This window comes from Saccostrea echinata, unplaced genomic scaffold (genome assembly GCF_033153115.1).
Source record: "Saccostrea echinata isolate AGI-Se365-2 ecotype Australia unplaced genomic scaffold, CSIRO_AGI_Sech_v1 ptg000039l, whole genome shotgun sequence".
NCBI lineage: Eukaryota > Metazoa > Mollusca > Bivalvia > Ostreida > Ostreidae > Saccostrea > Saccostrea echinata.
This window is the reverse complement of record NW_026889788.1, coordinates 584,529-645,476: the sequence shown is the minus strand read 5'-3', so window position 1 is coordinate 645,476 and position 60,948 is coordinate 584,529. Positions and strand designations below refer to the sequence as shown.

The following is a 60,948-nucleotide window of genomic DNA, read 5'->3' as shown; positions in this document are numbered from 1 at the left end:
TATATCTTCTAGAAAATTGCAGGCATTTCTCAAATGCTTTTCTAGTATTTGTCAATGTTGGTTGGCTTTTCTTTCAAATGTCTTAATATGTACAAGGTTTTGAAAATTAATTTTTGATTATCCAAGCAGAAGAATCAGTGGAGCTGTCAAACTGTAATGGATAATTAATTTTCATTTATTTCAATTCTAAATGTTTATAAAATTTAATTATGGTAAAAATATCCCCCCCCCTCAAAAAAAAAAGAAGAAATCATGTTTTATGTTGGACTTATTTCAAACTAAACTATAGATTTCTTTTTGAAGTTCGCACAGAGTTCATTCCTATACTTTCCAACCAAAGATGAGCCCCAGGTTCAACTCTGCGTTGTGTACGAGAGCCATGGGGGTCTTGCAATTAACAGGCCATTCAAACTGAATGATACAGTAAAGGTATGTCAAATAGAATGGAGGGGGTTCAAGCTAATACACATCACACTTTTTAACATGATGGGCTGAAGATCCACATATGGAATCTTTAAGTTTGACAGGTACGCAAATTGTTATCATCAGTGTAAGAAGAAAAAGTTTTATATTAATCTACAAAATAAATTCCAGAGAATATATATGGTTTTTAATTTTCACTTTCATACACATTGATGAGCAATGCCTGTGAATAATGAAGAGTTTAATAAGTTCATATAATTAATTAAAGCGTAACACTGTTCGTAAATAGGTATTGACAGCCGTATATCTATTTCATCGCCACTATCTCTACAGCCCAAATATAAGCCGCAGACCTCTTACAGTTTTAAGTATTTTGCTGTAGAGGTCTCACCTGTGTGGATGTACCACTTGCCTCGCTGTGTTACTTGGTCGCGATGAAATTATCAAATGTTATGCTAAATGGATAAACTCAGGTGACCTATTGCTATCTGTTTTCGTCCGTCGTCGTGCGTCGTGTGTTAACATTTGAACATTTTTAGCTTCTTCTCTGAAACCACTGAACCAATTTCAACCAAATTTGGCATATAGCATGTATGGGTGAAGGGGAACAAAAATTGTGAATTTCACGGTCCCTGTCCCCCTGGGGCCTGGGAAGTTGGTCAAAAACCACTAAAATTAGTGCAATCTTTAAAAATCTTCTTCTATACTCCTGGACATCAAGTAGTTAAACTGTTGGTATGATCGTAATCAGCATTGAGTTCTCTACCAAAATTGTGAAATTTATGGCCCCAGGGTCAGGGGTTCTTGTGCTAGGGCGGGGCTAAACAGGTTATATAGTGAAAATGCATTATTTCTTTGAAATTTTTCTTTTCTGTTTGTGAGCATTAAATAAACTAACCAAGTGCAAAGGTAAGTTGAAAATGACCGCCTTTTCCAAAATTGTGAATTTCATGGCCCCAGGGTCAGGGGTTCTAGTGCTAGGGCGGGGCTATATAGATTATATAGTGAAAATGCATAAATTCTTTGAAAATCTTCTTTTCTGTTTGTGGGCATTTAAAATAAACAAACCAAGTGTATAGTTACGTTGAATAAGACTGCCTCTTCTCAAATTGTGAATTTAATGGCCCCAGGGTCAGGGGTTCTAGTAGTAGGGTGGGGCTATATAGATTATATAGTGACATTGCATAAATTCTTTGAAATTCTTCTTCTCTGTTCATGGGCATTAGATAAACTAATCAAGTGCATGGCTATGTTGAATAAGGCTGTCTCTTCCAAAATTGTGAATTTCATGGCCCCAGGGTCAGGGGTTCTAGTGCTAGGGCGGGGCTATATAGATTATATAGTAAAAAATGAATTATTTCTTTGAAAAAATTTTCTTCTTTGCTCCTGAGTATTAAATAAACTAACCACATAATTACATAAGTATTTAATTATGTTGAATAAAGCTACCTCTTCAAAAATTGTGAATTTCATGGCCCCTGGGTTGGGGATTCTGGCGTTAGGGTGAGGCTTTATTGAATATATAGTGAAAATGCATAAATTCTTTAAAACTCTTTTTTTCTGCACCTGAGCATTTAACCAATAAACTATGTACATAGTTATGAGGAGGAAGAATGCCTCTTTGAGATTTTTGAACTTCAGGGTCCCTGGGTTAGAGATTCTTGTGTTAGGGGGTGGGGGGGGGGGGGCTCTGATGTTTATATAGTGAAAATGCTTGAATTCTTTGAAAATCTTTTCCTTTGTTATTTGGTATAATGCCAATGATCTTAGTATATATTTATGAAAAAACTGCTTCTTCCAAAAATGATTAATTTCCTGTCCCCTGGGGCAGAGGTACTTTGGGGTGGGGGTGGGGAGTAACATAGTCTGAAATAATTTAATGCTTTGAAGTTTGCACTTTGGTATTAATCAACAGCATGATGAAATAAAATTTTTAAAAATTTCCAAAATTTCGAAAGATGTGGCCCCAGGGTCAGTGGTTCCTGTGGGATGGGGAGCTCAACTATGGACCCGCCCTAACATAAGAAGCCCTGACCCAGGGGCCATGAAATTCACTAAAAGTGGAAATGCATTTTCTCTTTGTTGCTCTGATCTACCTCTGGGTTTTAAGTAACCAAAATTAGCATGCTGAGTGTATAATTATGATAAGCAATGGTGCCTCTTTCAAAATTGTAATTTTCATGGCCTCTAGTTTAAGACATGAATCAAATTCAATTGTTGGAAAATTGTTGCATGATACTCAGGTGACCTATAAGGCCCATGGGCCTCTTGTTATGAAATTATTGGGCTATAGGCTTCAAAATGTAATGTTATCACAGACAAAGAGAGTTGAAAGTGTAAATATTTAGAAATAGAATATGTACATAGAAAAGAAATAAATGCATAAAATCCAAAGACCACGAAAGGAAAACTACACATCAAAACTACACGTCGAGTTTCATGTGTGCAATTGGGTGTAACTTAATTGAATGGTTTATATAACTGTGTGATGGTGCCCATTTACGAGTAGGGTTCAGCTTTAAATTGCCCTTTCAATAAATCTTATAGGTATACTCCCTGTTTGCCCTCAATAGATTTGATGATTTGGATTTAAATTTTTAACTTACTTGCAAGGTTAATTGTATTATAATGAGTAATTAATGCAGTGCAAATCAACACAAAGTACAACAAGTCGTGCAAGTTATTATTAAGTAATTATTTTATATTCTTTTCAGAGCGTTTTCAGCTGGATATGCGTGGAGGTCGATCCTGAAATTCTCCCCCCCCCCCCGTTTTCCACTTGGAGTGTCGCCCACCAACTGCCCTAACCCCAGTTGCCCGCACATTTATGAACTAAAAAACAACTTCAAAGTGAAAGTGGGGGACTTGCCAAATATATTATACCTGCGTGAAGGGGTAGGTATTTCAGAAACCATCATTAATTGACAATGCCCACTAAGAATTGACAATGCCCACTAAGAAAATGCATTTTATACTTGCATATACATTGCTATCACAAAGTAAGGTTCTTTATCATTTTGTAATGAAAAGTTGAACACAAGCAAGAATTGCTTTTGCATGAACAGACATAAATTAAGTCTCATAAAAGAATTGATACAAAATTTGAATGAAATTACATGAGGAAATTTATTCTTCTCTTTTTTTTTTTTTAGTATTTTGCCACAGAAGAAACTTTCACTGGATTTGGGGATGTTCTCATGTAACAAGAGAATATAAATTTGTAGCAGTTTTTTTTTCTTTTCCCCATCACATTTGTATAGAGTACCATTTTTCATTATTGAGCATTTGATATCATTATGAGCAGAGATTTTTTTTCATAGACAGCAATATGGCTGCTTTGTATCAAGCATTAATAGAGCGAATAAAAAAACAGAAAATATTATCAATGCATGGATTTGGAAAGGATTAATGTTTGGAATGATCCTGTACAATTTAATAAACATAAGAAATAACACAATATTCATTTTCTTCTTTATTATATCTTATTATTATATCAGTGATCAACTGTTTATCCTCAAATTGAATGTAAAAAGTGGGTATCTTGACAGAGGAACTATTAAAAATGAATCAAGGTCAGATATAACCAATGTACTATTATTTTTGTTCTCCATCGCCCCAAAGGGAATTTTTCACTAAATCCACTTTAATGTGGATAAAAGTACACGATCAAAATACACCTTTTTAGAATTTTAAAATGGTACCTATTTGACCAAAAAGAGTCTTTAAAATATTTTTGGAAAAGTCAAAATTATAAAAGCCCCAGCAGTATTGGAACTCGTGACATGAAAGATTTGTAGACAAACCGATTGTTATATACCGTTTGGTAACAATTATGGGTAAGGAATGATTCATAAAATTATACTTGATTCTTCTGGTATATTTTGATCAGAACAATATCCAAAATATGGAGGCATCCCATTACACCTGAACTTTTTTTTTATTTTGATACTGAAATTTTGACCTTTACAGAGTATCAGTTCACTAATCCTAGTTTCAGAATCTGATTCATTCAAGTATTAATCACTTTCAAATATCGTTAATCCAACATCTATTTATATTATTATATTGCTTAATCTAGGTTGAAGGACTTACAGTAAAACTCAAATACAGCTTTTTTTTTTTATTATAAATTCATACTTCATTAAAGCAAGTTTTATTAATGCATTGGTAAGTTAAGTAGATGTATTGAAATAACCAACCAAAATCACTTATACATGGTGCTTCACTGTAATCATGTTGTACTTGGTTAGAACGTGAGTTTTTGGCCAAAAAGTTTCGTTTGAAATTCAGTCAAGTTAAACATTAACTTCATTACTATCAAGCGGCATGGTCTTGCTTATGGTCAAATTTGATATTTCTGCTTTCATTTTTAACAATGCTTTAAAATGCATTTCTAATTATAAACCAACTTTGAGCGTCAGTTACAGATATGAGCAAGATACAGATCTCAAATTTTTTCTGTCATGTAAACAAGGCTCCGGTCATGTTTTTGTTTCCATTTGGTCAAAATAGCGAAAAAAGATCTTTTTCAAACTGATTTTTCTTTCTTCTGATTAGTTTTGAACATAAACAAGTAGTTTCTAGCATTTGTCGGATTCATTTTAGGTCTAAACCTGGAAAATTCAAAATGTAAACAAAAACATAACTCGAGATTTGTTTACATAACAAAGAATTGTGTGCTATGTATCTCACTTACAACTTGACGACCGATGTTCAAATTTTGGTTGAGCATTAGAAATGCCTTACTTAAGTATTTACATTTTAACTTTTTAAGCACTCTTCAGTAGTGTCACATTGTCAACAAGTTGTGAAATTGTTATCTGGGAGGCATAGTAGTAAGTTGCAGGACTCTTTAAATTTGCATTCACTGGTTAAACTCCCAAGTAATATAAAGAACATTAAAAGAACTACTGGATAATATACATTAAAATTCAATGCATTGATATTTTTTTTTATTGTTTTTTTTTTCCATTTGTACATGTTTTACAATTCCCATCCCATATAATATGTTTCCTGATGATGTACAATGTACATGTACTTGATGTGTACAAACAGATGTTCATAATTAAACATACACAACCCAGAATTTATAGAATATATCATTAATTATAAGAATAGGATATAAAATACCCGGAAAAAAAAAGCAAAAAAAATAATGATATATTTGGTGTTCCAATACATCTTTGAGTGCAATATACATAGTTCTGGCTTCTAATATTGTTGAAGGACGGTAATAGTCTGAGATGATGTCAAAAGCTTCCTTAATGTCATCATCCAAGTCATTTTGAAAGCAGCATTGAGATTTCAGAAAATGAAACCGCTCATCATTAACATCGATATAATGAAGATAATTTTGGCACTGTGGATTACCTGAAATAAAAAATGAAATAAAACATCATACACAATTAACTAAACATGTTTTTCAGTTTTCAATATAAAATTCCTTTGGAAAAATTCTTACATTTTCATAGGAAAATACTTTGTATATATTAAATCATTTGTGACCTTGTTGTTCTTAAACGATGTGTTTCATAGGACATAGGTAAACAATTGCAATTTTTTTCTCTTATAAAAGTATTACACAGCGAAACAAGTCATTTTCTTGTGGGTTAAGCATCTTTCAAAGTCAAGACTTTCTGATCCGCTCCGCTCTACATAAACCCTTGACCGAATAGGCAGTGTTTGGCTGGGTTAGAAACCTCGCACGCTGGTTGGTGTCATACAAGTTTGCATGATCCAATAAGAAACGTGGTTTCAATAATGATGTTAATTGTGCATTGATCAATGTTGAATCATTGTCAAATAAATTTGAGACGAACTGCCTATTCGATCAAGGGTTTATGTAGAGAGGAGCAGATCAGAAACTCTTGACTTGGAAAGATGGGGTTAAGAGGTTATATATACATGTATGTCAACATATTAAATGATCTTTTAAAAAGAGACTTTAAATTTCATGCATTACTCTGACAGGGGCCAAAATTTTAACTTTCTTTAATTGTTACTATAGATATATACATGTACATGCTACTTTAACACAAGAGGAATGGGGAAATGTCTGGTATAAAGCTTTTTTTGTAACACAGTTCCTTGTAAGCAACTTATGATGAAATTTCTTGATTTTAAGTTCATTTATACACAATTTTCTATGAGAAAAAAAATCAGTTAACAAATGTACAAAAGTCTGTTGATCCAGCATTGTAGTCTTTAACAGTGTCCACAAGAGTTACATATAAAAAATTGAATCTAAAGAACTTTCAAATACAAACCTATTTTTACTTTCAGCAAAAAAAAATATGTGAACCGAAATTTGATCACTTTGTAAATGATTCCAGAATCAAAACAAGTAAACTGACCTAACATTTCAGGAACATGATAAAGGAGCTCAGGTATCCCAGGAACAATATCACCTGATTTTTGTTTCCTGATTCTGTGGTTATTCCAGGCAAATTTCACTTCTTCCAATTCTTCTCTGATAATCTGCATGTAGCAGTACTGAACTAAAGTTCTGAAATGAAACTTGATATTAGTTTCTTGGCTTCAAACATGGATCTGATTGGTTCATTAGCTTTTGATACTTTTGATATTGAATTTAAACCACACATATTTGTGTGATATACTGACAAACCGGTAGCAACTGACAAAGCAAAGACAACAGAAAATATAAACAACAAGAGGCCTTGACAGTCACTTGAGTCCCATAACCCTTAGATTGACATGTCAGAGTCTCATGTTTGCATTTTCAGCTTCATTTTGAGTTCTAAACCCTTATCTTAGAGTCCTATGACTGTTACCTTGCCTTTATTATTTTAGATTCATTCACATGGGGGAGTAGTTCAAGAGTCCGAGGAATTTTGAATTGTCTATACCTTTATAGCTACAGAGGCCAATTTTTTTTTTAATTCTATTAATGATTGAATAGTTAGCCTATTTAATCTGTTGGTTATTTCTAAGTAAAAAGCAAACTTACATATGAAGATCATCACCAATTGTAAAATGACCATCTTTTTCTAATTCCTGAAAACCATAAGAAAAATAAATAGAAAAGCAGAACAATATTGCCTAAACTTGAATACCCATCTTAAACCATTTTTTTTTTACCCAATCCTTTGTTTATTTTTAGCTTTTATATTTAGTATATATTATCCAGTATGATATACATCTATCCATTTTTCAGAATCAGGAATCAAAACAAGATATCTGTGAGCCAATGCTCATTTGTAATACCACCGCTCTAATGTGAATATACAAAATAAGCAAAGTGGACTTAAACAGGAAGTTGACCTCCAAAAAATGTGTACAAAAATATATACAAGTGTATAGAATTCCTAAACAAATAGTGTGTTAAAATTTTAAGCACCTGCAATGAATAGTTGCTGAGAAAAATACGACAAAAATTTTTGTTACGGACAGACAGACAGACAGACACACAAGGGTAAAACAGTATACCCCCTTCTCCTTCAGAGCGGGGGTATAATTAATGCATTTTATCATATTAATAACTGGTAACCACAAATCACATCAGATATGATCAGAACATACACTATAACAAATTTCACTGCACTACATTTAAAATCATATTCTTCACAATCTAAAAGTTAATTCTTGATCATCCGAACTACATAGGAAAAAGGTTCATAAAACTAAACCTTGACCGTCAACCTCCTCCACACCCCTGGAAAAATTTCTGCATCTGAGTCGGTCAATGCATTCTTTGTTTTGGTTGGCTTAATCATTTCATCAAATGATATTGTAATTTAAGTCATATCAAAAGTTGGCACAACATTCCCACCCTCCATATCCAGATTATCACAGTGTTAATATATGCAGTCCATCTTTTACATCCTTAAATATTGTTAAATAAGAAATGCTCTCCCCAATAAAGAATGAGATGGTGTTGCTTAGTAGAAGAGTGAATGAATATGAAATTTTTACAGCACAGCTATATAAACCTCCTGCATATCCATTAAGTGAACAACAGAAAGTTCTATGCAACACTGGTTTTATTGTTCAAAGTTAAGAAATATATTTATCAGCATTGTCAACAGGTTAACTTGATTGTGTCCATTCTTAAAACAATGAAGGTAATGTTTTAAGTTGGATATTAGCCTCAAGCTGTCCATTCTGTGAGAGAAAGAAGTAATCTCGGCCCTACAGGCCTTGATCAGTTTTCTCTCACAGAATGAACAGTGTTCGGCTTATGTACTTTACTTAAAGGATGGAAAAAATACTTGTATTTTTCTAACCTTAAAATGATGAATCCATTGATCTGTGCATTTTCTTCTCAAAATTCCCCACCATCTCTCTATCCCCTTCAATAAAAAACATTAAAATTTAGAAGCTATGTTGCAGATTTAATATACAGTCATTCAGTCAAAATTCAAAGTGAAAGGGCAGTGCTTTTAAATCAGTCAATAACCACTAATATTGGGATGGGTTTGAACAACTTCACATATGACACAATGACACGACCTGTGGTAAATTAGCTAATAGTTAATAATAAACATTACTTGATTATGAGTGGATTTTCCATAGAGGAAGGATTTCTTGCTGAAGCAGTCATCATCATCTTCTCTCAAGAAGTTTTGAATGGCAGCTACTGTCCCATTCTCTGTTCCTTAAAAAATATGTGGGTATTTCAAACAGGGATATAAAGAAACAAAAAGGTAGTTTACACATAAAATCAATAAAAAGAATTCTAGGGTACAAAAAAATTACCCTCAAAAGATGAAGGCCGAAATCTCACAATAAAATTAGTTTCAAAAGCATGTTATCTTCTATAATGGGTAATCAATTTCACCCAAGCTCAACTATTATTTAATTTTTTTAAAGTTGAAGTATCAAGACCAGAGAATAACAAATCATTAGTTTATAAACTAGACATAATTGAGATAGTCGTCTCAAAAGGACTGGATAAAAAAATGGACATAAGGATGAAAAGTTTTTCAGAGAATTTGCTTTCACCTTAGAAATATTTTCAGTTGGCATAGAACTTTTAATTCAATCTCATTAATCACACAACCTTGACCACAGGCAACCAGTGGTTGCAGTATAACTTAGATTAAGATTTAAGAAGGTATGCTCCTGACCAGAGTTTTTTTTTGTTTTTTTGACATACTGTAAACCAACTTTTATTCGCGTGCGAGAAATTTTCGCGAAGTTTGCGAGACCCTCGTCATCGCGAATATTTCTCGCAGCGAACCGGTCATTATGGTCTATGTGTTTATTAACAAGAGAACCTAAATAGGCGTGATCGCGAAAATTAATCGTCTCGAACTAGTTTACCCCTGGTAAATCGCGAAATAAAGTCGTCGCGAATAAAAGTTGGTTTACAGTAATTCTAATAGGACATTCACATCTGACCTTGAAAGGTTCAAGGTTAATGCACACCCTTTAACTTAACAAGATGCCCACAGGTCTTGATGGTCACCCAAGTACCATAGCTCTTAGATTGATATGTCAGTCTTATGTTTTCATTTAAAGCTTCATGTTGAAGTCTAAATGCTAATCTGAGACTCTTATGTTACCCCACTTTTATTATTCGTTGTTTAAAAAACACTTTTTTTTAATGAAAATGTTGATGGGGTGGGAGTGGAGGATTGTACCTGTTTGACAGCAGCCCACCCATAATTTTCACCATTTTAATAACAGGACTTTTCTTTTGGAAAACTCATTTAAAAATTGCAGGTTCACATATTCAAATGGTTTTCAAAAAATGCACAAATTGCCATACTATTCTATGCAGTAGGAAAAAAATCTATAGGATGGGGGACAAATTTGTCCTTAGAGACGGACTGGATGATTCCAGCATACCTCCTTTAGATTTATTTGCAGGGGTATCTATGTTATTACTAGCCTGACAAATCAATAACATGATTTATTCCTCTCTCTTTTTTTTTTAAAAAAAATCACACTGTATGGTTTAAAAAAAAACTGACCTGCATCTCCTCGAATAATATGTGGAAATCCTACAAATCAGTATTCAATATGTATATACATCAACATTAATAGATGCAAAAGGTAAAAAAATATTACAGAAAACAAGCCATCTTGCTTTAACTCCAGAAATCAAATGAGATATTGTCTTCAATATATTCATTTAACAAACCAACTCTTCCAAATCTTTGCACTGAATTACATGTACCTTTAACATTCTCCAAAGTCTTCAAAAAGTACCCTGCAATCTTTTTGGGGTTTTTATTGCTGACACCAGCTTCCACCCAAAGCACATAGCGGGAAAACCTAAAATTACAATGGAACATGTAAGATTTGTAAGCTTTTGCATTACCATATTCACCACTGGGTGGAGAGAGTGCACTAGTAAAGTAACTTGCCCAACGTAACCGCAATAGTGACAGGCTAGACTCGAACCTGGGGCTAAATCTGTCAACGCTATCAAATGCGCCTACATCTCTAGGGACATAGTAAAAAGTATAATTAATAAATTCCCAACATTTTATGTTTACCTACCCATCAATGCATCCACTGATATATATCCCAAAAGGGCTCAATTTATCATACTGATCTACAATTATTAAAAAAGATACTAAATATCATACAGTTTTTTAATTTAAAAATCTATATACACCATAAATGATTCATTCTGCTGTTTACTGGCATTCATTGATCAGCAGACTTCACCAATGTATTTGAAATATACGTACATTGCAATGACTGGTTTCAAAGCATAGAAACTAAATATATTTATATATTTACATTACACGTGTATATGTTGCTCATGTGTCACAGTACTATACATGTATCATAATGCATGAAAATAAAATACTAAAATGAATTAAATTTGATTTAACAACTTTAATAACAGTGATTCATTTTGAAAATTGTCTTCACGAGTCCAAAGGCCCCCTTTTAACCATAATTATGAGTCCCAAGCCGAAAACAACAAGTCCATATTTATTTTACATAGAACATGAATATCAAACAAGCTATGCTTATCTAAACTAAAATTTTAAATGACCATACTAAGAGACAGGCAAAGTGCTGTCACTGGGACCCTTCAGAGTTTCGCCTGTTTCTTTATCGCCTGTATCAATAGCCATTTATTGCACGTTCTGGATCAGCGTTCCTTTTAGCATGAACCTCTTTGTTGTTATCAACTGCCACTTGTCTACTTTTTCATAAACCCTGGTTAATATATCCTGGATCCAGAGTAATTTTATCCGTTTTATTCGGTAGCATCATGATCAACATCAACACGGTAATGTCATGTATCATTGGATCTCATTGGAAATTACTAAGTGTTGACCTATGAGATTTCTGCTTTTGTAGTGTGTTTTAATTCGGAATATTTCGGGCATCTTGTTTGTAGGTTAAGAAAGGAACTTCTTAGCGAAAAAATGGGCATGTGTATTTTTAAAATGGGATGCACAAACAGTGAAATTATGTGTACTGAGCAAATTTTGTGTATATTTTATGCAGGACGCACCACGTCAAAATGAATCACTGGCTAAAAAGTTAAAAAAAAAAAAACCATTTGCAATTTGTCATAAAAATGCTAACTTACCTATATGCCAAAGCCAATTGGGACCTGTTAAATTGCAATGACAAGGATTCAACAAAATATTATCTTATTAATCCAAATGTAGTACATGTATTGAACAAAAATTATAAACCATAACTTTTTGCACATGTAACTCTACATTCAAGGTAAATAATTATGAAAAACCTTTACTAAGGTACTGTCTTCGTTTCAGTTTGTTTCCCTTTCTGAGGGACACGCCGACAGGGTCTAGTGTTCTCATTATTTGCCTCACCAATTCTCTATCAAAAAAGTAAAAATTAATACATTTTTTCCACATTCTCTGTGTACCTGCAACTGTGTGTAACCAAGGAGAAATATTCTTAGTGTTAACTATATAATGATAGTTAAAAAAGTCTACTTTACCTTCGAACATTGCACCCATGGATTGTTTTCAATCTGAAAAACATGTCAGATATACTTCGATCTGGTTTTATTTTCACTTCATTCTGAAAGTAAAAATAACACACAAACACATTATGCATGCATTTTTATTTATATATTCTCTCTCCCTCCACACACAGGCACGTATGTGTGTGTACATTGAATTTACCTTTATAAGATCCAATACTTCAGCAAAATCTGTCAGGTTTCTATTTCCTCTTCTATAATTTAAATTTAATCTTGGCATTACTTTTCTCTTCAGATATTGGAAACTGGACGAAAATAGAATTTTAAAGTATTTTATTCCTTTCAGTGAATAAAAAATGTATTTTTATTAAAATTACTTAGCCTTAATTAGCATGTCATTGACATACCAACACACCTTTATTTTAGAAGGTTAGTGGTAGCAGCAGCATTGCACAGTGCATATTCAATACAAAAGCACTAGGAAAGAGATGCAACTACTCTGGTATTTAATATTCAAACATGTAGCATCATTTTTCGAAGTGGAGAAGAAAAAAGGGGGTGGCGGTAGTCTCCTTATATTTTGAATTTGATTTCAATATACAATTCCTTCACTTTCTTTTAAGCTGTTCAAACAATGTTGGAGGAAGGAGGGGGTGGGTAGCTTCTAGCTATAAAATCTAATTTCTATTGAATAAATTTTAAGAAAAGGTTGGTTGATAACTCTGTTCTTTTTATATGTATGCTTGAAGAATGGGTGGGGTTGATGTTGTTTTTGTAGTAATTTAAGAAATTGTTATTTTTCCTTCTTTTTAATCAAATTACATGTAGCTATATATACATGTACACACACATACCTATAGTTTTGACCATGTCTTATTTTCAGTAAAAAGTGAATTTCCTTGTGAGATAAACCTCTTCTGTGGTAACTTCTAATGATGTCTTTTAAATCTACAAAAATATACAACAAGCATTTATTTACTAGTCTGTCATAATGATAATGATCATAAAAATACAATATTTTTATACCAGTGAAACCGGTAGGGTACTAATAAGGTGATTGCTTAATTGGCATCAGCAAATACTTGCAGTGCCCAAGTTACAAAATGAATATTACTTACTTTCATCCATATTTCTGTGTCCTCATTTATGGTGCACATACCAAATTAAACCCTGAAAATATAATCTATACCTCTCACAAAAAGTCAAGCAACAAACTCATTTTTATTCTTTTTAAAGGAAAAATTACTTGTAATTGAAGGTATAGCAACAAAACCATCTATTACAAGTTATTTCTCCCTTAAAAACATACCTATGAGATAGTTGCTTGACTTTTTGTGAGGAGTAGTTTTACACATGCTATTCAATCAAAACTTTATTGATCAAAGAATTCTTAAAACTCATGTAATACTACATACATCAAATAAGGCAAAATGGCAGAACACCAAGGGTGTGTTTGATGACATACCTCAAATATAATAATTATAAATTTGATCAGAAGTTGTTAGTTCTTTTGTAAAACATTGCTTGGATATTAGCCCAATTCAATATTACAATACTGTGTGCCAATTGTGAATATTACCTCTCAATACCTAAGCAGCTTTCTAAAAAAAACTCTTATAGTTAAATCTAATCTATTTTCTTAATCAACGTTTGTCATAATAATGTAATTCATACACTTTTTAAACACATCATCGTTTCATAGTATCATTCTTTTTTGCTTACATTTAATTTGGCTCAGTTCCATATTCAAATAACTTTTACCATTAACATTGAGCTATGAATAGATTTTGAGAAAATTCTGCGAAAGAACAAACCCGATTTGTATATAAAAAAAATCCCGTCCAGTTTCACCAAAAAAGGGACTTATGAAATAAAATAAGAGTTTTACATTTATTATCTTTTATGCAGTACAAGTACATAACCTCTGACAAACTGAATACATTTCAAGCTCTAATAGTATTTCATATACATGATATATTTGTTTTTTATGAGTCACACACAAAATCTGTATTCTGTTATCACTATAAATCTAATCACATATGCAGTAAAATGCTTGTCCATTAGACCAATATATTAATACAATGTAACCATAGCAATGACAAATGATATATTTGATGCATTTAAATTAATAAATGCATTGCAATTGGTTCAGCAAATAAAAAATTACCATAGTCAATTTGAAAATATATGCATAAATAAAGTTTAACAAATTAACTTTGTTATTAATAGAAGATTTAAGATAATCCAAGGAATTCAAATTGAAAGCTATTTTCCAAACAATTTATAAAGTTTAATAACTTTAAACGTGTAAAATGTCTGTCAGCAAAAATTTAAATTTAGCACAAAATTAAACCTCTAATTTGACCTCTTCTTGTATTTGTTTTGCTACCTACACTGTCAAAAAACTTAACTTCAGCCTTTGTATTCCTGTCAATCATTGTTTTTACACACTCTACACCATCCACCCCAAAAAAGACATTACTTCCACTAACATTTGCAACAATGGTATAATTTTTTTCTTTTTTTATCTCTACAACATTTGGAAAAATTACAGGAAAATCAAAAACATCTCCAAGTTCCTCTCGTATTTTTAATGTAACAATACAGTCTTCTGAAAAAAGGGTAATTTCGACACACAATGAACAGTTTTTGGCACCAAAGAGAATAACTCCTGATAATCTAACATCTGAGTTTACAGAAAAAGCTAGTCGGTCACCATAAATGGCATCATATTCCCATGTACTATCCGGACTATGGAAAAAAAACCTATTCACTACACGGTCATTTAAAGAAATACACTTTCTTGGACGATATGTATTGTGATCAATCTCATCTTTCTGTGTAGATAAAGAGGTCATATATAACATGATTTTCAAAGCATAATCACTTTCTATAACATTTTTGTAAACAATATTTTCTATGAAAAAATCAATAGACATTCTTCCAAATCTAATGTGAGGAACAAGTGTATTCCAACAAACAGGTTCAGCTCTATTTTCAGATTTCATCCACATAACAACAAATTTGAAGAGTTTTTCTTCATGAATGCACATTGAGTCTCTTTTGATTAAAAGAATTAACAGATCTTTATGAAATGTACAAAACAAGCCTGCATTTTCTCTGATAGACATAATGTTTTCTAAATAATTGTCAATAAATGACAATGCAGATGACAAAACATTTTCTATGCTAAATGTAAAAGCCATATTCAGGATGGAAAAAACATTTTCAGATGATATTGAACAGAGCAAAAACTCTTCACACTTCTTTCTTAAATCAGGAACGATGTAGAAATCTGCAATTTGTAGAATGTCCTGTACATTTTCCATTGACAGATCAATATCTGTTTGGTAAAGAAACTTAATCATCGACCGTGTAAGGCCTGCAGAAAAATCACTGCAATTTACTTCATGGTTCCCTTTTCCACTGTTCCAATTTCCATTTAATCGGGTATGAAAGTATTGACAACCAATGACCAACACTAATGAATGTGCACACATGAAAGTTCCATCAGCTAGTGTGATACGTACGTCACAATGTTCTTCATTTTCAAACGCCCTCACAATTTTCTGCCCAAGTTTTGCCATTCTGATAAAATTAGTCAAGTTAACATATCATTTAGTTCCGACTTTTACCCCTTTCCAATTGCAACCACATTGGTTACATTGGTTAATCAACTCTTATGTATTTAAGTCAGGTTACAGTGGTTGCTGGAAACTTAGGTTAAGAAATACATGTAAATATAGGTACTAAGGGTTAAAATTAGGTCAGTGCTGGGAATTGAGTAAATTGGGTTTGGATTAATTAGAGTTTAAGGTTAGTTATGGTTTTGCTTAGTGTTTGGGATTTGGGAGAAGGGTTAGGTTGGGTTTATAATTAGTTAGGATTTGGGGTCAGGGTAAGGGTTGGGATTTAGATTAAGGTTAGCTGGGATTGGGATAAAGGTTAGTTGATTTTGGGATAAAGGTTAAGTTTGGATTGGGATAAAGGTTAGTTAGGGTGGAAATAAACGTTAGGGATTACTGTTAGTTAGGATGTGGGTTAGTTAGTGTTTTAGATTAGGGAAAGGGGTTAGGTTGGGAATATGGTTAATTAAGATTAATTGGTTCATTGGGGCTAGGGTAAGGATTGTAACCAATGTAACCGAATGACACTCTGCAAATCAGTTAAATTACAGCCATTATGTATATTACAAAATAGTTATAATAGAAAATATACTATATGTGTCGCCATTAAATCAGATACAACTAACCCAATCACAGGTACTTGGGTCGTGGTTTATAATATAAATATGTATGAGGGTTCATACATATTTATATTATAAACCACGACCCAAGTACCTGTGAACCCAATGCTACATTTTGTCACAAGAAATAAATAAAGCTGTAACATAAAGCTATAGCCATGGTAACTAAATAAAACAATATTACTGATCTAACACTTGTTTGTCATCTCTGTTACTAGTATTATTGTCAACATGAAAATGAGTTGTATAGATTTAAGTTTTGTAACATGATTAAATAAAGCCATTAAGTAATGTTGGGCCAAATAAAACAAAAATTTAGTCTTACTTCATGTTATCTTATTTATCAGAAAACAGTCTTGTTAATTAATGGTTAAAAATGAAATGGGGTTAAAGTCAGGACTAGCAATGAATTTATTACAGGTAGAGGGCAAAGTCCTTACCAAATGGTCCATGATGAGAAATTCTCCCTATTTTGACAACTATTTAAACGTCACCAGGTTTATTAAGTATGCCACTTTTAACAAACCAAAGAAATAGATGGGTGGATCTAACTGTGCATGTTTCAAATGAGTAACTCTATATCGAAGAATTACACAAATAATCATTATTATACTTTCATGTTAAATACTAAACTTAAATACACAATACTAATATGTCATAAAATATGAAGTGAAATGTTTAATAAATGCATGTTTCTGCATTATCTAAACTGTAAATATTAATCTTGTGAGAATTAATTTGTTTCTGTTTCTAATGTCAAAGAAAGCGGCAAAAAGAGGAAAACATGAAATGCATACGGTCTTTCTTTGATTAAACAGATATATTTTTATCCATATTTTTCAAATAATAGCTATATATTCGTGACATACAACAACAAAAAAATAAATCCCTACCTGTATGTGGGTCTCGACCCGTGGCCAAGCAAGCATATGATTATTGCCGCGCTTCTGCATCCTAAAAATTCTTGGCCGATTCTTGATCTTTTGAAATCTTGGGAAATTAGTCTTTGTTTTTTGAAATCTTGGGAAGTGAATCTTGACTGCGTTTGGAAGTAATGTATCTTGGCGCAATGCTATCTTGGCCGAATCTCGGTCCTATAAAATCTTGGGAAGTAAATCTTGACTGCGTTTGGAAGTAATGTATCTTGGCCAATGCAATTTGGGATAGAAAATCATGGCCTAGTCAAGATGTAAAACATGGGATATATCTTGACTAAGCCAGGGTTGTCAAATCATGACCGGCAAAGATAAGAAGGCCATGTTATGCTATCAAACCAAACCTGACTTGGTCAGAGTTGCAATCATAACATGACCGATTGAATTACTAGGAATATATAGAACATGACCGCCCAAGATTGAATTACTATGAATATATAGAACATGACCGCCCAAGATTGAATTACTATGAATATATAGAACATGACCGCCCAAGATTGAATTACTATGAATATATAGAACATGACCGCCCAAGATTGAATTACTATGAATATATAGAACATGACTTGGGAGTCCCGTGTGGCCGATCATGACTTGGCCGGGATTGTAAACATGACCGCCCAAGATTGAATTACTATGAATATATAGAACATGACTTGGGGGTCCCCTGTGGCTTTCCATACATGTTATATGATGACCGCGGCCAAGATAGGATGGCCATGTTATCAATCCTGACTTGGCCAAGATAGCATGGTCATGTTATAAATCTTGACTTGGCCAAGATAGGTTGGTCATGTTATCAATCCTGACTTGGCCAAGATAGCATGGCCATGTTATAAATCTTGACTTGGCCAAGATAGGTTTGTCATGTTATCAATTCTGACTTGGTTAAGATGATGAAAATCATGACTTGGTCATGTTTGAAATCTTGACATGGTCATGATTACCATCCTGACCGGCCAGGATTGATTTACAATGAAATATATAGAACATGACATGGGGGTCCCCTATTTACCCTCATATGCAATGATGACACATGTATTCAATCCGTGTCTGGAAGGCATGTTTTATTTCAATAGATTTTTGGTATGTAACTTGCATCTCCAAAAGTATCCTCCAAAACAGACAAATAAATATTTCATCGAAGCGACGTATTTTATTTCCGATTTTAATGCATGTTTTATTTCAATAGATTTTTGGTATGTAACTTGCATCTCCAAAAGTATCCTCCAAAACAGACAAATAAATATTTCATCGAAGCGACGTATTTTAATTCCGATTTTAATGCGCGAATCATAAAAAAAATTCAGTGATGTCTACTAACCTTCTTTCCAGTCTCCGCTTCGACTCCGCCATTTTCTCTGTTGCAAAGGAATTTAGGCTGGACCCCTTGACAGAATCTATTGTGGCATATTTCTGCCCCATACATGCAAAATAAATTATGTTAACATGCAACATAATTATGTTGACATGCGACTTATTTATGTCAACATGCAAAATAATTATATCTTTAGTACGAAAACGTATAACCGCCTCATATTTTTGCGTTAGAACGTAAAATAATATTCTTATACTCATACTTTCAAATATACTTGCTTTAAAGTTTGACAATTTATATATGATACCAATCTCTCATGAATAACACTTTTTTGATATGTTTTGGATGACTTATACACTTAATCTGTTAAAGTTAAATCTAAAATGTTTCACTGAAACAGTCCATGTGAATTATGCCGCGAAAATTTTGATAAATCAGGTGGTGATACAGTAGTTAAATGATGTTGACAACGATATTGCATACAAGCAAGTTTCAAAGGACAACGATACTTTGAAGTTGTCCTACCTGCACATGCCTTTCTAATAATGCAGCATCCTGGCGCCGTATTCATTACTGACAATGCACAGCTTCATACAACTCGTTCGACAAGCGAATCAGTACAAGACCAGATCGTCCTGTTCTGCCTTGGCTATCTATATCGCCATATTTATAACCCATTAAGCATGCATTGGACAAAATGGATTTTCATATCTCCCAAACACAACCGCATCCCCATACTCTGCAACAGCTGACACAAGCTCTACATTTAGAATAAGAGGGAGAGTAAGATACACTGAATTGTGGACTAACATCAAAAAGGTTCCATAGAGTTTTTTCTTTCGTCTTATCTTCTACTTCCTTTACATATATCTCTATTATAGGCCTTATGACTAGAAACCTTAATGTTTTCAACATACGAGTTGATGTTTTTCCAGAATTTTATATTCATAAAAGGATCTCGAAAATTCCTTGATATAACAGTTAATATATACATAATTGCAATAAGAATTCCGCAAAATGGATATCGTGTACCTCTCTTCATCTTTGATCATAAGAAATAGATAATAATATGAAAACATTGATTCTGTTTTATATACCAGAGTGATGGTTTAATCGTTCAATATATAAAAGGAATATTCATATGTATAAACAAGGAAACATTTCGTTTCAATGGAAGATAGCTTTTAATTATCTAAAAAAAAATCTTCATATGTATTACTTGTATAATGGAACATTTTGCACCAACAGACAATTTGTTCAAAGCGCGTTTCGCATAAACACAAGTTTCTCACATCGACTGTTAGGAATTTGATTTCATTCATGTTCATTTACTTGCATCTTTAAAAGTGTATTTACTCTTTTAAATAGTCTTTTAAAAAGATCGGCAACTTATTTTTCCTTTTCTATTAATTATGACACAGATTTAAGCAAAGCAGTATCCACTAAAAATTACTTTGGGTATTGATTGCTTTTGTCAAGCATTTTTTTTAAAAGCTTTCACTTCTAAAGCTTTTTTTATACACATATACAATCTTTAGTAAACATATTAATTTTATAGAGTAAACTACATCTTTTTTCATGAATACAAACACAATTATTTCTTTAGAATTTAACAATACTACTTAAAAAATTACTGTGTCGATTTTAATAAAAACTATTACATAGTTTGATCAACGGGGGGGCATTATTTTGTCTTCTGTTTGCTTTTTAAGACATCGGGAAATAATTATGTTAATTACTTACCATATACATGTACATCTGAAGTTACACGGAGAATTGTGTACTTCTTCCTCAGCTACATGTTAGAGCAGATATCAGTGCAAACCCGGTACAACGTAGTCGGATCCAATGTATATTTTTCTACCAAACAAATCAATAATTAGCAGCTTTAATTTTAGCTTCTTTTTTTTCTTTTTAAAAATACTCGTGTCGTTTGGTTGTGTATTCACTTTCAGGGGGCGCTAGGAAGATATACACTTCCCTATAGGAATACAAGACACGTGCAATGAGGAATAGCAGTACAATCAAATTAGTTTTCGTTGATTTGCGCACATCAGTCTGTTTGGGTATGATTTAATGATGTACCTGATTTGCTTGGAATTTGCTGAATATGGCATAATTTACGGAAGCCCAATAATGCAAACCAAAAAAACGTAGTAATTAAATAAAGAAAACGAAATTGTTAAATAAAAAAACGAAATTATTAAATAAGAAACGAAATTATTAGATTATTAAATAAAGAAAACGAAATTATTGAATAAAAAACGAAATTATTAAATAAAAAACAAACGAAATTATTAAATAAAGAAAACGAAATTATTAAATAAGAAACGAAATTATTAAATAATAAAACTGAAACTAAAATACGTAATTGATAGATGTACATGGTAAGGGCCAGAACCCATGAATCATTCCCTAAAGCGCACGTGTTATAAAGCATCACTTAGTAATTCTATAGACCTAATTTTGTTTCGACATTAAAACAAGTGTGGGGGAAATGAAAAATAAAAAAACTTAGATAAATGTCTAATTGACAAACGTAGAAAAACCTTATGTGCCCACGGCCTATAATTCGCATTTTTGACGTAAATGATTCATAACTGTTCAATTTTGTTTATGCTTATGCTGAATTTGATGCTGTGTCGCATCCCCACAACGTCAAAGTTTAAGCCTGTAAGCCTGGACGTAGCGATGATGGCTGTTTCTGCTTACATAAAATTATTGACATTCCAAAAGAGCTCTTGAATCGCTGAAAGGTCAAGACTTTGCGTGTCGTATTGCTGAATTCCCCCGAACTAAACATAGCGCCCTGTCTGTGTACCCATAAATGTTAGGTTGTCAAAACAATATTAAGAGAATGATCTGAATACTTTGTGGGATTTGTTATGCAAGTGTGCATTGTTTGTTCACAACTATCAATGACTTATAAATACAGACTGATTGAGAATTTGTCATTTAGAATATGTGAGAACAAATAGTTAGTGCATCACTTCTAACTATGCTTTGATAAAATGACCAAGAAATTAGAAGTGTTTTGCTTAATTTTTAATAAAGTAAGCAATCATTAAAATCTACTCATTGTAACCAATTTGACTTCTTTAATTTTTGCACTTGCTCTCTTTAAACATTTTTTATAATGTCAAACAAACCCACAAAATCCGATCGGTAACGTATCATTTTACAGATGTATATATAGCCATGGGAATTTTCTAAATGTTATAAAGTTCAGAAGTTGTAAACAACGGAATCTTAACAGACATATGTATATCTTAAGAGTCATTCTCTGTAAGGACCTCGGATGCCGTTCAAACGAATATCACGGGTTTTAATAAAACATATATGAAAAAATTATGAATGTGTATGAGATTAATTATGTATATTAAAAAATTTGGGATGAGACCTATCCTCCAGGTTATGGCCTCTAACACATTTTGTGGCTACCCCCATGTTTGAAATGACCAGTTTTCTAGTAATTTATCATCAAATATTCAAAATAAATAATGCACTATGGTTGGATTAAGTGCATTTAATTGTGAAAACAAGGTGTGAAGTAAAGATAAAAAATTATTTTGATTTATCATTAACACCCTTTTTTATTTTAAAGAAATTTAAATTTCCTCATCTTTTTAACCCTTAACCAATAGGCTAAATAACCAAAATTTCAGTGCCATTTTATGAAAAATCCCAAGATAGGTTTATAAAATATTTACAATATTTTGAAAGCAAACATACTTGATTATTTATTTATAATTATTTTGGGTGTGTGTTTTTTTATTTAAAAAAATAAAATGCATTTGAAAAATGAGAAAAAAACTGGCATTTCACTTAATATTATCTCCCTTTGTAAAACTCTCTAGTTCCAACAGTGAAAGGAGGTAAAAACAACACTATATTTGTAAGCATGACCATACTCCCCGTCGAGGCCTCATCTACAAAGAGCAAACGAACTCTGGCGGAAGTTTGTAAGCATGACGTCTGGAGTTCCTTTTTACAAACCATGTGTTTTATTGATATTTTTATACAAAAGTGCCTAGATTATATAGTTCAGCTTCCTTAGAAGATGTGATAATGCTTGTTCTGAAGACATTCAACACTTCGTGAATTTCAACATTGACCAGTTTCATATCAGTTTGTCTTACGTAGGTCATATGCCATGTGTTGCACTTGCTGAATACAGTGAATGACTATCGAATGTGCACGAGTTATATTGACTTTTCTTTGAAATTAAATACAAAGAAGTCAAGAAGGAAGCTATGTCAAATTCCAAGTCTTCTTAGCTCCAACTTACTTATTGAAAACCCAAGAGAAGATGTACTAAGAATTCCCTTCCAAGTAGAACACGTGAAATGTGAAAGCAGGGGTTTGAAGAAGTGTGAAATCCTTCATTTTATTGGTCAAGCTGGTGCAACGCTACCATTTATACGTAAGTAACTAAATGTTCTTATATACGATGTTATATTTATTCGTAGAGTAGATGATCATGGTAATCAAATGTATCCTTTAAGAGTTTCTCCAATTATTGTTTATTTAGACCTGTCAACATACAAAACTAAATAAAAAAAATATGTCAAATGTGTGGTTGAATGGCTAACAACACATTCCTATATAATTATTATACGCCCGTCTTAAGACAGGACATATTGTTATAGGCTTCATGTCCGTCCGTCTGTCCATCTGTTAGCTGTTTTGTTTCCGGCTCATAACTTTAATACTATTAGGCCTAGGATTATCAAACTTTGTCATCTAATGCATCTTGGGTAGAAGGTGTGTTGCACATAAAAAGTAATAGTCAGATATGGAAAAATCCTTTCCGGCCCATAACTAGAAAACTACAAGACTTACAATCATCAAACTTGGACAGTTTATGCATCTTAGGTATAAGGTGTGTCGCGACCTATTTCAAGGTCACTGTGACCTTTAATTTAAGTGAAATTTTAAAAAAAAATGTGTCTTTTTACTATTCATTTACACATCCCAAATAATGTAAGAGTATTGCACTGTCCTTATTAAAAAAGTGTTAAATCAAGAAAATACTTATTTTTTTAAGCATACACTTGACAGCAATCTATAACAAATATAATGTATGTTAGAAAAATCCAACCTCTTCCATGAGTGTAATTATCAAGCACTGGTCAAGAAGATTTTTGATAACAGAAAATTGCATGTCAAATTAGAGAGAAATTAATGAGTTTAGTGTGAGGAGCTAACTGGTAGAGCATCTCTGATCAAGCAGGTGTTATCTGTATCCCTTGGGTATTGGGCAAATGGGTTAAAGCCTGTTGGATTAAAAATAGCTCTTGTTGGCTAGCCTAAGTTTTAAAATGAATTTGATGAAAAGTAATTAAAACTAATTTGATATTGCATAATAGACTAATCTGATATAATATTATTAATTTAAAAACTAATTTTATGGGGTGGGGTGGAATCAGCATGTCCATATGAATTACATATTAAAACCTGTCGGACATTAAATCTCAACAAAAAAAAATCTTTGAGTATTTTATAAATTATATGTTTTAAAAAAATTTTGTGGTAGATAGTGCAGACCCATTCATCTCTTGGTAGTAATGAGTAGACAAGCATCCAGTTACTTTTAGATTAATTAATGAGTTCAATGTAGGAAGGCTAGCTGTCTCAATCATTTCTTTAGAGCATCTCTGATCAAGCAGTCTTATCTGTATCCTTTGGGGATTAGACAGAAGAACTGCTGGTCAGTTTATAGCATATTTGATTTGATGGCCTGCCTTTTATTTTCAAAATTAATTTGGTATAGATTAAGGTGTTAAGACTAATTTGATATTGTTTAATATGATGGGCATTTGACAAGGTCTAACACAACCAGCATAGAAATCTATCAATGATGTAATATTTATTATAATTAATGCCTACATCACAGGGGATGGATAAATACTTTAAGGAATGGAAAAATCATGGAAATCTTAGAATCAAGGTTGACATGATTTTCTTGCGCTCTAAACTGTTCAAGAAAATTGTAATTTTTTGATGGGCGTATCATGCTGTGGCGCGGCACTTTAATTGTGCTTTAATGCCAGTAAGGAATTGAATTGTTCTAATAAAAATATATAATTTATTGTAGCATGCTGCTGCATGCACCATGTGTGGAAGAAGGAAGAGCCTTCAAGAGGAAGATATTTAGATCATTCATGGAGTGTTTCGAAAACATCAAACAAGGAGGTAAGTTTTAAAACAAAATTATAAAGAGGTACAGTGTATAGCGTCTTTTCCCAATAATTTGCCTACTAAATCATGTTTTAATGGAAAGTACCTGTTACTATAAAAAGATTTCTTCACACAGTTAAGGAAATGGAGTTATTGAAATAAATTTTACATTTATATCATGACGTAAAATATTTATCCCTAAAATATTACCTCAACATTTACAATTTCACACTACTATCAATTTTACAAAATATCAATTTTTTACTTACCTGTGAAAATGCAAATGAGCTACATACATGTATTTGTAATGATTCAGATTGAATTTCAGATTATTGAAGATATCCTTCCTACGAAGGTGTTAAAATTAGCAAGACTCGGAGTTCCTGTAATAGTGTTGAAACTAGCATGAAATGCCTTTCTCAGGTTAGTAAAGTAGAGTACATATATTTTTTAGCTCACCTTAGCCAAACCTGAGCCAAAGGCTCAAATAAGATCAAGGGGAGATATAATACAAGAATTCGTAAAAATTTGGAGGGATCCTAAGACCCACTTGGCCTGAAAAACCCCCCAGCACATATAGGACTTCTTTCTTGTCCACCACTTTCACATAATCTCATTTGTCTGTCAGTCTGTCACAGAAACAAAACTTTTGATTGAGTGAAGATACAGCTTTTATATTTCACAGATACATTCACTATGAAAGGTCTCTCTAATGTCCATGAACTATAATTTTGACCCCATGGCCTTGACTTCTATGTCTTTCAAGAAATTAAACATTGGTAATAACATTTGAAGGATAGAAGAAAGATACCGCATAAAGTTATCTAAAATTTTGACCCACTTTTCATAACTTTTATCAAAACATAATTACTGTTTAGTGAGAGAATGTTAGGAGTGATCTGCCCTTAGATTTAAATTTCAATAAATAGAAATTTACAGTATATTACTCAATTTATAATCAAGTCAAGTATTCTTGACATTTTAAAAGAACAAGATAAATTAATTGAAGATGTTATTTACATGTATCTTCTCCTTAGAAGTAAATAGCAATGATTTCTGTTCACTGATACTGTATTGTGTTTGAACATTTTTCCTCAGGGTAATGCCATGTACCATATATTGAAAATTAAATAGATAAACTTATTATTTACACCTTTATTCAATATAATTTTCTCAAAATCCAAAAAAAAAAAAACATTTTGCACTTGTGTAGAGAGAATGTATGTATGCTCTGTTATTGTACATGTAATAGTTTTCATGTTCCATTTGGTTCCATTAGTCATTGTTTAATATAAATCTAAAGTCTTGTATTATCTAAATCTAAATACTTATATTGTTTATTACAGAACCAAAGCCAGAGTTTTACATTTAGTCATGACATTCAGCAAATGAATGAGTATCTCAAGAAAATTGGAGAGAGTTTTCAGAAGATGGGGAATACCAGTGGGACTCCTACACTAAGTCAGCTAAACCATACTACATGTACAACAATATAACGACCAAATTGACTGCTGTTATTTTCCCAAAGAACATCAAAGAAATAGTGAAGAGTCTTACAGTATGTGAAGAAAATTCAAGTCTTGCCCAGTATTATACCTGAGGGAAGTTTTGACCACTTATCCTAAAGTGATCCATGGCCATGCATATCAAACTTCAGAAACATGACTCCACTCTGCACTACTTCCAATATGCTTCAAATCATTTTTTAAAAGCTTATAATAATGTACATTCTTAAATAAAATATGCATGTAATAAGTGTATAAAACTAATAAAAGTAATCTCATTGAATGTACAATTTCATCCTTTGTCACACATTATAAGTTGCAATGACAGAAAAATTAAAGAAATCTATGTCAAAACTGACTATTATTATTTTTACGGCTAAAGGATAACGTTTACTTGGATGACAAAAAAATTCACTGATACGAGCATAGACCTACAGCTTTAGGTCTATGATAAGAGTGAAAAACCACAAATTAAGTATTGTACACCTATGATTATTGTGTAATAATTCATCTTCATTTAAGTATATCAGTGATCTACTTTTCCTGCTAGTGGCTCCTGAGTATTTCACAGAAAATATCTCAATTAATCACACTATGACCAATATTTGCCCCCCCCCCCCCCCGCCCCATTAATTTTGCCGATATATAGAATACTCCAAAAACATAGCTACTGTATGCTTTTGTCCCCTCAGTAAATGACCATTTGACCTTTTTTTTTGCTTTGAAGAATTTTTGGGTAATTTTCACTGAGAATGTATGGCTGTGCCCCCCCCCCCCCAACCACTGAAATTGCTTCCTACAGGCCTGTAATCAATTTGAAAACCTGAATGATAAGAACTCTTATTATTTATAGCCTCATTTTACTTTTCTTGTCCACATTCTACTGGTATTAAAATTATATGAGCTCAATAATCAAATTATTGAGACATGTTGACTGTGAATGGTTTGTGTTCATGTATATTTTTAAAATTCTTCATTGCATGTCATTCAATTACTAATTAGCTCACCTGAGCTGAAAGCTCAAGTGAGCTTTTCTGATCACCCGTTGTCCGTCGTCCGTCCGTCCGTCCGTCCGTCCGTCTGTCTGTCTGTCCGTCCGTCCGTCTGTAAACTTTTCACATTTTCAACTTCTTCTCAAGAACCACTGGGCCAATTTTAACCAAACTTGGTACAAAGCATCTTTGGGTGAAGGGGAGTTTAAATTGTTAAAATAAAGGGCCAAGCCCCCTTCCAAGGGGAGATAATCAAGAAAAGACAAAAATAGGGTGGGGTCATTAAAAAATCTTCTTCTCAAGAACCACTGGGCCAGAAAAGCTGAAACTTATGTGAAAGCATCCTGGGGTAGTGTAGATTCTAAATTGTTAAAATCATGACCCCCGGGAGTAGGGCGGGGCCACAATAGGGAATCCAAGTTTTACATTGAAAAATGTAGAAAAAATCTTTAAAAATCTTCTTCTCAAGAACCACTGGGCCAGAAAAGCTGAAACTTATGTGAAAGCATCCTGGGGTAGTGTAGATTCTAAATTGTAAAAATCATGACCCCCGGGGATAGGGCGGGGCCACAATAGGGAATCCAAGTTTTACATTGAAAAATGTAGAAAAAAATCTTTAAAAATCTTCTTCTCAAGAACCACTGGGCCAGAAAAGCTGAAACTTATGTGGAAGCATCCTGGGGTAGTGTAGATTCTAAATTGTTCAAATCATGACCCCCGGGGGTAGGGCGGGGCCACAATAGGGAATCCAAGTTTTACATTGAAATATGTAGAAAATATCTTGAAAAATCTTCTTCTCAAGAACCACTGGGCCAGAAAAGCTAAAACTTATGTGGAAGCATCCTGGGGTAGTGTAGATTCTAAATTGTAAAAACCATGACCCCCAGGGGTAGGGTGGGGCCACAATAGGGAATCCAAGTTTTACATTGAAATATGTAGAAAATATCTTTAAAAATCTTCTTCTCAAGAACCACTGGGCCAGAAAAGCTGAAACTTATGTGGAAGCATCCTTGGGTAGTGTAGATTCTAAATGTTCAAATCATGACCCCTGGGGTAGGGCGGGGCCACAATAGGGAATCCAAGTTTTACATTGAAATATGTAGAAAAAATCTTTAAAAATCTTGTTCTCAAGAACCACTGGGCCAGAAAAGCTGAAACTTATGTGGAAGCATCCTGGGGTAGTGTAGATTCTAAATTGTAAAAACCATGACCCCCAGGGGTAGGGCGGGGCCACAATAGGGAATCCAAGTTTTACATTGAAATATGTAGAAAATATCTTGAAAAATCTTCTTCTCAAGAACCACTGGGCCAGAAAAGCTGAAACTTATGTGGAAGCATCCTGGGGTAGTGTAGATTCTAAATTGTTCAAATCATGACCCCTGGGGTAGGGCGGGGCCACAATAGGTATTACAAGGGGGAAATCGGGTGAAAAACAGCAAGGCCAAAGTTACTCAGGTGAGCGTTGTGGCCCATGGGCCTCTTGTATTTGAAAAAAAAAACGAGAGCTTTAATATTCATAATAATTGCAAAATGGTGTTTTAAAACACATAGAAAATTTACTTTATGAATGACATATTCCAAGAAATAAAAGTATTGATGCAAAAAAAGTAAAAAAAAAAAAAATTAGCTCGAATTTCCTCTGCTCACCACATCTTTCATATTTTCTTCAAAAAATAAATATCATCTAATTTTAAAATTGATTTTGAGTTATCACTTGGTTATTTTGTCCATTTTGACCATTTTTGATTAAACATTTTGTACTTCAGAGCATTCCGTATCTGTAATCTGAAATCCTGACTAAATGTCATCCTTCAATTCCTGAAAATATGAATAAGCATACTATTCTTCAGTTTACTTTGAATCTTGACCTTAGCTTTACGTTTTGATAGAATCAATAAGTTAACTGTTCATCGACTCTTTTTGTTTTTAAGCTAAATTTGTAACAAATACATTTGTTGATACCTGAAGAAGATAGAATTTGAGTCATTGAACACATGGTATTACCCCCCCCCCCCCCCTTCGTCTTTTTCTAATAAAAAGGGGGGGGGGTCAAATTGAAATATCTGTGTTTCACTTTTATATCCTCACTACCTACATTTCATTTTTAAAATGGATAAGTAGCATGATTGATATAACCTTCAGTGTTGTTAAAATTCAGCCACGAATGTGACTTTGTACCGATAAAAAACGTGAAATGAAAAATATATTTCAATGAATGGTTGCCATGGTAACCCCTTCTATGTTGCCATCCTCTCCTAAAATGATACATTTTTATTCATTTCTATCATTAAATTCTATCTGAAGATTGTTTTACATAAAAATGTCCTCAAAAGAGAAAAACAAACTCTACAAAATATATCATCTTCAATGTATAACAGAGTTTTCCCAATCTGTATTTGAGGAAATTCGGGATTAGGGGACATTTTCATTTTGATATTTTTTGAGTTAACTAAAATACACATGTTGGAAATCTAAATGAAATGACAAACCATAGTATAGATATTCTGAATAAACAAGAAGTTTTAAAAACCTATCTTGGAATTTAAAGATAAATATAATTGAAATAGAGGGTAAAATGGGTTTTTCTGCATTTTGAAAAAAGCACAAAATTTGATATTTTTAGCCTCCTATCAGCTTGAAACACTTCAGACTAAAGATTTCAATCCTAATTATTTTAATTATATAGGAATTCTTAAAATAAATTATATAATTGAAAGTGTTCATATTTTTCGTGTTTAAAGAAAATATGGGGGTTAAAAATGATATATTTCACGAAATAGAACCTGTCAAAATGACCATATTTCCATTAGTTCCGGTTGCCATGGCAACGGACACCCCGAAACATAAACTAAGGTGGTTTTCTCAGTTAGACACCTGAGTACACTCTATAAACAAAAAATTACGTATTTCGGTGACATTCGTTTTAACGGCCCCCTTGGATTCTTTGGTTTTTACAGAGAATGACTCTTAAATATTTGTGCAATTTATTAGCATGATCTCCTTGATGTTTTATGTCCAGATTCATTGTATGCTGATAATTAGACCTTCTGAGCTGAGGGTTTAAGAAAGCTAACGTTAACGTAAACTTGGCCAATTCATCAGACTGGTCAAAATTCACATTAATCATGTTAATGTAAAATAAAAACATAGATCTAAGCATATTGGATACCAAAGGTAAAATTCACCCCTATTCATGTATTGAGATTGTCTACTCCAACTGGTTATGTTATCGATACGGGAATAGCTGAGTGTAAATGAAAATTTCACACTTGTTTCAATGTCGAACAAATCAGGTCATAGAACACGATTGCTTTATGGAATTACTCATGGGTTCAGGCCCTTAGCATGCACATCTATAAATTCCGTATTTTTGTTTCAGTTTTTTATCTAATAATTTCGTTTTCTTTATTTAATAATTTCGTTTGATTTTTATTTAATAATTTCGCTTTCTTTATTTAATGATTTCGTTTTCTTTATTTAATAATTTAGTTTTCTTTCTTTAATAATTTCGTTTTTTATTTTTATTTATTTTTGATTTGCACTATTGGGCTTTCGTAATAATTGATATGCATTAAGCATCTAAAGAGTTTATGTAAAACATAATTTGTGATCAGATCGCAACACGAGTATACCTGTTATGTATGCAATAATTAAAAAACATATCTCTATAATATATAATAAAAAAATGTCTTTAGTGATAAATATTTAAGCCAGTCACTACTGATTGCACTGCAGTATTCTGCATGTTGTTTTATAGAAAAATTCACAATGTTTGATTTATAACGTACACAGTTAGCGGAGGTATCAGTTTGAAATCCTTCATACGATGGTTGTCCCAAAAATGCGTAGACAGGGAAAACAGTTTATTTTCTCTTTGCTAAATTAAATTTCCTTTCTTGTCATAGTAAAAAGTAACATTTTTTGATTATGAGTTACAAGTTTCATGATAATAACACATATAATAAGAACATAATATAGAAATGAAGAAAGCATGTAAGTGTACATGGGCGTACGAAAGCAAGACTAATTTACATCTTCTAACGTCATGAACATTTTTAGTACTGCCCTGTGTGCTTAACACAGGTCTCTTAAGTATCTCATTGATTTTTTTTTTTTTCAATTGACACTCTTGACTGAGGAACTCATTAAAATTAACAACTGTCCATAGTTTGTTTTTTTCTCTTTATCAGATTCATATTTCAGTCCTCGAAAGGTCGCCTTACATTGTAGGAAGTAGAGAATACACAAAGTCTGACGTCGATCGTGACCCTTTAACGTTCTTCACTGTCTGAATTTACCAAACTGTAGTCTACTTCTTATAGTCCTGACTATTTTCGGTATGCACATGGAAATTAGAACTGTTCTTGAATCTCTTATGTCATTTATGAACAACCTCTAACTGATGTTCTAGTGTGTAATGTCACTTCTGTATCTTTTTTCCGTCTCTGAAGTTGACAAACCACATTTGAAATAATTTTATTACAATCTCGTGCGCTGCTAACTCGTTTGACGACGTCATTTTCAGCAAACTCAATTCCAACAACACTTTGAAAATTACGATACCAATCCTCTGTCTCTGAAGTCATTTATGTGAAAATTTTACATATTACTAAGAATTTATTTCTGGCTTCAATGATATAAATCTGAGCTTTATGTTCTACATATAACCAGAGAAACAAATGCAATTGGAATAGTTGCATACGTAAATCATTCCGGATTTTGTTTTGTGCGCCGACAGATCATTTCGGTCTTCCTATAAATCGTTATTATATTATTACATATGATTAATACAATGTAAAACGTGAAGATAATGATTATTTATAAGCCTTGTGAATCCAGTGAAGAATATGAAATTTGAACACTTCATAAACACTTACCCCTAGCAACAAAGATTTGAGATCCGGTGCCTTAGAGGAGTAAAAATTGCCCATTGATCATTCACATTCGCCGTGAGCCCTCTGTATTGATTACATGATCAGAACAATCCAATAGTAAAATCAGTGTTAAAACGAAATAAACCCCAGGGTATGTTGTTTCTAAAAAAAAAAAAGATCATTATATCCACGATAGAATAGTTAAACAAACTTGTTAAAAGCCTTGCACGTCCACTTATTTGTAAATATCCTGCGTTGGATTAAACGTGATCATGTTCCGAACACCCTCTTGCTTATTGAATCAGCATGGAGTTTTTTACCTCTGTAAAAGTTTTGGAATAAACTCTACTTTATACAGGTTGGCTAAAAAACACAATTGGTGCCCATTTGAATTTCAACAGATTGAACCTTTACTTTAATTTCAACAAGCTAATTCAGAGAATTTGTGTCCCCCGCTTAGGGAAAAAAGAAGAGCATGCCAAGTTGGGGGGGGGGGTTCGGACTTCCACCCCCTCCTTTCCCTGGATTTGTAGAATTATTAAATGTATACGTGTATATTGAAACAAATAAGAAATGCCAATATGGATATAAAGACTTGATTGCTTATTCTTTAATATGTGTATAGAAGATTTTTTTATATAGAAAATTTATCACAAAGTAATAATGATTTTATGAGTTTGTACAAGCCAGACGTCATAACCTTTTTTATTTCACATGCTGAATACTATCATTTACTAAATCCAAAAATAAAAATTTCCAAAATAAAGGATCGTCTGGGATATGAACCCCGGACCTCTCACGTGCTAAACGAGAGTCATCCCCCAAGACCACGGAGGCACTTGATTATACAGCGAATTAAATAAACATTAAGTCACATATAATGTTTATATTCACGTTTGATATTGTCAAAATTTTACAAAATACATGGTGTCTAATTTAGCCTTTACTAAACAGTTTTAATAAATGTAATTAGATTATAAGGTCCGCCGACAACCTGTATTATACGTAACAACTCTCCACATGCCCCTGTGCTAAAAATAGTGCCAAGCGACTTTTAATACAATAGATAAAAAAAAAACGGGGCGGGACACTTTGAGGGGGGCGAGAGAGGCCATAGGGAGTTATGGTATAAAATTTCATTGCAAAAGCTCAAAAGCTTCTTGAAATATCGTCCGGAAACAAAAGTATTACACACAGATGGAATGTATGAATTTACGACCTTGAACTTTGACCTTTTGACCTCAAAATCAATAGGGGTCTTTTGACCTCAAAATCAATAGGGGTCTTCCTTATATAGGTCACAGGACTTTGCTATGTAAAATTTCATTGCTAAAGCTCAAAGGATTCTCGAAATATCGCGCGGAAACGAAAGTATTACAACAGACAGAATTTATGACCTTGATCTTTGACCTTTTGACCTCAAAATCAGTAGGATTCTTCGTGGGCCATAGGGAGTTGCTATTCAAAATTTCATTGGAGAAGCTATACAGCTATATATGAAATACAGCTAGACGGACGGACGGACAGACAGACCCAAATTAATATCCCCCAAATTCAGTGAAAGCGGGGGACAGAAAACGCAAGGTAACATATAACAGGAAACATTTTCGACTGCCTAGCCGGAAGTTATGATACTGGTCAGAGGTAAACGTAACTTGGTTGCTGAGCACTAAAATCGGTATTCAAAACCATTCCACCATGAAAGTATTATGTCGGGTATTAAAAGTGTTAAAAAGCCAAAAATATTTGCATACTGATGATGACAGGTTTCTAAACACATTGTGTAGTACCCGTTGATGCACTGGTGGTACGCACATCTTTTTTCCGATATTAACAGTCAATATAAACTTCTTGCAATCATGGTAGGACTGGAAATTCCGCTACGTTTAATAATTGTTTTGCTTATGTGAAGAAAAAGGCACATGTATGTTGTTTTGGAGTTTGGTATGACTTTTTTCAACATAGAACATTTTATCCACCGTCAGATAGGAACTAAAATGTTTTCCATTCCATCACGACGGTAACTTTGGTGCGTAACAACGTCACTTAAAGAATGACTTTTCATCCTACCCTATGTGTAATCGCCACGTCAATACCACTAAAAACGATATAATACCGTAGTCAATCATTATCGTTACATTCCCCCAAAATTTGCTGCTTCATAATAAATTTAATGGACTATATCTACCAAAGTAGTTTAGTATGTAAGATACTTGGATTATTTTTATCAGTTTATTTATTTTATAAATACCTTGTATCAAGAAATCCTACCTCGATTTCTCATGTAATATAAGTGTCTTGAAACACTTTGTACATTTGAGAATGAATTTAACTTGAACAATGTCGGAACTTTACACAATATTTTTAATAGACTCTATCTTTTCATAAAATGTTGCTCGAAATTTCAGTCTTTGTAAATATTCATCTCTTGTCCTATTAAGGTAGCTAAGGACACCTGACCCCAAAAAAACCTCCCAATAGATTTTGCTGAAATTTTCACATGGTGCAAAGGAATGTGCAATGAACCTTTAGTGGAAATATGAACATGGCATTGAGGGTAAATTACGGAACCAGGGGGTAATGAGTTACCTCCCCTTTCCAGTCACTCCAAAAATCATAATACAACATATATATTACCCATAAAAATTTTATTATGCAATATGCATTCATTATTTAAAATTATTTTTAAACAATTTTGATACTATAAACTTATTTTAACAATGGATTGTCTGAACAGAGATAAATTAAGAGAATAGTGCTTATAAAACGTTTTAAATTCAACAAATTTGACACTTTTTAAATTCTAAAAAAAATTCTGTCCAATAGAATTTTTATTTTTTATCATTATATGAAAGATTTGTCCACTACCATTCTTCACTCAAAAAATCTTGGTCACATTGAGGGCTGATAAAGGTACCAAATGGTCCACAACTAACACCCCCCCCCCCCCCTTTGTTTTCCCGTCATGAAAATAAGAATAATGATTGAAGTGCTATCAAAAAAAATTGCAAAGTAAATTAGAAAAAAAAAATACAATTGAAGAAATAAATCAGAAGTACAATACAATTACTAATGATTAATGAAAATATTTATATAACATTAGGAGAAATCATAGAGTAATGACATGATGAGTTACCTCCCCTCTCCCCTCACTATAAAATTCATAGTTTATCCAATATTGAAATAATCCATAAAAAAATAATTATTAGATATGTGCTTTATTTTTAAAATTATTCCTAAACAAAATTAAAGTATAAATTAATATTTCAAAAATAGATTACTTGAATGGAAATGTAATTTTAAAAGAAAACACATATAAAAACTCTTCAACCTTAACAATTTCATTACTTTCATACAAACAAATTCTATATTTTCTTATATAAAATCTAAAAAAATCTGTTCAAATAGACTTTTTAAATAATGTTATTATGTGAAAAATGTGTCCAATACTATTCCCAACTCAAAAATCTTGCCACATTGTGGGCTAATTAACTAAAGGTACCAAATGGTTCAACACCCCCCCCCCCCAAAACCCCTCCCATTTTCCAGAATTGAAAATAAGAATCAAGTTTGGTGTGGTTCAAAAAATGCAAAACAAGAATGTGACTCAATAAGATATTTAATTGGTACTACAAAAACCTTGTTTTATGTCAATTTTAAATTAGATTCCACTTGAATAGAAGTAGGGATTGAATAAAAGTATTTCACTTCTCCCAATCAAACATATATGACCATTATAATGAACTTAAAACACCCATATAATATGCATTTAATTTTTTTTTTCTTTTTTACTGCATTGTCAAAAACACCCTAAGTGCATGTATTAACATGTCAAATATATGCACCTTTGTTGGAAAAAACATCTTGGCCATGCACACTGAGAAAAAAAAATACACTTGACATAGCACAATACACATAATTCTTTTGCATAGAATAAAAAAAGAATATCATTGAAAAAATATGATCAGCAATCTTTCAAATTGAACAAAAGTAATTTCATTCAATCAAACATATTCGAGCAGGTATAATAACACCATTATTCTAACGAAAATATATTGTAACAGGGACCTTGACCTGTGACATACATAAATTATATATAGAAATTAAAAACAAAATGACAACATAAGAACAGCCCATTACTGCACTTGACTTAAAACTTCATACAGGACATTTTATATGTAAATGAAAATGAAGAGTCTACATGAATATGTGGAGCAGCTGATTAACGATAATGACACTCACTCATATAGTAGATTATGCATAATAAAGAATAGTCTATTGTTGAGCGGCCTATTACCAAACCCAACATAACACTTGCACAGTAGATTATGCATAATTTTTTTGAAAAAGAATAGTCTGCAGCAGCCTATTAGCACATCTGACATACATGTAACACTCAGATAGCACATTATACATGAAAAATAAAAAAAAAAAGTCTACATGTGGAGCAGTCTATAACCACACCAGCCATAACATTCACAGAGTAGATTATACATGAACAAGAGGCCCATGGGCCACATCGCTCACCTAAGCACATTGGCTAGGCAAAAGCACAAATCAGTTCAGTATTGAAAAGATTATGGGGGGGGGGGGGGGGGGGAATTTCAAACTACCTGACAGACGGACTACAGACAAAATGTGATCAGAAAAGCTCAGTTGAGCTTTCAGCTCAGGTGAGCTAAAATGAATAAAAGTCTGTATGTGGAATGGTCTGTTACCAATTCAGATGTAACTCTCAAACAAGAGATAATATGAAATTGACAAGAAAAGTAGTATATGTTAGTTCAGTTTCATCAAGTGATTCTTGTCCTGCTTTTTTGGAAGAGATGGAAAGTCATTCTTTAGTTGAGCTGCAGTAGTTGAATCATTATCAGCATGAATGGTCTGGACCTCACATTCATATATCTTATACACCTTACTTGTTAAAATTATCTGAAATACAAAATTTAACATTATTATCTGGAGTCCACATCAAAATATATTCCCCAAAATGTCTTTATCCTACATATAGATTAGAATTTCAGTGAACATGTATATGTACATGTATAGCTTGCAGAAGTTTACACTCCATAAATTGCCAATTTTCTGCGCTTATGAAATTTGGCATAACAAAATTCAAATGATGACTTTTACCAGTATCACTATTATACTAAAAGCAAGACCCCTTGGTCAGCTATCCAGCATCAAAACTACATTCCAACTGGTCCGGTTTAGCATTCTTCGTCTCTAGCTATCCAGCCTGGTTGCAGAATAGAGGCTGACATCTCTTTTTCTTCAATGTGGTGACACCATAGGTGCAGTGTTAAAGGTTAAAGGAGAAAATTTACTACATGGGATGGTCCCATACCAGAATGTACCATCAAGTTGGCTGAAAAAAAAATAGACCAAATAAATATATACCGACATAAACAAAATTTAATTATGGTTGACTGGAAAAATCGGTTTTTAACCAGAAAATCTTAGTAAACTGGACTTATCAAGAGAAATGTCCACGCTGCCTGACCAATATTCTAACTATGCAGCAGTAGTAAAATAAAGAATTGAATTTTATCAGACCTGCAAACAACATGCAAACAGTTTCAATATGTACCACTTCGTCAAACTTTTTCCAGTGTTGAAAAAAAAAATCTGTCCCCAATCATCTTGGAAATAAAAATAAATAATCTGCCTTCACTGGCATGTTAATAAATAATCTAACACCCATAATCCACCCCCCCCCCCCCCCAAATCAAATGGCAGAATCCGGGATGTTTTGCGACGATTCTGTTTCGCACTGAGATGGTTCGTGCCAGGATGATTCGCGCCGATTTGGGCGCGAAACATCTCACGTTTTATTTCAAATATTTCATCATATTTTCATCCGTTTTAAATTATTTATCAAATATGATATAAATATTTTGTGTGCTCAAATTCATGACTTAATAACATACACTGCTATAGTTAACGGATCGTACGGTGCCCGTTTGCTCAGCATGTCTGTTCAACAATTCAACAGTGTTTCAATGAGGATTTATTTGTAATAATTTAAGTTGGAGATCAAAAGGTGAGAATTTATGTTGATGTGTGGGTTGTCCAAGCCAGCAATAATTACTTAATTAGATGGTGGTATTATAATTATATGCTATGTATGTATACTTCAAATACAGACATAAATAATTTACATCTCTGCTTCTTAAATTTAAAAAAAAAATGTTCCAAAAATATCTATATTTACATATATTTAAAATCTAAAATTTTGTTAAATGAACTAAACTCAGTAGCACATTTATGTACTTGGAGTGAAACATCGCGGGGCGAACCATCTCAGCGCGAAACAGAATTGGAGCGAAACATCGCGGGGCAAACCATGCATAGGTGCGAAACATCCCGTTACCAAATGGCAGTTCCTTACATGCACTGAGTTTACTAGACTTGCTCAAGTCTCTATGTTTTAGTGCTCTTTTTCATACTTTTTGATAATGTCAAACATGTTTGATAACATTTAACTATGAGGGAGAGCAGAGGACAACAAGACAAAAATGAACAAAGAATTATTTGATTAAAAAAACATAGAGACTTGACCAAGTCTATGAGTTTACTAAGGAGAAGTTTTATATTCATGCTGAATTACAATTATGACAGAAGTTTGAAATGGAATGTACATTATGTTGATATTTATTTGACTTACCAAGAGCTAATTTTGAGCTGATATCATAGGCCTCTCTGTCGTATTCCTTTCCCGTGGAAAAGGTGTTGGTAAATCCACAAACAGTACAGGACCATCAGTCACATTGAGTTAGGCCCAAGGTATTGATACAATAAAGTACCGAGTTAACAACGTTGTAAAAATGCAAATGAATGCCTTCATCTTGTGGCTATAAGCATATAAACTGGACTGCCAAGTTCTCCAGCTCAACAACTCTTCGTCCTTCGTACCATTTGATGTCATTTTAAGATCTACATCAGCCGGGCCGTGTCGTCTGCGTTGGAATAGGGATATATAGGTCGTTTGCGACATGTGTATAATATTCCATTTCATAAAAAAGATTTATAATTGTTGTCCTGTTTGTTGACATGTTATATCTCTCATTCACTCTTATTAACTTGATCTACCTTTACTGCTGAGCTTTCCTATAACTATACCCGTGAACTTTTCTCGGAGCACATTGTTTACTACTGCAGTTCGCCATATTGAAATAGGCGCATTTCCAGAATAAGCGGACCGAAAAATTCTTAATTTAGAATTCACATGTAATGTCACGTGATCGCTGTCCGTAGCTACGTTAAATATCAGTTGATCCATGCAGTGGACGACATTAGGCTTGTAGCCAATGTGAAACTTGTTTGCAAAGAACTCTGGACGACGAGCCAGTAGAGGAAGATCGCCAATTCCAAAAATACAGATCGATCTGACATATTTACCCAGGCAAGGTAATGCATTAGGAGCATTTACCCAGTTTTTGAAGCGGGACAAAAAGGGTTTCTTTACTGCAAAATCTGTCTCAATGTCCCCTATACAAGACAAAAAATGTATATTTCACACAACGGATAAACGGTTCTTTCTGATCAAAAGAAAAAGCACAGACAAAACAATCAATATGAATTATATGAAATTTTAGGGAGAAAGCTCTTTGATTAGTACTACTCTTGCCTTTAAAGCTCCCGGGTATTCCAAGGTGGGGGTTGTGAATCAATGACGCAAAATAAGTTTCATCTGGAACATTTGTTTTATTGACCCAATTCAGGAAGGCCTTGGCAACAGGACTACTGATAACATACTCCACAAATTTTCTGTTGAGAGTTACATGGATCGACCCTTTTACTGGGTGGATATTGTGGGGTGGTTCCTCTGTTATATTCCATCTTTCTACATTGGCCCTAATATGATATGAAAAAAATTAAGGTAGAAAAATAATTTGCATACAATAAGAACTGATAACTCTAAGAATACCATTAATATGTACTAGACATTGTTAAAATACTCCAAGCTTATTAACAATCGAAACTAAAAGTTATAACAGTCATGTATATGAGATTTGATGTATAACACATTGTTTGATATAGTAGAATGTTTCAAGTTTTAGTATTATATTATCATATACCTTTTCAATGTGCCCTCAGCATCATTTGAACCATTAAGTATTTTGAGTATTTTTACTAACTCGTAGTTCGTGTGAAGCGGAAATTCTTGTCCTGTTAGATTTATGAAATACTTCCAACGAGAGAATTGAAGTAGGTCTTTCATACAGACCAGCTCTGGGGTTAACACACTCATCTTTCCCCACTCCACCTGTGTTCTCTTTGAAGCCAGAAAAACATTTGGAAAGCATTTCATAGCACATTCAAATTCGTCGAATAATTTCTGTGAGGCCTTACTGTCGACATGAATACAGTAAAAGTTTTGAGGTCGATAAATACCTCTTAAAAGAATTTCAAATTGCTCTGGGTTCTGATATACAAGTATACTATATGCTATTGAGAAAAGTTTCTCCTCCTCAGTCAAGGGGTCCACAATATATTTTCTGTTAGTTATAAACATTTCACAGTTTTGTATTTGTTCACACAGGGATTGTTTGTTATTATATATAGTGATATTTAACTGGTCAACTCTTTGAATCTCCTTTAAGTCCTTTTGAAACAGAAGACGACAATTAACGTTGGGTACATTCCTTTCGCCTTTGAAATAATCATAAGATGGTTTCGTGCTCGATGAAAATCTCTCATATAAAGGTGAATAGGATGAATCAAATTGGGGTCCGTTATCAAACAAATTGACAACTTGTTTAAGATCTGTTGTGGTTTTCATTTTCACCTTCTCATTTGTTTTGTTAAAAATCAAGGAAGTTTTTCCAACCAAAGGAATCCATATTTTAGGTTTGAAGTTTTTCACATTGACAAGCATAAGATAAATCAGAAAAACACAAAAAATTGTGAGATAGGTAAAGTATTGTAATTTTCTAAAGGATCTGGAAATCATACTAACCACGTATCATGCACTGTACATCTGATATAACACACTGCGGCGTGTTAACACTATTGTGTTAGCTGAATCCTAATTTTCAGGCTGGTGAAACACAATAATGATTTCTCAGTAGGAAACCATATCTCTGCCCTGTATTTTGCATTTTTACTTCATTATAAATATGTACTGGCATCATCCCTTATCTAGCGGTAACGTCAATGTACTAAAACGGCAAGTCAAATCATTGAAGGCATTTACACAATGATAAAATATTTGGGAAGAAGATAAAATGTTATCTTTACAATGATACTTTGCTACTGCAAAATGCAAAGATAAAATAAACTTTGTGATCAAACCTCTTCATTGTTAACTTCTGTTATGAAAAACGTATCCAAAAACCTATTTTAAGTTACTTTGAAAGTACGCCTTAGTGCCATATTAATTGTTTACGTTATCAAGGTCATGAATCAATAAAATATGGTTGTTACATTTCTTTTGATAATATTAAAAGGTGAAGTTTGAGCTTTTTTAGCTCACCTGAGCTGAAAGCTCAAGTGAGCTTTTCTGATCACCCATTGTCCGTCGTCCGTCCGTCCGTCTGTAAACTTTTCACATTTTCAACTTCTTCTCAAGAACCACTGGGCCAATTTCAACCAAACTTAAGCATTATTAGGTGAAGAGGAGTTTAAATTGTTAACATGAAGGGCCAAGTCCCCTTCAAAGGGGAGATAATCAAGAAAATACAAAAATTGGGTGGGGTTATTAAAAAATCTTCTTCTCAAGAACCACAGGGCCAGAAAAGCGGAAACTTATGTGGAAGCATCCTGGGGTAGTGTAGATTCTAAATTGTTCAAATCATGACCCCTGGGGGTAGGGCGGGGCCACAATAGAGAATCCAAGTTTAACATTGAAATATGTAGTAAAAATCTTTAAAAATCTTCTTCTCAAGAATCACTGGGCCAGGAAAGCTGAAACTTATGTGGAAGCATCCTGGGGTAGTGTAGATTCTAATTTGTTCAAATCATGACCCCCGGGGGTAGGGCGGGGCCACAATAGGGAATCCAAATTTAACATTGAAATATATAATAAAAATCTTTAAAAACCTTCTTCTCAAGAACCACTGTGCCAGAAAGACTGAAACTTATATGGAAGCATCCTGGGGGTAGTGTAGATTCTAAATTGTTCAAATCATGTCCCCTGGGGTTAGGCGGGGCCACAATAGGGAATCCAAGTTTTACATTGAAATATGTAGTAAATTTTTCCTTAACAATCTTCTTCTCAAGAACCACAGGACCAGAAGAGCTGAAACTTATGTGTAAGCATCCTTGGGTAGTGTAGATTCTAAATTGTTCAAATCATGACCCCTGGTGGTAGGGGGGTCACAATAGGTAATCCAAGTTTTACATTGAAATATGTAGTAAAAATCTTCTTCTCAAGAACCATTGCGCCAGAAAGGCTGAAACTTATGTGGAAGCATCCTGGGGTAGTGTAGATTTAAAATTGTTCAAATCATGACCCCCGGGGAAGGGCGGGGCCACAATAGGTAATCCAAGTTTTACATTGAAATATGTAGTAAAAATCTTTAAAAATTTTCTTCTCAAGAACCACTGGGCCAGAAAAGCTGAACCTTATGTGGAAACATCCTGGGGTAGTGTAGATTCTAAATTGTTCAAATCATGACCCCGGGGGGTAGGGCGGGGCCACAATAGGGAATTCAAGTTTTACATTGAAATATGTAGTAAAAATCTTTAAAAATCTTCTTCTCAAGAACCACAGGGCCAGAAAAGCTGAAACTTATGTGGAAGCATCCTGGGGTAGTGTAGATTCTAATTTGTTCAAATCATGAGCCCTTGGGGTAGGGCAGGGCCACAATAAGTACTACAAGGGAGGGGGCAGAAATCAGGTGTAAAACAGCAAGGCCAAAGTTAATCAGGTGAGCGATGTGGCCCATGGGCCTCTTGTTCTTCTTTTCCATCATGAAAAGTGAAGATAAGAGACAGTGGTCTGCTCATCAGTCCATTTAAACAAAACCAATTGTGATAAAAAGGACCCTTGAAAACAGATGTTGAAACCAGGTGCCATGGAGGAGAAAGCAACCCCTGTCACGTCCGACGTGTGCCCCTTGTCATGATTGGTTAAACGGAGAAATCTTTAGATAATTTAGTGTAAAAGTAATGGCCTAACAATTTGTATGAACAGTTAACAATCGATCTGACGAAAGAAAAAAGTGCGCCTTATTACAGGAACATGAATAATTATAAAGATTTTAGTCTAGATAATATACCTACGAGGGTTACAACAAATAGTCGTAAATACGTTGAAAAATTGTTTTTCTCTTTGCTAATTTAACTTACTTTTCTTGTCACATTAAAGGGAAAAATTTGATTATCAATAATTTTAAAGGAACCTGGACACAGTTACATTGCATACAATTTTAAATTTTTATTTTTATTCAAAAATGACTTCAGTTTAATAAATTGAACATAAATAAATATTCTTAGAATTCAATGACAACGACTTTCTTAGGATTTAATGCGTCATTTTTCAAAACATTACGTTAAAAATATGTGTTTGTAAGCAGGGCAGTAGTTCTGTTACTGTTTAGGTATTACCAGGTGTGTTCAATTTGTTTACTCTGCACACATCACTAAGCACAGACTCAAAATACTGGTGATCTGGTTTTGCTTTCTCAAATTTATACTCTGAATTTCCTGGATTGTAGTTTGATATTTTCCATTAATGCACAACAACATTTCTACTTTTCTTAAGCATTAAGAATAAGATTTACTCCCTGAAAATGCAAGGATATGTGCATATCAAACGCGGCCCGAAATTCGTAGTTGTAATAATATCAAGAAAAGAGAAGTTTCTAAACACTTTTATTATATTCCGGACTGAAATTTTCTAGCAACATATAAAACATGACATTCTGAAAATTTTAGAAAATATTTACTTTAGATTTTGTCCTAGCCCCTTTAAATTTCATAAGATCAACACAATTAATAAGAAAATAATGTAAAACAAAGAGAAAATGACCGTGTAGATCGGCACATGGAAGCGAATATAATCAAAGTCTCTTATAACCTGATGATCATTTTCTATCAAAATACTGGCCTTTGTGTGCAATATTCGTCTCAGTGAGTCTCACTGCTTTCTTTCAAACACACTGACAAACCATTCTTGACTCCGGAACGCAATAAAATTCACCATGTCTTTCTAATTCCTTAATCAGATTGAACTTTAAGTCCTTCCAAGGACTACGTAGATTACACAGTTTCATGTCGACTGTGATATAAAACATTACTCACCTCCTGAATTTAATAATTATTATTACTCTTGATCATGATTCTTCTTCTTAGGCCTTGCTGTTTTCGTTACTGTTTCTTTGTTTAACGTCCAGAAAAGAATTCTTTATTCATACAATGTCTCCACCACTTGCTGATAGAGGGCTGCAAACTTAGACCTGTACACTGCACTTTCAGCCTTTTAGCAGTGAGATATCTTTTTCGTGCCAGCACCTACTGCAACAAGAAGCTTTTATAGGTTTCATCCGCACGACCTATCTCCACGTCCCGGAGTGGGATTCGAACCCGCGACGTAAGAATCATCGATTTATCTCCTTACTCCGCGACTATGTAGTAAACGCTTTAACCACTACCCAACGCGGACGACTTCCGGTTCTGAGGTGAAACTGTCCGGAATCTCTTATGCCATTTATAAATAACTACCATGCTAATGTTGTAGTGTATTCTATCATTTTTTTAATATTTTTTTTCGTTTCGGGGGGGGGGGGGGGTTTATCAGAATAAAACCCATATTTTATTTCATTCCTGTGCGCCTAGGACGAGTTTGACGATTTGCAGAAAATTTGATTCACAGTACGCTTTAGATATTGTGTCAGCACTCCTCTGTTTCCAATGCCATTTTATATATATTATACATGCATGTTTTCTAATTCACCTCATATGAATTTAAATTTTGTGTTTTACGTATTATCAATAAGACAGGGCAACCCAAAGCAATTGCAATAGTAACATATGTAATGTTACGTATTGTAATGTATTATGTTACGGTCTGCGCCGACAGACAATATCGGCCTTTTATAAATCGTCATAAATATGCTATAAAAGATTTTTTTTTTTATTTAACAATTCATCATTTTGAGGTACATTTCGTAAATTATAATCAGACAAAATTTGGTCAGCGTTGGATAAATATTAATAGAGTTTTAAATATTGTCCATGACTATTTGTGACAATCCTGGTATGTCTGTGAATAGCAATTCCATGAAATCTATCCTACTTGCTTTGATGATGGACGAACAAGGCGAACACAATACATTTTGTGCGAAAAATAAAGTAAAAATGAACGTCAATTATGACAAAAAATTCTATGATATTCATTTTAACAATAATGTATTTTTTGCGTAAAATCTCCACAATTCACTAAAATTTTACAAAGGCTGAATTAATCCGTCTAGGAAATAGCACACCTCAGGCCATCCATAAATTAAAAAAAAACTTGTTAGATTGGATTTGCCACCTGGTGGGTTTCAGATCAAGGAGGGAGGGAGAGAAATTTTCAAAATTGAACTTACAAACTGTTGATAAAAATGTCAATAAGCAGTGAAAACATTGTTTTGCTGATTATTTGTAAAGCGTACATGTATCACCCATCATCCAAGAACCCAGTTTTTGCTTAGACCCTACACTACTTATGTGTTTGGGTGGCGTATGTGATCAGGTCAAGAATTAATTAATTTTTAATTTAAAAAATCTTACCTTTGCATGGCAAGAACATATTTCAGGAGGGGTCATTTTAGTGAGGCGGTAGGCAATTCCAAACAAACAATGGTTTTATTTTTACCTTTAAAAAAGGTTGTTTGTTTGTTGTTTAACGTTCCTTTTGATAATTTTTATTGCAAATTCACACCTATAGTGACACTTAGGGTCATTGAGCAGTGAGGGATCTTTATCGAGCCAGCACCTACTGCAACACGGAACCTCGGTTTATACGGTCTCATCCGAAGGGCCGGTCTCCACGTCCCACAGTAGGATTCGAAATCACGACGTAAGGATCAAATGCTCTAACCACTGCGCCATGCGGGCGATCCTCAAAGAAGGTAAAACTGATCAATTCTCCGTACGAAAACACAATTTTTCCAATATGAGTGGGGGTCTTTGTATAGAATTATATCATAGAATGAAATTTGTCAAAAGAATTTTCCGCAGAATTATTTTTTTCGGGGGGGGGGGGGAGGGAGGGATATAATTTCAGATCTTTCAATGATAAGAATTCTGAATCTAAATTCACAAATTGAATATGACTTTTATACATTTGAATCTATAGGCATTTTGCACGCTTTGTTTGTCATTTCTATTAGTATCAAAATAGTTTAAATTCTCGATCGGAAAAAATACAAATTTTACTGAGGAGACATATTCAAGAAAACAATAACAATGTACACGTCTATCTTTTTCCCCTTACAAAATTTGCTCTAATTCGTGATTAAAAACTAAAATTTTTGAATATGTGAAAGTAATTCTTTCAAAATAAACAATTGTTTAGAGAGAAAGAAAGAGAGGACAGAGAAAGAAGAGATAAATAATAATGAATAATGAAGGGAAAAGTTAACTATATCTTAAAATATTTTACAATGAGTCGAAAATATAAAATTAAATTGTCCCTTGTACAGTTATGTCATAAATAATATGGGGCCTGTGACGGTACATATTGTCGTCGGCGACAATATGTACCTACCCTCACTGAACATATTGTCGTCCATCGGTACATATTGTCGCCAGCTGAAAAGTTACACATGTATATATTGTCGCTGGCGACATTATGTGCCTCACTTTTTCTCGTTTGTCAATCTCTTTCCTCTCTCAAGTAAATATTCGTCAAAACAATATATGCCGACCTTGACTATACATATTGTCGCCGACGACAATATGTTCCGGTGCTTGACTGTACATTTTGTCGTCCATTATGCAGGAGAAAAATAAGGCTCGTCTCGGTACATATTGTCGCCGGCGACAATATGTGCAGTGAGGGTAGGTACATATCGTCGCCGACGACAATATGTACCGTCAATGAGCGGATACAGGATTTGTGATTGGGGGGGGGGGGCGTGGATAACTTCGTTCAGGCAGGGGGTCTGGGGGTCGCCTTAAGGCCCCCAGTGGGTCCAGGGCAAAGCCCTGGTGTGGGCCCAGGAGGGGCGAAGCCCCCGGAAGCTCCTGGGTTTTCGTTACTTTTAAGAGTAAAACCAGGCACAAAAATAGTGGTATTGATTAGTTATGTACACTATGATATTTCACTTTTTAAAAGAAAACACACACACACACACCCTCACACACACACACACACACACACACACACACACACAAAACAAACCAAAAAACAACGAACAAACAAGATCAGATTTTAAAAAATAATAGCATTTTACCTAGATATACAAAGTCACAAAAATCAGAATGTTTTTCAAAGTACGTTGTCACATATTAGCCTCAGATTCAATGGAATTGAATGCATAACAGATATATATGGGCTGAGTACTCAGTATATTTAAACATAATTTTCATGTTTTAGAATCAGTATGTAAGAGCGGAACGTGACCTAATTTTTGACCTTGTCCTGTCCTTGAAAAGTTATCTCCCTTTGATTTTATTCAATAAAAATCAATTCTAAAAAATCTATCCAGTGAAAAAATAGTTTTTAATTGTTTTTCCATTCCTTATGATCAAATACATCTTTTCATCACAGCATTATTGATATTCTAAGTATTTAATTTTCAAATTTTAAAAATTTACTTTTTTCCATAGAATTCAATGCTATCTTAAAAGATTAATAACTGCTTAGATAGTATTTTTTTTTTTTAAATTTCTCTTGGTAAATCCTTTTCTATTCTAAAGTGCTTTGAAATAATATCATAGTATTTTAAACACGACTGATATTTAAGGTTAGAAAATAAGGTCCTAATATGGGTCGGATACCTTAATCACCAGTGGGGTTTCGAGTAGCATACGTCTTGGATTCCGTGAAACAAAAATATCAATGATTTTACTGATGTCAACCTGGATGTCCCTATGTATAAATAAAAGCAAAAGGGCGTTGAATCGCTCCCCACTCATCGTAGTGCGTAGATAGCTCTTAATGAAGCGTAAAGACAAATTGGCACGCTCCACAGAACTTGAGGTTACAGACGTCAAAAGTAACAGATTGATAACTTTGGTGACATTCGGGAACATTGTCCGGCATGTTCTGTCGTCCAGTAGTGTGCCTGAAAGCGTGTCTTTAATTGACCATTAATTATAAAACCAAAGTATGGCATTATTAATATCAGTCATGTCATACTTTGAAAATTTTAAAGGGGGGGTGTGCGCCCCCCCCCCACGCCCCCCTTAAATCCGCCATTGCCGTCACAGGCCCTTTATAAGTTTGTAGAACTCCTAGGTTTTAGGTCGCTGTTGAATGGTTTACTACGGAAGCCTATTTAGGGCATTATCAAAAAGTATATTTGAATTCGATATAACAAATTCTCCAATTCATTATAACTTTTTTTTCATTCTTTATAACGAATTTAATTTGTCGTAATATGTTGAATTCTTTATAACAATTTCAAAAAAAAAAAAATTATAACAGATGAATTTGTTTACAGATGCCGGATACATTGAAAAATCCACAAAGTATCGGAAATTGCCTTTAAAAATTGTATAAAAAGTCTTCCGTCAACATTCCCTAACGACTGACCTATTTTTCTTAAAACCAAGTCATTGTATCTACCCAAGAACGTGTTATACGGTGACTTTAACGAGATTGTTGATATCTTTGTATCATCAACTTATTCGGCAGTAGCGTTCCTCGTTTCACAAAATGTTCGTACGTAGAACATATCTTAAATATCGAATCAGCTGAAAGATATAAACCCCCTATGCAGGTGATATTGGTATATTGTTTCTAAGATAAAGGAAGTTGGCTATGGAAAGTTAAAGTTGAAGTCATATTATAAAGATTAATTTGCAATCAACGTCGTTCTCTTGTAAAACATCTAACTATGAAACAGATGTGTCAGACTCTGTGTTGTCTTTTATTTCGATTTCAATGATATCTATCGAATCAACCTGGAAACTGAAATGAAAATTGATAGTTTATAAATGATTTCTCCTATCACAGAATTCATCGTAACAAGTAGTATTATGAAGATTACCAGAATTGCTTCAGATTTGACAATTAACGGTATTTCCGAATGTATTTCTAGCGACATTTTAAAGCATCTATATCAAAGAAAAGAAAAAAATTTGTAATTCTATGGAAAAATGCTAAAGATAAAGAACAAAGATCGATCTCATAAATCTTACAATCAATACATATCTTTGGATCGGGCATAAAACACGGATCCCCGCCTGGAAATTCCAGAGGTGGCATCAGGATCCTAGGAAGAATAAGTATCCCCTGTCGACAGTTCACACTCGCTGGGCAAATTTTACTGATAAGGTAGATTGCGTAGTTAAATTAAATATAAAAACAAAGGCCGAACACTTGGTATGAAATATCCAGTCAAAATACGACCTAATGATAGGTTAAATTTGCTAACAAGGTTCTTCTAACGACCATAGAATTTAAAGTATGCTGACTTTAAACGAGGTTGTTAAAATCCTTGTAACCTAGGTTCTCTTTCAGTTGCCTGCCACGGTTTAAAAATTGATCGTACTCAGAGCATGCTCTTCAGTAACTTATAAGTTGGGAGACAAAAACACCATATTCAGTGATTGCAGAATATTACAACATAAATAAGGAAAGTTGATGATGTAGAAGCTAAAGTCTCACCGTTTGTCATAAAATTTAGTTATAAATTAATCATTATCATCTATAGTCAGTAAAACATAAAAATATGAAACCGATGTGGCAGACTCGGTGGTGTCTTTTATTTCGATTTCACTGGGATATATCGAGTCGACATATGAACGGAAGTAGCTATTTTAATTGATAAAAACGTCGTCGATAAACTGAATGTCGAGTTGAAGGCCACATCAAGTGTTTTCGTCTTCTCATGTAGAAGTTTTGGAATAAATTCATAGGAATACAGAAACAGGTCAGCAAATAAAGTAGCACAATTAACACTCATAAGAATTCCAACAGTTTATTGGAAGACCTTGTCTCCAAAGACTACAAAGATGCCTAAATGAAGAACTCCAGCTTTGAGGAAACATTTCTTTTTAATCATTGGAATTATATTTCAGAAATTAAAACAAAATATTGTTAGTGTATGTCTGAGAGTGTAAGTTTTGAAACATCTTTTCAGACCAACGATATAATACAATTATTCTTTGACAGGACTATAAAAATCATGTCATTTATATTAATTAAATCCTGGATTTTGTAAGGAACTATTTCTTTTTTGAAACCTAATTTGTCTTGCTTGCCTATATGCCCTATGCTTTTCTATGGAGATGATGACTTTTGTTATTCACCTGTTTTCTTTATCCATTCAGGACTTTTGTTGGAATTTTATCACAAATATCGAGATTATCTAGCTAAAGATACTCTAAAATTTTGATATCTTTTTTTTTTTTTATCTTTTCTGCAGTAATTACTAAAATTAAACATTTTAGACTATTTTTGTAGTATTGTTAAACGAGTTCATTGATCGAAATCCTTTACAGTATTTTGTTTTGTGTATTTAACGATGAAATACGGATTTTTATTCAACAATTATTTTTGTTGTAATTTTCAAATAGTTTGCCCTTTCCTTGTCTCATTTTATTATAGAAAAATCACATAAATGTCATGGTACAACATATCATTTGTCAATGTCTGAATTCATTTATCGGAAAATCAGGAATATTTGTTTACGTCTTATTTTCACCACTTTCTTCTTTGATTATCCTATATGGAGTATCCTGAAACATTGTTTTAATCAATATCTTAAAAGGATCAAGGGTCACATAACGTTTATTTTGATAAATATGCAAGATTTTATGTTACAAATACTTAGAAAATATAACATATTTATAATACACAAATATCTTCCTTTAAAAGCAGTGTGGAGTAAGGTATCTTAAAAATACTTGTTTTACATGTACTGTGAAGCAGCATTGTTCGTGAGGAACAACTGTTCGGGGATTTTGTTGGTCACCCTTGCCCAAGAATTAACATTCCCACGATCAATTATCCTATAAACGTATCGAGTCATTCAATCTTCTGTATAAACAAGTTATCCACGAAATTGCGACTCAACAAACCAGTAAACACGAATTAAAATGATTCTGAAATAATAAATATAATACTTCCTAGATGTTCTTTGAAGGTGACCTTGCTTCTATTTTGTGAGTCACAACAAAGCAAAGAATATTTTGAACATGTGAAATCCTGCATCGATAAATGCATCGCTAAAAATATGTTCTCCTTTTTCCGGGGGGGGGGGGGGGGGGGGGGGGTCTGATTTAATCATTCTGCTATGTGTAATTGATCCATAACTGATTCTGACACTCCTCAATTGAGATAATACTATGGCTGGTCTATTAAAGGATACTTTTTTAATCCTCATCCTAGGAGTCCAACATGTAACTTGATATCCGAGATATTCTCCTTTGTGTATAAAAAAGATTGCATATGTCCTGAAACTGTTTATAAGCCCATTATTTTATTTTTGTATAGAAAATAAATTAAACGACTTTCATGAAAGCTACATGTATTAATTTATTTTAACAACGAACATCCATCAATACACTAAACAAGAAGACTTTCATAGAATATTTCCATAGTATCTCATCAATAAATTTCTTCGTTAAACCACATTTTTTATATACTCTAAGTTCTCATAGTAATCTGTTTCAAATTGCAATCTTCCAAAATATTCATCTCTTGTCCTATTGAAAAGTAACTGATCCAAACAAAGCAAGATGTGTGGTTGGTAGTCGATGTGGAATTTGTTTGCGAAGAATTCGGGTCTTCGGGCGAGAAGTGGAAGGTCCCCGAGTCCAAAAATGCAAATACCCCTGACAAAGTGACCATGACAAGGCCAATAATTTGGTGCATCTCTCCAGCTTTTAAAGCGCGATAGAAAAGGCTTCTTCAAGGAGTAGTCTGTTTCAACTTGTCCTGAAAAAGGTATTTTTATTCTTTTTAGCTTTTAATTCCATTTTGAAGAATTGAATATTGAACAAATTACATGACAAACCAGATCATTACATCTAGGAAATATTCTTAAACAGAGAACAGAGAACTTTTTTAACCGCTGAAAATCTTTAATCATGAATGAATTAGAGAGGTTGTCATGTAAACACTTTTTATTCAAGCTGAGTAAATATACTTCATATTAAGGTAGTCCGATCCTCAGGTTATGAAAACCAGGTGTTGAGTAATTGAAAATGCTAGCAAAAATGTCTCTGAATTCTCAAAGTAATGTGTATTTACCCATGGTAGTTCCTCAAACTTCATCATTAAAGTCAATCATATCATATAGAAAAAATTAGTGAATCTCAAATACATATTCAAGAAAAGCAAATAAAAACGCATACTAGTCGAAAATTGATCAACAAATATATTTTAGGTTAACAAATTACAGGTATCCAGGCATTTGAAGAATATTGCATGATTTTTATACGTATATGGTACTTAAGTTTCTTCTATTTACTTCAATTATTTTATAATGCATAGTGTATAATGCTTTTGCTATCATATCATAACACCATAGATCACTTCTAATTTCACATCATGGTTATAAACATTGGTATGTAAGGCTAGAATAAAGGAAATTCGATTTCTCCAAATATTTATTTATTTTCATACTTTTATGGTGTACAACTATAAACATTTGATAAGATCGTTTCTAAGACTTCAAAGAACCTTGAATCACATTGAGATGCATGAAATGAAAATTATTGCAAGAAAAGATTTCCACTGAAGTTTCATTTTTTTAGACTTTTTAAATTAAATAAAGAGTTATCCTTCTTGGGCTGAGAAGCGGATATCCTTAAATGTAATATAACAACTATAATATGAGTGTTCCATAAATCTCTACTCTTTATTTTACTAGATAGAATATAAAATTTAAATAACATCTCAATCTATTACCTTTAAAACTTCCAGGAATTCCTAAATGAGGGTTGTGGATCAAAGAAGCAAAAAATGTTTCATCAGGAACAGTTCCTGCTTTCTGCACCCAAGCAAGAAAATCCTTTCCAACATGGTTATTGATTGAATATTCTACAAAATTTCTATTTACTGTAACGTGAACTGCCCCTTTAATTGGACGGATCTTGTGTGGCGGTTGTCCAGCATTAGCCCACCTGTCTTTGTTTGCTCTGGTTTAGTTTTTAAAAAAAATGTAAAGAGTGTAAATTTGAAAAACGATGATCTTAAAGTCGTAATTTTGAATCAAGTAATTATGCATTAAAAATATCTCCGAATAACTATTTCTAGCAGACTAAAGATAAAGATAATATTTTTGGATTCTTGTTTGCGTACAGTTGCTAAGCATATTTTTATTTATTTATTATAGTCAAGAGAAACCATGATTAAAATGAGTTTCTAAATATGGCACTGTTTTTCTGTTTGGCCTTCAAAAAAAAAAAAACAAAGAATAAGAATTTAATCTCAGATTTTTCTCAAATCTTTCATTGTACTTGATTTTAATTTTCTTAATTGTACTTGATTTAAATTTTCTTAATTCATACCGGATATCTTTATCAATTGATTAAGTTCAGTTCGTTACTTATCTTGCAGGAACTCCGATTTGTGTACAACATACCTTTTAAGTATACCTTCGGATTCATTAGAACCATTGAAAATCTTTAATATCCTCACTAGTTCAGAATTTGTACGAAGGGGGAATTCTTGCCCCGTTAGATTAATAAGATATTTCCATTTTTTGAATCTCAACAAATCCTTCATGCAGACCAACTCTTGTGTTAATACACTTTTTCCTCCCCACTGCACTGATATTCTCTCGGAAGCTAGAAAAACATTCTGGAAACATCTTGTTATACTTGAAAAATCTTCGAAAATAACGTCAGATGTTTTATTATCTATATGAACACAGTAAATGTTCTGTGGGCGATAAATTGCCCTGAGAAGAATTTCAAACTGCTCTGGACTTTTATATGCCATTATACTGTAAGCAATAGGAAACATCATTTCTTCCTCCGATAAGGTATCATTGATATATCCTCTGGTCTTTACAAATTTTTGACAATCCCGTGTTTGATTCCTGATTGAATCTGATTTTTGTGATTTTTTCAGTCGAACGCTTTTTTGGATTTCGTCAATATTACCTTCAAAGAGGAGTCGACAACTAACTCCGTGTACGTCCCTTTGTTTGTTGAGAGCTTCTGGGACATGTTTGATAATTGCTGTCGACAAATCTGGAATCGTTTCTCGATATAAGGGAGAGTAAGATACACTGAATTGAGGACCAATATCAAAAAGTTTCAACAAAGTTTTTTCATTCGTTTTTTCTCCTGTTTTCTTTACATCTCCGCTGAAACCCGTATGACTGGAAACCTTAGTGTTTTCAAATATATTTCTGCTATATTCCCAAAAGTTATGCTTCATTAAAAGAAAACGGGAATTCCATGAAATTATTGATATGTACAATAAGTTCACAAATATCACAAGTAGAATTCCACAAAATGGATACCGTACTCGACACCTCATTTTTTTTTTAAAAAATCTTAATGTATGTTACTGATTTGATAATTATCATTTTGTATACTAGCATGACGGTTAAACCTTGCAGTGTATTGGAAGACTGATCATGTGTTTGTGTTTAGAGATATGAAAACTTTTAAAAAGTAAACTAGTATTTTATTTTTATCTTTCCACATCATGGAAATACTTTTTTCATCTTTTTCACAAAGTATTTCGGTAGGTTATAAAAAAATAAAATTCTTTAAGCAGTGATAATCCATCAGAGCAAAATGACATTAAAAAGGTTTTTTATTTCATTGAAAAGTTTCTCACTGTTTTAGTAAAATGAGGTCTTTTAAATGTTAAATTTGACAAAGCATCTCAAATCTGTTTAAGGATCTGTTTTGTTGCTGCTCAACATTTACATCTTCGTACTTTCTTCTGCTATTCAATTTTTCAATTTTTACTGAACCAGATTAACTTAATAGTCATCTACATTTTGTGTTCTTGGAGAGGACCATCCTGGTTTATGCACAAAATAAAATACATTGGAAAAATTGGCTTACATGTGTTTTAAGAGAAATTGAAGTTATCTTTAGGCACTTTAAACTATTAAACTATCCTTAAGTGATATATTGATATATATATATATATATATATATATATATATATATATATATATATATATATAAGCACTGAAAATGACCGACGACACGAACAATAATAATTGTCAAATTTTCGGGACGACCTGTCCCTTCCTCAGGACAAAGAAAAAAGTTAAGAAGTCATAAAACAAAGGAAATAAAGAAGCAAAAACAACTAGAACTACTACTAAACTACCAAACACTAAATATTTACAATGTTACATGTTTAATTTGGAGTTTATAAACAGTTGTGAACAAAGAAATCCGGAGCGCTATGAATTGCGTCCAGTCTATCGGGTGTAGTCTGGTGAAGTGCGATTTACATAATTGAACGAATTAATTATCGCTAATTAATAACGACCAACAGTAAATCGTACATTGTCTTATTCTCTCAAAATAGCGTAACTCTACATGATAAAAAGAAATTAAAGAAAGATAATATGGAAGGACAATTTTGAAATATGAATTTGGATATATTGAAAATTTGGAAATCGGAAAAATGAAATAAACAAAAATGTAAGCTGTAAATATTTGGGTAGGTTGTTCCAGGATTGCTAATACGAATTAACGGTAAAGTTTACACTATATAGAGAGAATTAACTTGTTTGTTACAATCCGGGATTGGGTCTAGTTCACGTTCATCCTGGTGAAGTCAATAAGTTTGTTTATACCATTAGGGCGGAATGACTTCAGCCTGTGCATCCAGAACTTTTCCTTGCCTTTTCTCTGCGCGTCTGTCCATCTTGGATTATGGTCAATAACCACTATTGTCATGTCCTCCCATCTGTGACCTTCAAGGTTGAAATGTTCCCCAACGGGTTCATTGAGTTTTTTGGTCCTAATGGTAGAACGGTGATTATTGACTCTCCTGCGGAGATCTCCTGCATGTTTCACCAACATACTGTTTGGAGCAAACTTTGCAACTGATGAGATAAATGCAGTTGTCTGTTTGACAGGACAAATTCCCTAGTTTTTTGTAGCTGCAGCCTGTAACGGGGCTGTTAAAACTGTCTGTGTCAGAGCTGTACTTACAGAGAAGACATCTTCTGTCAGAGCAAGTTTTAAAGCCCCCGTTAGGTAATGGATTGTCCAATCTGGTTCTTACTACCATGTCCTTTAGGTTCCTCGGGCGTCTGTATGCAGCCAATGGGGGCTCCTTAAAGACCTCTGCCATTCGTTTATTTGAGTGGAGAATTGGCAGATTCTTTTAAAGGATACCGCTGAGGTTCTTAAGGACGGGATGGTATGTGGTTACCAGAGGGACCCTGCCGCTTTTGTCTTTTTCCTTGTAGCGTAATAGGTTTTGCCTGTCATGTCCCGCCATCTCATCAATAGCAGTTTGTACGGTGCGGGCATTGTAGCCTCTCTTGCATAAGTGGGACTTAAGGAGACCGCTTTGTTCTTGATATAAGGCAGGGGATGAACAGATGCGCCGAATTCTGGTGGCTAGACCCTTAGGCACACCTTTAAATGTGTGTGGGGGATGACAGCTAGTTGGCAGAAGATACAGATGGGAATCTGTGGGTTTCGTGTGGAGACTGAACTCGATTTCACCATCAGTCAGGGTAGATGTAGTATCTAGGAATATGTTTTTCGAATTAGATACGTCTACTGTAAATTTGTTAGACTGATGAAAGGTGTTGGCAAACGAAATGAATGCCTCGAGGCTCTCGCGACATTCCACCCACTTCATCTCTATATCGTCAATGAAACGCAACCAGCTAAGGGGCCTAAATGGTGCTTGAAATTGCGTTCCAGTCTGCCCATGAACATATTGGCATAAGATGGTGCCATTTTCGTACCCATAGCAGTGCCATTAACCTGCAGGTAATGTTCTCCATTAAACATGAAGTTGTTATACTTGAGAACATGTTCAAGGAGCTTGGCAAGGGACTCGGTTGAAGGAATTTGTATGGATTTACTATCCCAGACTTCTTTACAGGCTTCGATACCCTCATCGCGCGGAATATTGGTGTACAAAGATGTGACGTCCATAGTCACGAGAAGGGTATGATCTGGAAGGCCAGTAGAGGGCGTCTTGTTAATGTAGTCCGTGGTGTCCTTGAGATAGATGGCAAATTCTCTACGTGTGGACGGAGATGTAAATAGATGTATTCAGAAATTTTCTCCGTGGGGTGTAGAATAGCGCTAACTATAGGGCGACCTGGCATACCTTCTTTGTGTATCTTAGGAAGCAGATAAAATTGTCCTGGTCTACAGTCAATAGGATTGAGTGTCTCATAGACGTTGATACCAATCTCGTTTTTCTCAAACATTTCGTCAAAAGTTTTGGTGATGGCGGTGGAGAATTCTTTAGTAGGGTCAGAGTCCAGTTTTATCATGGGCAGACTGGAACGCAACTTGCTACTTCAAGCACCATTTAGGCCCCTTAGCTGGTTGCGTTTCATTGACGATATAGAGATGAAGTGGGTGGAATGTCGCGAGAGCCTCGAGGCATTCATTTCGTTTGCCAACACCTTTCATCAGTCTAACAAATTTACAGTAGACGTATCTAATTCGAAAAACATATTCCTAGATACTACATCTACCCTGACTGATGGTGAAATCGAGTTCAGTCTCCACACGAAACCCACAGATTCCCATCTGTATCTTCTGCCAACTAGCTGTCATCCCCCACACACATTTAAAGGTGTGCCTAAGGGTCTAGCCACCAGAATTCGGCGCATCTGTTCATCCCCTGCCTTATATCAAGAACAAAGCGGTCTCCTTAAGTCCCACTTATGCAAGAGAGGCTACAATGCCCGCACCGTACAAACTGCTATTGATGAGATGGCGGGACATGACAGGCAAAACCTATTACGCTACAAGGAAAAAGACAAAAGCGGCAGGGTCCCTCTGGTAACCACATACCATCCCGTCCTTAAGAACCTCTGCGGTATCCTTCAAAAGAATCTGCCAATTCTCCACTCAAATAAACGAATGGCAGAGGTCTTTAAGGAGCCCCCATTGGCTGCATACAGACGCCCGAGGAACCTAAAGGACATGGTAGTAAGAACCAGATTGGACAATCCATTACCTAACGGGGGCTTTAAAACTTGCTCTGACAGAAGATGTCTTCTCTGTGAGTACAGCTCTGACACAGACAGTTTCAACAGCCCCGTTACAGGCTGCAGCTACAAAAAACTAGGGAATTTGTCCTGTCAAACAGACAACTGCATTTATCTCATCAGTTGCAAAGTTTGCTCCAAACAGTATGTTGGTGAAACATGCAGGAGATCTCCGCAGGAGAGTCAATAATCACCGTTCTACCATTAGGACCAAAAAACTCAATGAACCCGTCGGAGAACATTTCAACCTTGAAGGTCACAGATGGGAGGACATGACAATAGTGGTTATTGACCATAATCCAATATTTCGGATTTCCAGTGCTTTGGCATGAGCATCACTGAAGAGACATAATTTGTTGAAAGGTGCATCTAATTTAAAATTGGTACCGTATAAGATTTACTTCTATTCTATATTACTTGGAAAGTGCTGCTAGAATCGTGTTGTTCATATGAATTAATGAAAGTTCTTTGATCGTATGTGTAAAACGTTTGGCGAGGTTTCATATGCGATTATTTTTACAAACAGAAATTAATTATCCCCTGTGTAGTGATGAACTTTTCACTATTCTTTTAGGCATATTTTTCTATTTATGGACGTCACATGACGCATGATAGTCGAGTGACTCTTTTAGCCGAAGACTAATTGGCGTATATTCAATGGATGAAAATAGTAAATGTTTTATCTGTGTTTTTTTTTCTGATTTATCAGTGCTACAGTTTACAAAAAAAGTTTGAATTTGCCGAATACTGATATGGGTGTTGCCTTGACATAAATGCGTGTATATCTTGTAAAGTAGAAAAGTAGCACAAAGCATAGTTCCATAAATTAGTTCCGGTTAATTCAAGTATCCCTTTGAAGTAACATTGGCATTCTTTGTATACCAGGTATTGTTTCAAATAATTATTCAAGGATATCTTCACAACTTTTAATTATTTTTATTTTATGATGAGTAATCTTTTTGCATACAATCCAAATCTTTGTTTTGTTATATACTTATTCCACTTTTACTTTAATGAAGGTTGCCCTCGTGGCGCAGTGGTTAGAGCGTTCGCTCTAGAGTCACGGAGTAGAAAGTTGATCCTTACCTCGCGGGTTCGAATCCCACTGTGGGACGTGGAGACCGGTCCTTCGGATGAGACCGTATAAACCGAGGCCCCGTGTCGCAGTAGGTGCTGGCACGAAAAAGATCCCTCACTGCTCAATGGCCTAAGTGCCGAGTATAGATCAAAATTTGCAGCTCTCCACCGGCATGTGGTGGCGTCTCCATATGAGTGAAAAATTCTCGAGAGAGAGATTATACAATAAACAAATAAACAAACTTTTATGAAGGGAACTGTTCATGGAAAAGCAGTACATTTAAGGTGCACAATGGAAATATCGGCAGTTTTTTGTGATTTTAAATATATTCTTAATTAGGATGGTGACTCTTTTTAGTACTTTACTTATAGCGGACAAATGTAATTATGGTTATTAACTACATAATGAGGACAATTAGATTTTATATTTAGACTTGTCGCTTGATTTTAGCACATATACTTGCATTGAGGTCACCTATAAATTTCACTAGTGCAAGGGCATAACCAAGTTAAAATTCTAAGTTTAGTTTATAAATATTTTCAACATGCATTGTAGTTTCTTAAAAGTGCTGCGAACTTATATAGATTCTGCTATTCCATTGTTAAAATCATATTTGTATGACCGCATGCTGAATATTTTGCGGGTCAACGGCATTAAATATAAATAAAATTAATTCATTATCAAGATTTCACCAGGGTCGCAGCACTTTTCAAATACCTTAATACTTCTAAAATTTATTTTTAAAAGCTTACTATGATCCATTAAGTGTCAGCCCTTGAACTACATCGATTTATTAAGACCCTTACATTACCCTCCGATGTACTTGCATACAAATATACGACAGTATAAATTAAATAGGAATAAAATCATAAAGAGGACATTGCATCCAAGTTAATGGCCTCTTAAATATCTTTAAATAATATTTTATTTAATTATAAAATACATTTTTCGTTGTGAAAATATTTCTTGATCCGCCTCTCACTGCAAACAAACTGCGTCAGGTTTTACGAAATGACGTCACATCGACAAGTGCATCGCGATCAGTGACTTGTTCATACCTTGCTATGTGGAATTTAACTAAAGACAAAACAGCATGTTATAGTAAGTTATGTAGTTTGATGGTTTCCTATAGTTTAAAATAGCAAATCATTTCATTTTGTAGTATTTTAAAGAATTGTTGGTTTTGTATGATGTCATAGTTAACATTTCCCGTACAAATTAGGCT

General features: G+C 33.7%; 3 protein-coding genes and 4 long non-coding RNA genes across 7 annotated transcripts; 2 read left to right on the top strand and 5 right to left on the bottom strand.

The window, feature by feature from the left end:
• Positions 1 to 6,452: 6,452 nt before the first annotated feature.
• LOC133200377 (uncharacterized) lies at positions 6,453 to 8,731 on the bottom strand. The gene is made up of 3 exons (XR_009722921.1): positions 8,667 to 8,731; positions 7,391 to 7,437; positions 6,453 to 6,928 (listed from the first exon to the last, which is right to left on the bottom strand). It is a non-coding gene; the product is annotated as an uncharacterized LOC133200377 (long non-coding RNA).
• A 175-nt stretch (positions 8,732 to 8,906) lies between these two features.
• On the bottom strand, positions 8,907 to 12,556 carry LOC133200398 (uncharacterized). Its single transcript, XM_061336204.1, has 8 exons — positions 12,513 to 12,556; positions 12,326 to 12,408; positions 12,107 to 12,201; positions 11,945 to 11,968; positions 10,891 to 10,945; positions 10,565 to 10,662; positions 10,359 to 10,388; positions 8,907 to 9,037 (listed from the first exon to the last, which is right to left on the bottom strand). The coding sequence occupies exons 2-8, from the start codon at positions 12,367 to 12,369 to the stop codon at positions 8,907 to 8,909; spliced, it is 477 nt and encodes a 158-aa protein (XP_061192188.1). The 5' UTR covers positions 12,370 to 12,408; positions 12,513 to 12,556.
• A 13-nt stretch (positions 12,557 to 12,569) lies between these two features.
• Positions 12,570 to 17,528, bottom strand: LOC133200379 (uncharacterized). The gene is made up of 4 exons (XR_009722922.1): positions 17,450 to 17,528; positions 13,429 to 13,480; positions 13,165 to 13,258; positions 12,570 to 12,615 (listed from the first exon to the last, which is right to left on the bottom strand). It is a non-coding gene; the product is annotated as an uncharacterized LOC133200379 (long non-coding RNA).
• A 5,523-nt stretch (positions 17,529 to 23,051) lies between these two features.
• On the top strand, positions 23,052 to 26,777 carry LOC133200381 (uncharacterized). Its single transcript, XR_009722924.1, has 4 exons — positions 23,052 to 23,232; positions 24,907 to 25,004; positions 25,318 to 25,412; positions 26,336 to 26,777. It is a non-coding gene; the product is annotated as an uncharacterized LOC133200381 (long non-coding RNA).
• On the top strand, positions 23,589 to 24,725 carry LOC133200380 (uncharacterized). Its single transcript, XR_009722923.1, has 2 exons — positions 23,589 to 24,440; positions 24,476 to 24,725. It is a non-coding gene; the product is annotated as an uncharacterized LOC133200380 (long non-coding RNA).
• A 7,934-nt stretch (positions 26,778 to 34,711) lies between the features above and the next one.
• Positions 34,712 to 41,145, bottom strand: LOC133200397 (beta-1,3-galactosyl-O-glycosyl-glycoprotein beta-1,6-N-acetylglucosaminyltransferase-like). The gene is made up of 5 exons (XM_061336203.1): positions 40,442 to 41,145; positions 39,991 to 40,217; positions 39,622 to 39,851; positions 37,174 to 37,292; positions 34,712 to 34,847 (listed from the first exon to the last, which is right to left on the bottom strand). The coding sequence occupies exons 1-5, from the start codon at positions 41,143 to 41,145 to the stop codon at positions 34,712 to 34,714; spliced, it is 1,416 nt and encodes a 471-aa protein (XP_061192187.1).
• A 10,932-nt stretch (positions 41,146 to 52,077) lies between these two features.
• Positions 52,078 to 54,858, bottom strand: LOC133200396 (beta-1,3-galactosyl-O-glycosyl-glycoprotein beta-1,6-N-acetylglucosaminyltransferase-like). Its single transcript, XM_061336202.1, has 3 exons — positions 54,056 to 54,858; positions 53,380 to 53,609; positions 52,078 to 52,404 (listed from the first exon to the last, which is right to left on the bottom strand). The coding sequence occupies exons 1-3, from the start codon at positions 54,856 to 54,858 to the stop codon at positions 52,091 to 52,093; spliced, it is 1,347 nt and encodes a 448-aa protein (XP_061192186.1). The 3' UTR covers positions 52,078 to 52,090.
• Between the last annotated feature and the right edge of the window lie 6,090 nt (positions 54,859 to 60,948).

Excerpts from the sequence above, each read along its gene's own strand:
- LOC133200398 (XM_061336204.1), bottom strand. The coding sequence starts at position 12,369 with ATGTTTTTCAGATTGAAAACAATCCATGGGTGCAATGTTCGAAG. Across the intron at positions 12,202-12,325 it reads CATGGGTGCAATGTTCGAAG|AGAATTGGTGAGGCAAATAA; the intron begins GTAAAGTAGACT and ends CTTTTTTGATAG. Across the intron at positions 10,663-10,890 it reads ATCAGTGGATGCATTGATGG|GTTTTCCCGCTATGTGCTTT; the intron begins GTAGGTAAACAT and ends TTGTAATTTTAG.
- LOC133200397 (XM_061336203.1), bottom strand. The coding sequence starts at position 41,145 with ATGAAAACCACAACAGATCTTAAACAAGTTGTCAATTTGTTTGATAAC. Across the intron at positions 37,293-39,621 it reads TGGATCAACTGATATTTAAC|ATAATTTTAACAAGTAAGGT; the intron begins GTAGCTACGGAC and ends TTTGTATTTCAG. Across the intron at positions 34,848-37,173 it reads TTTCCATCTCTTCCAAAAAA|CAAAATCTATTGGGAGGTTT; the intron begins GCAGGACAAGAA and ends TGAAAATTTCAG.
- LOC133200396 (XM_061336202.1), bottom strand. The coding sequence starts at position 54,858 with ATGAAGCATAACTTTTGGGAATATAGCAGAAATATATTTGAAAACACT. Across the intron at positions 53,610-54,055 it reads TCCGAAGGTATACTTAAAAG|AGCAAACAAAGACAGGTGGG; the intron begins GTATGTTGTACA and ends AAACTAAACCAG. Across the intron at positions 52,405-53,379 it reads AATTCCTGGAAGTTTTAAAG|GACAAGTTGAAACAGACTAC; the intron begins GTAATAGATTGA and ends TACCTTTTTCAG.